Source organism: Oncorhynchus kisutch, linkage group LG1 (assembly GCF_002021735.2).
Source record: "Oncorhynchus kisutch isolate 150728-3 linkage group LG1, Okis_V2, whole genome shotgun sequence".
Taxonomy (NCBI): Eukaryota; Metazoa; Chordata; class Actinopteri; order Salmoniformes; family Salmonidae; genus Oncorhynchus; species Oncorhynchus kisutch.
Window position 1 is genome coordinate 55,950,002 of NC_034174.2, and position 71,833 is coordinate 56,021,834.

Consider the following 71,833-nt stretch of genomic DNA (forward strand, 5'->3'; position numbering starts at 1 on the left):
ACGTTATCGCAGGTACAGCGAAATGCTTATGTTTCTAGATGCAACAATGGAGCAATATCTAGCAATAGAATAAAAATGCACACATAATCCCAAAGTAAAACTAATTTAAATACAAGAAATTAAGACATAACTAATTGTGCAACTGTAAATCGCTCTGGATAACAGTATCTGCTAATGCTGAGCAATTAGTTATTTTCTGGGTCGGTTTGGTTTTGGTTCGATTATGGAAGAAATAATCAAGGTTTTGGAATTTGTTTTTTTTCTTTCATTAAATGCATTATGAAATAACAGATAGCCTAGTGGTTAGAGCGTTGGACTAGTAACCGAAAGGTTGCAAGATTGAATCCCTGAGCTGACAAGGTACAAATCTGTTGTTCTGCCCCTGAACAAGGCAGTTAACCCACTGTTCCTAAATAGGAAAATAAGAATTTGTTCTTAACTGACTTGCCTTGAAAAAAAATAATTCAAATAATTGTTTTGCTTTTTAATGGAAATTCCAAAGCCAAAAATAGTGAACATTAAAATTGCCAAAATACTTCAAATATTCCATTGTCTCTGTCAGGTTCACATTGGGTAGACATCAATAGAAAAATAGGAAATGACTATCAAATAATACAATATTTCAGTTGTGTATATTACTTAGTTTTGTTTGATGGCTTTACTTTTTATTTAATTCCTTAAAGTCCTCATCTCATCTCTGCTCAGACAATAGCAGCCAAACAATGTTATCTCTGTACTCCCAATACTGTTTTGTCTTTTGCTATTCTATTTAGCTAGGCTAGCTGCAGAGCTGTCTGACAAAATAATTTCACTAGTTCTTCAAAGAAGACAAGGCATACTTTCATGAACTGTCCCTCTCTCTCATTGTTGTGTACATTCCTCTCTGTGTATCTAACCTAGCATAACACGAGCAAAAGTGTATCCACCTGCCTGAACATAAAAAACTGAATTGAATGCTAAATAAATATGTTTAATAAAATATCATGGTGCCCCAAAAATAAATCTGTGCATAAATGAAAGGTGAAAACAAAACACAAATGTTTCGGCCTCAGGCCATCATCAGTGTGAATCGTTGGCACACACACCTGGCTTGTATTTCTAGGATAATTGCATATATCACATGATCAAGCAAGAACACACATAAAAAAATCTATGAATCAGTACAATACAATAGTAGGGTCCTTGTCCACTACCTTGTATACAAAGCCTACAGACAAGAACAGTATACTTCATGCCTCTAGTGCACATCCCACATTTCTGAAGGAGGGATTACCGTACACACAATTTCTGAGACTGAAGCGCATTACTGGTAAAACAGACTTTGAAAATTAGGCTATGAAAATGTAAAGCCCATTTGAGGTCCGCTTATACTGTAAATAACGGCTTGATGATGCTCTCGGTAGAGTACGTACCATTGATGAGACCTCAACCAGAAGGGATACAAGTTTTTTTTTTAACATTCATGTGTCTGTTCCACTACATATTCTCCTTTGAGTGATGACATCAATGGAGCGGTTTAGAAACATTGGAATGTGCTCACGGCTGATCCTGCTTGTCAAATGATTTTCTCTGACCCTGCTCTCTTTTCACACTACAGTGCCAGGAATGTCAGGGACTTCATTGTTCGGGCTGACACTCATGTCCCCCTGTAAATAAATTATGGAAGACTGGATGAGGTGGCTGGCTTCTACCCCTGCCGTAGTTGTGCAACATGTAGGGATTCCTGTAAAAAAAAGTTAGCGAATTGAGCAGCTCTGCCACTGGCAAACAGTTCCTTACATGCAGCTCTTCTAACGTCATATACCTTATCCCTTGCCCATGCAATAAGCAATACGTGGCAAAACCCGTAGACAGATTAGAACAGGTATTATAGAACACAAGAGTGCTGCAAGGAGAAATGACCCTAAATCCCCTATTGCACCTAACTTTTCAGAGTCCGGCCAACCCGTCTCCTCCATGTCCTTCTGTGCTATACAGCAGATAAAACGTTTGCGTAACAATGAAGAATTGTTATTGAAGTGTTTTCTGTAACTGGTATTTTGCCTCCCACTGGTGTTCAATACCCCCATCTGGTGGTATCTCTAGCTCTTTACTCTTACAATCCTGTGTTATTTATTCGGAGGAAATGTTCAAATGGCATTTGTAAAAGCAATAATTTATGATATTTCTCTGTCTGCTTTTGTATATTTTGTATAAAATATAGATCATGCACTCTATTGTACTAGGTACGGAATCATAGATTTAACATCTTTATTTTGCATTCAAGCCTCAGTATTGGATGTATTATTTTTCTTGACAGTGTGCGAGCCTCCATCTCTTCCATTGTAGTTAATTACCACGTTTCTGCCCTGAACTAGGTTGAATATTTGCTTAATGAAAACTACAACTCCCTTCAGGCCAGCGTCCCACATATTTTTGTTGTTGTTTATTTCTCTGTAGAGAAATGGCATGTTGGGCTCACAGAAAATAAATAAAAATACAATTAAAGTAATTTAACTGAAAAAACTAAACGCAATGTTGGTTTATCGCTTCAGTGTCTGCTAAATTACTCCAAATGTAAAAATACCCTTCATGGAAGGCAGTGGTGTGTATTCAATGGAAGCAAGCTTCTCTCTGGGCTTCATAATTTTCATTAAATTCACAAGAGGCAGAATGTATCTCAGAGGAGAACGCATCCAAACGAGTGAAACAGCGCCCCTCTGTCTCTCTATGTGTAGGTCATCTATCTGATACGGTCTGGTCCAAACGAGTATGATATTGTTGCCGCAAGTAGCATTGAATGCAAGGGAAGCCAGCGAGCATTTGGCCTCCCTTGACAAAAAAAGTATAAAAAGTTAGCCAATCAGCATTGAGCTAAACTGAGCGAGCTCAACTGTGAATGGTGGCAGAAAAAAACATGTGTCAAGAGAAGCCAACTGGGATTTGGCATCTCTCCTATCAAATCTCTTTAAGAGCATACGTCCTTCACAGAAACAACATGAATTGTTGCATCTCGTTGTGTGGTTGTCCTCCGGTGGCTAGCTAGCTCGCAAAAATTGTCCCTTTCCTAAATTAGCCATGGATGGATGGAGATAGGGATTTGGACTTGTGGTTTGACTTAATTCCCCGTACTGGCCAATGATTATAACAGCGATCCAACCATTAATTCATACACTGGCCTGAGTGGATAGAAATTCAATATGTACAGTAGCTAGATGTAGAAGGCTAATATTAACTAGCTAATGTTGTCCATGAATGGAAGTTAGGCTAGCGAGCAAGCATTTTAGCCAGGTAGCCTTGGACAACAAAAAATAAGTGAACGCACGTACACGCGCAAACAGAAATCAGAACCATGTACTGCCACATCATATTTAGCTTATGTTGATTGGACAAAAACATTTTTGGTATCTTTTAGTTGTCACTGTGTTAGACTAAGCAGAGGTGATTTGATTATGTTGAAATGTTGAAGTTGAAATGGTGCTGGAATAGTGGAGGCAGCTCCTGTTTCCTTTGCGACTTGCAGTAACGCTCTGTGGTTATACATCAATAGTTGTGTAGTTATCCGAAAATGTCGGAAACATTAACTTGCTTAACCATGCTGTAGGTCATGTAACTGTTTGTTATATGCAATATGCATCAAGGACATCACCGGACAGAGGTTGCTCTCTGGTTTTGTGATAAAACAAAGGTGTGGTTGAATTTATTCTGCCACTGTCTTCTTATTGTCTCGGCCTTTAGATCACAGTCACAAGGCATATGAATTAACAGCAAACAATGCAATTATGACAACACACACAGTGTAGGTTGTAATATGGGGGGGGGGGGCTTGGCTTCCCCAGTGATTTTACCAACACACCGCTACTGCTGGAAGGAGATTACAGCTCTTGTAAAGCAGAATGACAAATCATTGCCATTTTGCACTGTTGACAAAATTTTACCAGACAGCTTGTTTTATGGGGCTTTGACTCCATCTACTGGTCTATCTCACCATTCAGGTCTACCCAATATGTCCCCTACATCCTGCTTGAAACATGCAACAACAAATATTTTCATATTATTATACCAGTGTACCTTTTATTTACAAATATGACAGTCATGGGCTGCATGTTAGATTTTTGGGGGAGGGGAAAGTAGGCCCTGCACTCTCCAAGGCAGAGGGTTATTGGAGGACAGCTGCTACACAAACAAACTACACTGCTATCTACAAGCTTACAAACCAATGCTGCCATCTCTTGCAACTTCTGGCTGTATGACCAAATAAGAGTATTCAATAATTTCAAGAAGAATTCAACAGTTAAAAACATAGTTTTGTCATCTTAAAGTCCCCCGACCAATAGGTGTCACCGTTCTTATTATGGCCTTCCCAACTTTTTATGAATAAACTCCAAATAACGTCTGATATTCGCTATATTTCATTCGTTCAAACAATAAAACATGATTATGTAGACATTGTCGATACATATGACACAAAATCGGCTGTCAAACACTTATATAAACACGTGGCAATGTTGTATAAACACGTCTTGTGTAATTTTATGTAGGGAAGGGGAGGGGCATGGATCCAGCAGCGTTCCGCTGTCTTTCGATGCATCAGAAGACAAGAAGATGGCGGCACTACGAGTGGTCGTGCTATCGGGGATTGGACGAGCCTTCCTATGCACGCCAAAAATGATTAAGGCTCCTCGGGTATGATGACATGTTTATGTTGTTTTTGGAGTTTGTTCGTTTCTAAAAAATACTTCCAAAGCCACCCTGACAGCTAGCCGGGTAGCTAGCTAACACAGACAAGGTCACTCGAGCAATGATTATGTTACCCAGTGTGAGGTAGATGGCTGCATGTTGAAGTACAACTCAGTGTGCGGAGTAACGTTGCTACATTTGACGTGATGGATGGTTGATAATAGTGATGTTACGTTTGATACCGGAGCATACGTTGAAATTGAAAAGCAGTTGACTTTAAAATCAAAGCAGTGTGCCGATGCCGGTATCACCAACCTGGTCTAGCATTTCGTAATACTCTGTACATAAATCCGAGACATCCATTTAGTATGGTGTGTATCAGTACTTGACTTGGACGGGAGTTCACCTGAGCTGAGTTACGTAAACTAACTCACTCTTGTACATCGCCTTGGTCCGTACAATGTACCTTATTTTTCCGCCCCAAAAACGTAAATCATCGATAGCGCGCCGGACCTCCGGCTAGAAGGTCGAGGGTTCATTACATTACCATTGTAAAGCACCATTTCTCTATCAAAATCAATGACCAGACCTCCACGCTGCCCGTTTCTGTATGATTCAAGAAGGCAGTGAGCTCCTTCGGGTGTTTTGAAAAATAGCGGGTCGGGAAGCGAAACTAATGCGTGATAATGAGAAGGAGAGATGCCGTGTGGGGGAACTGCTTTTTTTTTACTCGATCTGTCCAATTTATCGCCTCTAAAATGTAAATAAAACACTATAAGGAGTTTATATAATGTGTTATTACATACCTATTTGAAGGTTTGTGTCGAATTTGAATCAGGTTTTTAGAGCAGTGCTAAAGTGATCTTCAGAAGTTAAGTGGCTTTTGAGAGTCATGATTGCTTACAGTGATGACGCAAAAAATGACTAGGTATCCCCCTTACCCCTGTCCATTTCTTGTTTTCAATTGGTAGAGAGAAGTGCTACACCTGGTGGAGAGAGATTGTAAGACATAGTTGCTTTATGCGTGCTGTATGTTACAGTATGACATGTAACGGTGGGTCAACTTTCAACTTTTCTCCAATACTATAGAGCCATTACCATGTCGATCAACGTTTGAATAGAAAAGTAGTTCACACCCCAGATTTCGAAGTCAACACAGTCGCTACAGTCCCATTAGTTTTCTTTGCAGCCTCGTTTGAATGTCGCGGTTGCGCACATTTGTACGGAATGGGGTGAGTTTACGTTACTGGTGTTGTGCTGAAAAGTTCCCCCCTGCCAGAACCCCCCCCCCCTTCGCGTGAACGCGCGCACACTCAATTCTTCATTGCTGCGACTTGCTTACTAGTTGAGATTTCAAATCAAATTTTATTTGTCACATACACATGGTTAGCAGATGTTAGTGCGAGTGTAGCGAAATGCTTGTGCTTCTAGTTCCGACAATGCAGTAATAACCAACAAGTAATCTAGCTAACATTTCCAAAACTACTACCTTATAGACACATGTGTAAGGGGATAAAGAATATGTACGTAAAGATATATGAATGAGTGATGGTACAGAGCGGCATAGGCAAGATACAGTAGATGGTATTGAGTGCAGTATATACATATGAGATGAGTATGTAAACAAAGTGGCATAGTTAAAGTGGCTAGTGATACATGTATTACATAAGGATGCAGTAGATGATATAGAGTACAGTGTATACATATGAGATGAATAATGTAGGGTATGTAAACATTATATTAGGTAGCATTGTTTAAAGTGGCTAGTGATATATATTTTACATAATTTCCCATCAATTCCCATTATTATAGTGGCTGGAGTTGAGTCAGTGTGTTGGCAGCAGCCACTCAATGTTAGTGGTGGCTGTTTAACAGTCTGATGGCCTTGAGATGGAAGCTGTTTTTCAGTCTCTCGGTCCCAGGTCCCAGTACTGACCTCGCCTTCTGGATGATAGCGGGGTGAACAGGCAGTGGCTCGGGTGGTTGTTGTCCTTGATGATCTTTATGGCCTTCCTGTGACATCGGGTGGTGTAGGTGTCCTGGAGGGCAGGTAGTTTGCCCCCGGTGATGCGTTGTGCAGACCTCACTACCCTCTGGAGAGCCTTACGGTTGTGGACGGAGCAGTTGCCGTACCAGGCGGTGATACAGCCCGACAGGATGCTCTCGATTGTGCATCTGTAGAAGTTTGTGTGCTTTTGGTGACAAGCTGAATTTCTTCATCCTCCTGAGGTTGAAGAGGTGCTGCGGCGCCTTCTTCACGATGCTCTGTGTGGGTGGACCAATTCAGTTTGTCTGTGATGTGTACGCCGAGGAACTTAACTTACTACCCTCTCCACTACTGTTCCATCGATGTGGATAGGGGGGTGTTCCCTCTGCTGTTTCCTGAAGTCCACAATCATCTCCTTAGTTTTGTTGACGTTGAGTGTGAGGTTATTTTCCTGACACCACACTCCGAGGGCCCTCACCTCCTCCCTGTAGGCCGTCTCGTCGTTGTTGGTAATCAAGCCTACCACTGTTGTGTCGTCCGCAAACTTGATGATTGAGTTGGAGGCGTGCGTGGCCACGCAGTCGTGGGTGAACAGGGAGTACAGGAGAGGGCTCAGAACGCACCCTTGTGGGGCCCCAGTGTTGAGGATCAGCGGGGTGGAGATGTTGTTGCCTACCCTCACCACCTGGGGGCGGCCCGTCAGGAAGTCCAGTACCCAGTTGCACAGGGCGGGGTTGAGACCCAGGGTCTCGAGCTTGATGACGAGCTTGGAGGGCACTATGGTGTTAAATGCCGAGCTGTAGTCGATGAACAGCATTCTCACATAGGTATTCCTCTTGTCCAGATGGGTTAGGGCAGTGTGGTTGAGATTGCATCGTTTGTGGACCTATTTGGGCGGTAAGCAAATTGGAGTGGGTCTAGGGTGTCAGGTAGGTTGGAGGTGATATGGTTCTTGACTAGTCTCTCAAAGCACTTCATGATGACGGAAGTGAGTGCTACGGGGCGGTAGTCGTTTAGCTCAGTTACCTTAGCTTTCTTGGGAACAGGAACAATGGTGGCCCTCTTGAAGCATGTGGGAACAACAGACTGGGATAGGGATTGATTGAATATGTCTGTAAACACACCAGCCAGCTGGTCTGCGCATGCTCTGAGGGCCCGGCTGGGGATGCCGTCTGGGCCTGCAGCCTTGCGAGGGTTGACACGTTTAAATGTTTTCCTCACGTCGGCTGCAGTGAAGGAGAGTCCGCATGTTTTAGTTGCGGGCAGTGTCAGTGGCACTGTATTGTCCTCAAAGCGGGCAAAAAAGTTATTTAGTCTGCCTGGGAGCAAGACATCCTGGTCCGTGACGGTGCTGGTTTTCTTTTTGTAATCCGTGATTGACTGTAGACCCTGCGACATACCTCTTGTGTCTGAGCCGTTGAATTGAGATTCTACTTTGTCTCTATACTGACGCTTAGCTTGTTTGATTGCCTTGCGGAGGGAATAGTTACACTGTTTGTATTCGGTCATGTTTCCAGTCACCTTGCCCTGATTTAAAAGTGGTTCGCGCTTTCAGTTTCACGCGAATGCTGCCATCAATCCACGGTTTCTGTTTTGGGAATGTTTTAATCGTTGGTATGGGAACGACATCTTCAACGCACGTTCTAATGAACTCGCTCACCGAATCAGCGTATTCGTCAATGTTGTTGTCTGACGCAATACGGAACATATCCCAGTCCACGTGATGGAAGCAGTCTTGGAGTGTGGAATCAGATTGGTCGGACCAGCGTTGAACAGACCTCAGCGCGGGAGCTTCTTGTTTTAGTTTCTGTCTGTAGGCAGGGATCAACAAAATGGAGTCGTGGTCAGCTTTTCCAAAAGGAGGGCGGGGCAGGGCCTTATATGTGTCGCGGAAGTTGGAATAGCAATGATCCAAGGTTTTTCCAGCCCTGGTTGCGCAATCGATATGCTGATAAAATTTAGGGAGTCTTGTTTTCAGATTAGCCTTGTTAAAATCCCCAGCTACAATGAATGCAGCCTCCGGATATATGGATTCCAGTTTGCAAAGAGTCAAATAAAGTTCGTTCAGAGCCATCGATGTGTCTGCTTGGGGGGGAATATATACGGTTGTGATTATAATCGAAGAGAATTCCCTTGGTAGATAATGCGGTCTACATTTGATTGTGAGGAATTCTAAATCAGGTGAACAGAAGGACTTGAGTTCCTGTATGTTGTTGTGGCCACACCACGTCATGTTAACCATAAAGCATACGCCCCCGCCCCTCTTCTTACCAGAAAGATGTTTGTTTCTGTCGGCGCGATGCGTGGAGAAACCAGCTGGCTGCACCGTCTCCGATAGCGTCTCTCCAGTGAGCCATGTTTCCGTGAAGCAAAGAACGTTACAGTCTCTGATGTCCCTCTGGAATGCTACCCTTGCTCGGATTTCATCAACCTTGTTGTCAAGAGACTGGACATTGGCGAGGAGAATGCTAGGGAGTGGTGCACGATGTGCCCGTCTCCGGAGTCTGACCAGAAGACCGCTTCGTTTTCCCCTTTTTCGAAGTCGTTTTTTTGGGGTCGCCGGCTGGGATCCATTCCGTTGTCCTGGGTGAAAGGCAGAACACAGGATCCGCTTCGTGAAAGTCATATTCTTGGTCGTACTGATGGTGAGTTGACGCTGCTCTTATGTTCAGTAGTTCTTCTCGACTGTATGTAATGAAACCTAAGATGACCTGGGGTACCAATGTAAGAAATAACACGTAAAAACTGCATAGTTTCCTAGGAACGCGAAGCGAGGCGGCCATCTCTGTCGGCGCCGGATGTTTGATCACGTTAGGTTGCGTTTCATTAATTTTTTTAGGGGGGATTTATTTATGGATTAATACACATGAACAAATAGCCAAACCGAAAACTGCAGACATTACTAGTGCCTCCCTGCGATCAAACCGACATAAAAGGAAACGCAGCCGAACGTGATCAGAAATCTCAACTAGCAAGCATGTCGCAGCAATGAAGAATTGGGTTTCGGCACAACACCGGCACCACACGTTCTACTGCTTGATCTCCTGTTCCTCTTATTGAATATTAGCTCAAAAGCATTGTGGAGGTCCTGCACCTAACTATAAACAGTACTATTTCAGTCCAGGTCAAGCACGGGTATTAATTTATTTGTGTCCATCACCCATTTCATATGATATGTTACAAATTAAAATTACTATGAATTCTAGCTAGGTGGCTAACGTTAGCTGGGCTACGGGTTAAGTTTAGGAGTTAGGTTAAGGATTAACTTGAAGTGTTAGCTAACAAGCTAAGTAATTTAAAAATGGCTAAAATGCTAAAGTTGTTGATTATGAAATACACTGTTTAAAGCAAAACTACCAAAACTATTACTGATGTTGAACCTGAACAATCAAAATAAAATCTATTGTATGCTCCGTGCTGCATGTATATCCAGATTTGTCTCCGGTAGCACTAGCTTACTTTTATTCCGGTAAAACACAATTTAACAGGGCATAGATGAAAATAACATAGCAAATTATCGTTAGCTTACGCTCTTTTGTACATTGTGCTGTAATATACAATTTACTTTATTTTAGCACCCAAAAAAACATAATACTTTCAGGTTAACTAATATGAATACCATTGTAAAGCTGAATTTCTTCCCTTTCCAGCAAGATCAATGACAAGACCATGTTGCCGTCTTCATGATTGAAGAAGACAATGAGCTCTGTCGGGTCTTTTTAAAAATGGCGGGTGGAGTGAAAGGGGGAGATAAGCCTTGTGTGCAAACTGCTTTTTTCACCTGATCTAACTTTTCACAGCTAAAATGTAAATAAAACACTATAAAGAGTTTATATAATGTGTGAATCTGGTTTTTAGAGCAGAGCTAAAGTTATCTCCGGTCTTCTGGTCAGACTTTGGAGGTGCGTACACCACCCACTGCTTCAGTATATTACTCGCTAATGTCCAGACTAGATAACAAGGTAGATGAAATTAGGGCAAGGGTTGCTTTCCAGAGAGACATCAGGGATTGTAACAATCTTTTCCATGGAAACATGGCTCTCTCGGGATATGCTGTCAGTGTCGATATAGCCACCTGGTTACTTTATTCGTTGCGCCAAAAGTAATAAACATCTCTCCGAGAAGAAGAAGGGCGGGGGTGTATGTTTCATGATTAACGACTCATGGTGTAATTGTAACATACAGGCACTCAAGTCCTTTTGTTCACTTGACCTAGAATTCCTCAAAATCAAATGCAGACCGTATTATCTCCCAAGAGAATTGTTATTGTTGTGTATATATCCCCCTCAAGACGATACCACGACGGCCCTCAAGGAACTTCTGCAATGCATACAAGGCCCTCTCTCCTTTTGGCAAAACTGACCACGACTCCATTTTGCTCCTCCCTTCCTATAGTCAGAAGTTCAAACAGGATGTACCCATGTTAAGAACTATTCAATGCTGGTCTGACTAATCGGAATCCACGCTCCCAAGATTGTTTTGATCTCGCGGACTGGGACATTCCGGGTAGCCTCAGAGAATAACATCGACATATACGTTGATTCGGTGCGTGCATTTATAAGGAAGTGCATGGGAGATGTTGTACCCACTGTGACTATGAAAACCTACCCTAACCAGAAACCATGGATAGATGGCGGCATTCGCGCCACACTGAAAGTGCGACCCAGCGCATTTAACCATGACATGGTGACTGGGATTATGGCCAAATACAAACAGTATAGTTATTCCCTCCGCAAGGCAAACAAGCGAAATGTCAGTACAGAGAGATTGGAGTCGCAATTCAACGGCTCAGACACGAGACGTATGTGGCAGGGTCTAGAGACAATCACGGACTACAAAAAGAAAACCAGCCACGTCACGGACACCGTCTTGCTACCAGACAAACTAAACACATTCTTTGCCCGCTTTGAGGACCGTGCCACCGACGTGGCCCGCTACCAAGGACTGTGGGCTCTCCTGCACTGTAGCCGACGTAAGACATTTAAACGTGTTAACCCTCGCAAGGCTGCTGGCCCAGACGGCATCCCTAGCCGCGTCCTCGGAGCATGTGCAGACCAGCTGGCTGGTGTGTTTACGGACATATTCAATCGCTCCCTATCCCAGTCTGCTGTCCCCACATGCTTCAAGATGGCCACCATTGTTCCTGTACCCAAGGAGGCAAAGGTAACTGAGCTGAATGACTATCGCCCCATAGTGCTCACTTCTGTCATCATGAAGTGCTTTGAGAGACTAGTCAAGGATCATATCACCTCCACCGTACTTGTCAGCCTAGACCCACTTCATTTTGTCGCCTAAAACCCTCCAACTTTTGCAGATGCACAATTGAGAGCACCCTGTCGGGCTGTATCACCGCCTGGTATGGCAACTGTACTGCCCACAACCGCAAGGCTCTCCAGAGGGTGGTGTGGTCTGCACAACGCATCAGAGGGCAAACTACCTGCCCTCCAGGACACCTACAGCACCTGATGTCACAGGAAGGCCAAAAAGATCATAAAGGACAACAACCACCCAAGCCACTGCCTGTTCACCCCGCTACCATCCAGAAGGCGAGGTCAGTACAGGTGCATCAAAGCTGGGACCAAGAGACAGAAGCTGTTTTTCAATCTCAAGGCCATCCAACTGTTAAACAGCCATCACTAACACACAGAGGCTTCTGCCTACATACAGACTTGAAATCATTGGCCACTTTAATAAATGGATCACTAGTCACTTTAATGTTTACATATCTTTCATTACTCATCTCATATGTATATACTGTTTTTTATACCATCTATTGCATCTTGCCTATGCCGCTCTGTCATTGCTCATCCATATATTTATGTATATATTCTTATTCTATTCCTTTACTTAGATGTGTATTAGGTAGTTGTGGAATTGTTAGATATTATTGCACTGTCGGAACTAGAAGCACAAGCATTTCGCTACACTGGCAATAACATCTGCTAACCATGTGTATGTGGCCAATAATATTAGGTTTGATTTTGAGAAGTACATGGCAGCTTTTGAGTCATGATGGCTTGCAGTGGTGACTCAAAAAATGAACGCATTCAGTACAATTGACTAGTGCTGCGTTTCAAACTCAAGACACCCTCGTCCACTAACCCTCGCCTTATGCCCTTGGGGGAATCCCCATCACCATCTTGGACGTCGGTCCAAACGATTAGCCAAACAAGAGAAGTTCGCAACGTAAGCCCCTCAGCCCTCGTTTTTCATCTCGTTTGCGAGTGTACAATTATGCACACTTCGGGGCTTGAAACGCCCCATAATTCAATTCGCAATGATTGTACATCCGCTAAGAAAAGTTTGCAAACAGGTCTGTTTTTTCCCCCAACTTTTCTCCATATTATCGGGCCATTACCATGTCAATCAACGCTTGAATATAAACGTAGTTCACACCGCAGATTTTGATGCTAACGCAGTAGCTACAGTCCCATTTGTTTTTATTGCAGCCTCGTTTGAATGCAGCGGTTGTGCAAATTTGTACGAAATGGGGTTAGTCAACAGTACATGGGTTTACTCAACTAAAGCTTAATATCACACAAGCATTTTTAGGGTTTGAATGCTGAAGGTGCCACGTAGATGTACAAGATCAGGAACAGGCCGTCTACAGTTTGACCAGGCTACTGATGTTGCCTGTGGTTGATCGGCATCCAAAATGACTTAGATCAATGACTCAACACAGTTACATGCAGTTCGACACTGAAGGAGAGAAAGCATCGGTTGTCACAAAATATTAGGTATTTTCGTAAGGTAGAAAGATTATAATATGAGCAAACTTTTTTTGTAAACTGGCGATTTGTAACGTTTTGAATTGATTTTCCTGACATGCATGCTACGTTTGGATCAGTTTGGGGTCTGCTGACTGATGCACTTGTATCTAATACATTTGAATCAGGGACCGATGTGAATTGTCACATCCCTACACTATAGTATTGGTTACCTAGCCAGCTAGAAAGGAAGACCCAGGTAGCCAGCATTGAGATGGTAACTGAGCCAGAGCAGAGGTAGTTTGAATTTTACATAGCTAACGTTGTTCGGTAGCTCGATAGCCAGTTTGAAAACAATTGATTAGAAACCTGCTAACGTTAGTCAGTATTTTGAGGCTGAAAACTGGGAAACGTCCTCCTAACTACGTGAGCTTGTTTCTCTGTGTTTCGTGTGTGGTTATCATTATCCTTGTGAAAGGTATTCGTTGCCAGCCAGTATAGCAAATTGATATCCTACCGACTTCATGCAACTTCATTAATCTTCATTAATGCTAGAAGGCTGACTCCTTTGCCATCTGTTGTGAAACTGAGGATAGAAGGGCAGTTTCATAAGTGTTTAGTTGTATGCCTTTGCCTTGACATGGGATGCATATTCAGTGATCTCATGAACCAACAAAGATTGACCACAATATTACGGTTATTTTGGTTAAGGCAAAAATGACGGCGACAAATACGTCAAATGAGCAAATGGACGAAGAATGAATGTAGCTAGCTACTGACATTTTATGTCAACTCTCTTCCTCAACAGGCCAACATGTCGTTTGCCAGTCTACCCAGGTCAAAGAAGGTGGCCCTGACAACATTGGGTGTGTTGACAACTGGAGGGGCCGGTCTGGCTCTGATGCTGCAGCAGTCGGTTAAGGCTTCAGACCTGGAGCTTCATCCCCCCAACTACCCCTGGACCCACAGCGGCATGCTGTCAGCCCTCGACCACGCCAGGTACTAGCTAACTCCTAACCATGAAGGCCATACAATTACTTGTGTAATTGAAGGTCATACATACATGAAGGTAATACATATCTTGTGTAATTGCATGTTACATCATATGATATCACCAAGGCTTTTTCCAGTGCTAGCAATAGGAAATTTGATTTGCGACATTTAGAATTTTAAGGAAATATTTTTTTTTCTTAAGGAATCTTATTACATGCTAGATCATATTTACCTGAAAAGGAGGACTGGATGTAATGTCTGTTATTCTTTATATTGCAGCATTCGCCGTGGATATCAGGTGTACAAGCAAGTGTGTTCAGCGTGTCACAGCATGGAGTACCTGGCCTTCCGTAACTTGGTCGGAGTGTCGCACACAGAGGCCGAAGTGAAGGTTTTGGCTGAGGAGGTAAGGGTTTGTCCTTGGCCATTAGATTAAACAAGGTCATGGCCTTACAGATGACTGTCAGTCACTGGCTAGAACGTGTCCTTGGGCACAGTTCTAGGATCAGCTTTTCCAAATCCTAACTTTAACCATTATGAGTGAAAAATGAAAAGCTGACCTATCAGTTTCTAGGGACATCTTGGTCCTTCTCCATGTCACTGACCACTGTCTGTTCTCTGCTCAGATTGAGGTGGTGGATGGCCCTGACGAGTCAGGAGAGATGTTCACCCGTCCAGGAAAGCTCTCAGACTACTTCCCCAAGCCATACCCAAACCCAGAAGCTGCCCGTGTGGCAAACGGGGGAGCCTTGCCCCCAGATCTCAGCTACATTGTCAATGCCAGGTACCCTGTTGCTCACTCCAGGGCAATGTTCTCCAACCTTTTCTAGCAGGAGAGCAACAACAAAAAAATGTAACCTGTCACAGAGCTACTCATTTTTTGGGGTAGCTTTCTAATAGGCATGTTCTTCTCTCCTTCCCTGGGTCCTTAGTGCACTACTTTCTCTTTGACACTGTTTTCTGTCAATATACCTGGTAAAATAATAATCAGAGTATGTTCTGTTTTTCACTCAACATTACAATTGTTCATAGAGAAACAACATGGGATGTTCTGAGTACATGCCAATGCTTAAATCACATCAGAATACTTGTTTTCTTACAGACCTAAAAAAAAAAGATGATTTGACTAATTCCCCTTAAATTGCGCATCTAGCGCGTGAGGAATGTGGTGGTCTAGTGATGGTTCCGCACTGCTGCTGCTCATTTCATGGCAAACTTTATAAATAACAAATAATAGATACAAATGATATACTTCTGCCTGGTAAGCCTACGTTGCAGTTTACATTTGAATTGATAAGGTTTTTGGGAAAGTATCTGTCAACCTACACGATGGGTATCACATCAACTGGCTACACACGGAGTGATAGACAAATGTACTCACCACACAGGCGGGCAATATTGCTGGAAATTAATTGGCAGATAGTGTTAGGTTTCGCTTTTTATGCCAATAGTGGCTAACCAGCGTTGGGATAATGTCAATGGTACTGATTAGATGGGAGCTTGCGGTGTCTGATACTTGTATGATTTGTTTATGACAGTTTGCGGTGGAAAATGTATGTATTTTCAGAATTGTTTGGCGAGCTACTCATAGGTGGGCTGCGGGTTACCGGTAGCTTACGATTGACCTGTTGGAGACCCATGCTCCAGAGTATCTGGTGATTTGGGAATATCGACAGTAAACGAAACGTTAGATTCAAGGTAGAATATATTGTAACCTTTACTTCACCAAAAATCTTTTTAAGTGTCTATAAAGCAGGATAATACTTTTGTAAATCCACAACAAGACACTCCACTGCTACCATGATATTGTACCTTAGCTTGTAAGTGCTATGTCCTAAGTTGTTTTTCTCCATTGTTCCAGACATGGAGGTGAAGACTATGTGTTCTCCCTGCTGACAGGCTACTGTGAGCCCCCTGCTGGAGTGGAGGTGAGAGAGGGCCTCTACTACAACCCCTACTTCCCTGGCCAGGCCATCGGCATGGCTCCCCCCATCTACAATGAGGTCCTGGAGTTTGAGGACGGTCAGTAGGATTCCCTCTGCTAGGGATCACTAACTTGAAATAATATAATGATAAATCGATTCAGAAAGTGCTTCTTTTTTTCTTTTTTTTTGCATCGCTCGCAAGACTCCATTTTGACCCTTGACATGCCAGACTGAATGTCTAGGTTCTGGTTTTAGATTAATAGACTAAGGGCTCCCGAGTGGCGCGGCGGTCTAAGGCACTAGTTCGATTCCAGGCTGTATCACAACCGACCGTGATTGGGAATCTTATAGGGCAGCGCACAATTGGCCCAGTGTCATCCAGGTTAGGCCGGGGTAGGCCGACATTGTAAATAAGAATTAGTTCTGAACTTACTTGCCTGGTTAAATAAAATGATTTGATATTGGATATTTACTGAACAAAAATAAACGCAATTCAAAGATTTTACTGATTTACACTTCATATAAGGAAATCAGTTAATTTTAATTAATTAATTAGGCCCTAATCTATGGATTTCAAATGACTGGAAATACAGATATCCATCTATTGGTAAAAGATGGCTTATAAAAAAATAGGTATGGTTCAGTATCTGGGTTGTCCACCATTTGCCTCATGCAGCATGGCATCTTATTCGCATAGAGTTTATCAGGCTGTTGATTGTGGCCTGTGGAATGTTGTCCCACTCTTCAATGGCTGTGCGAAGTTTCTGGATATTGGTGGGAACTGGAACACGCTGTCGTACACACTGATCCAGAGTATCCCAAACATGGTAAATTGGTGACTGGTGAGTATGCAGGCCATTGAAGAACTGGGACATTTTAGTTTCCAGGAATTGTGCATGGGTCCTTAAGACATGGGACCGTGCATTATCATGCTGAAAAATGAGGTGGATGAATGGCACGACAATGGGCCTCAGGATCTTGTCACGATATCGCTGTGCATTCAAATTGCCATCAATAAAATGCAATTGTGTTCATTGTCCATAGCTTATGCCTGCCGCTACTATAACCCCACCGCCATGGGCCACTGTTCACAACTTTGACATCAGCAAACCACTCGCCCACACAACGCCATACATGTGGTCTGCGGTTGTGAAGCCAGTTGGACGTACGACCAAATTCTCTAAAACGAAGTTGGAGGCAGCATATGGTAGAGAAATTAATATTACATTCTCTGGCAACAGATCTGGTAGACATTCCATCAGTCAGCATGCCAATTGTACACTCCCTCAACTTGAGACAACTGGCATTGTGTTGTGACAAACCTGCACATTTTTAGAGGCCTTTTATTATCCCCAGCACAAGGTGCACTGATCATGCCGTTTAATCAGCTTCATAATATGCCACATCTGTCAGGTGGATGGATTGGCAAAGGAGAAATGCTCGCTAACTGGGATGTAAACAAATTTGTGCAGAGAATTTGATACATTTTTGTGCGTATTAGAGGTCGATTTTTCAACACTGATACCGATTTATTTGTAATAATGACAATTACAACAATACTGAATGAACAATGAACACTTTTATTTTAACTTAATATAATACATCAATAAAAATCAATAATGAAACATGTTCCATTTGGTTTAAATAATGCAAAAACAAAGTGTTGGAGAAGAAAGTAAAGTGTGCCATGTAAAAAAGCTAATATTTAAGTTCCTTGTTCAGAACATGAGAACATATGAAAGCTGGTGGTTCCTTTTAACATGAGTCTTCAATATTCCCAGGTAAGAAGTTTTAGGTATTATAGAACTATTTCTCTATACCATTTGTATTTCATTTCCTTTGAATATTGGATGTTCTAATAGGTACTTTAGTATTGCCAGCCTAATCTCGGGAATTGATAGGCTTGAAGTCATAAACAGCACAATGCTTGAAGCATTGTGAAGAGCTGCTGGCAAACGCAGGAAAGTGCTGTTTGAATGAATGCTTATGAGCCGGCTGCTGCCTACCATCGCTCAGTCAGACTGCTCTATCAAATTATAGACTTAATTATAATACAATAACACACAGAAATACGAGCCTTAGGTAATTAATATGGTCAAATCCAAAAAGTATCATTTCGAAAACAAAACGTTTATTCTTTCAGTGAAATACGGAACCGTTCCGTATTTTCTCACGGGTGGCGTCCATAAGTCTAAATATTACTTCTACATTGCACAACCTTCAATGTTATGTCATAATTATGTAAAATTCTGGAATATTAGTTGGCAACGAGCCAGGCGGCCCAACTGTTGCATATACCCTGACTCTGCGTGCAATGAATGCAAGAGAAGTGACACCATTTCCCTAGTTGATATTGCCTGCTAACGTGAATTTCTTTTAACTAAATATGCAGGTTTAAAAATATACTTCTGTGTATTGATTTTAAGAAAGACATTGATGTTTATGGTTAGGTACATTCGTGCAACGATTTTGCTTTATTCGCAAATGCACTTTTGTTAAATCGTCCCCCATTTGGCGAAGTTGGCTGTCTTTATTAGGAAGAAATGGTCTTCACACAGTTCAACGAGCCAGGCGGCCCAAACTGCTGCATATACCCTAACTGTTGCACAGAACGCAAGAAAAGTGACACAATTTCCCTAGTTAAAATAAATTCATGTTAGCAGGCAATATTAATTAAATATGCAGGTTTAAAATATATATACTTGTGTATTGATTTTAAGAATGGCGTTGATGTTTATGGTTAGGTACACATTGGTGCAACAACTGCTTTTTTCGCAAATGCGCTTGTTAAATCACCCGTTTGGCGAAGTAGGCTGTGATTCAATGATAATTTAACAGGCACCGCATCGATAATATGCAACGCAGGACAAGCTAGATAAACTACACATGGTTGATGATATTACTAGTTAACTAGTGATTATGTTAAGATACATTTAATGCTAGCTAGCACCTTAACTTGGCTTCTTGCTGCACTCGCATAACAGGTAGTTAGCCTGCCACGCAGTCTCCTCGTAGAGTGAAATGTAATCGGCCATAATCGGTGTCCAAAAATGCAGATTACCGATTGTTATGAAAACTTGAAATCGTCCCTAATTAATCAGCCATTCCGATTTAATATTTAATCGGTCGACCTCTAGTGCGTATGGAACAATTCTGAGATCTTTTATTTCGGCTCATGAAACATATGTTGCATTTATATTTTTGTTCAGTGTATTCCACATCTTGCATTTTTGTCATTAACTTCTTGACGCACCCATCGCTTTAGCGGGATCATTTTCATCAACACCCGCTGAATTGCAGCGCGCCAAATTCAATTACTAAAAATATTTAATTTTCATGAAATCACAAGTGCAATATAGCAAAACACAGTTTAGCTTGTTGTTAATCCACCTGGTGTGTCAGATTTCAATACAGCTTTTTGGCGAAAGCATAACAAGCATTTATGTAAGAACATCTATCTCAGTAGACAAAATATTACAAACACTAGCAGCCAAGTAGATTGGTCACGAAAGTCAGAAAAGCAATAGATTAAATCGCTTACCTTTGATCTTCGGATGTTTGCACTCAAGAGACTCCCAGTTACACTATAAATGTTCCTTTTGTTCCATAAAGATTATTTTTATATCCAAAATACCTCCATTTGTTTGGCGCGTTATGTTCAGAAATCCACAGGCTCGAGCGCTCACAGACAAATTCCAAATAGTATCCGTAATGTCCACAGAAACATGTCAAACGTTTTTTTATAATCAATCCTCAGGTTGTTTTTAAAATATATAATATATCAACCGGGACTGTCGCTTTTTCAATAGGAGAGGGAGAGACACGATGGCTGCCCCAATCTGTTGCGCACGCAAAACTTTGCAAACACCCAGCAAACCTCTAACGCAATGTTATCTTTCTCGCTCATTTTTCAAAATAAAAGCCTGAAACTATGTCTAAAGACTGACACCTTGAAGCCATAGGAAAAGGAATCTGGTTGATATCCCTTTAAATGGATAAACGGCATCCAATGGAACAGAGAGCTTTCAGGAAAAACAGCACTTCCTGGTTTCATTTTCCTCTGGTTTTCGCCTGCAATGTCAGTTCTGTTATACTTACAGACAATATTTTGACCGTTTTGGAAACTTTAGTGTTTTCTATCCTAATCTGACAATTATATGCATATTCTAGTTTCTGGGCCTGAGAAATAGGCAGTTTCAAATGGGTATGTTTTTTTTTTTGTTGCCATAAACGAAAATCCTGCCCCCTACACTCAAGAAGTTAATCAGATGCTCTTATCCAGAGCAACTTAGTCAGTGCGTTCAACTAAAGTAGAGAAGACGATCACATGTCAGTCATTGGAAGTAAAACCTTCCATTTTCATGTGTTGACAGGAACCCCAGCCACCATGAGCCAGGTGGCCAAGGACGTGTGCACCTTCCTCCGGTGGGCGGCCGAGCCTGAGCACGACCAGCGCAAACGCATGGGCCTGAAGGTAAGCTGGCAGGGTGGCGCCAACCACTGCCGTAATAGAAATGGTTGTAATCAGAAATGTATTTGCAACCTAGGGTGTATTCAATAGTGCAAACTGTTTTTCAATAGAATATGTTTAACAATGAAAACATTTTTTTTTGGGGGGGGGGTGCAGGTAGTCCCTCTATTTGGGATTTTCTTTGGTTGGTTTCTAGTGAATACATCCCTGATTTTAGGACATTCCTTTCCATTGTTTGACACAATACCTTTGTAGTCTTAAAATTGGTAGCTCTATGTGGGGCATTGCTTGGATCCCTCAAGTCTTTTTAAATTATATTCATTACATTCAATTTCATATGTCTGGAACCACTACTTGTCATGTTTATAAACATAAAATAAGATGTTTGAAAGGTGTCACTAAGTCAAATCCCCTGTTTTGGATTTGTCTTTTTGGCCCTTGCTTCCAAATTGCTCCCTTTCTACATTACTCTCATCACAGTTGACATTGACCCCATCTCACTCAAACAATTTCTTCCCCCAGCTGCTCATGGGCTCTGCCATCTTGATCCCCCTGGTCTATTACATGAAGAGGCACAGGTGGTCGGTGCTGAAGAGCAGGAAGATCGCTTACAGACCCCCAAAGTAAAGACCTAGACAGCTGCATTCTGACTGCCCATGTTGCTTCTCGGCTAAAATTCTGACCCCTCTGATTTGCGATTGTCCTTTTAAAAAAAAAAACACATGCATTTATGATATGGTTGCCCTAATTCACTTTCTGGGTGACCTCTCAATGAGTTATTTTCTGCCAACGGGAAAGGATGTAAACACAACCTCTATTGTTTTACTGTACAAAATAAATTATCGAAAGAAACATGTCCAGGTTGTTGTCTAATGGTTAACCTGTTCTTTGATGGGACTCAAGTCCTGCAACCTTGTGCTGTTGGGAATCTGTCACATCATGGGTTCTCTACACTTTGTTGTGTAAATATTGAATAAACACTGGTGTACCGAATAAACCATGTTATAACCTGTGACCATGTTCTGCAATGCACCTATGCCACAAATTTCTTGTCTTGATGTGGTTCATACACTTTTTACACATTTTAACATTTAACTTTCCTTTTGTTTGCAAAAACCATACCGCAAGCGGGCTCTTAAGTTTACCAGCCAGAAGATAATATCGTCAATATCAAATCAAATTTATTTGTCACATACACATGGTTAGCAGATGTTAATGCGAGTGTAGCGAAATGCTTGTGCTTCTAGTTCCGACAATGCAGTAATAATGAACAAGTAATCTAACTAACAATTCCAAAAAAACTACTGTCTTATACACAGTGTAAGGGGATAAAGAATATGTACATAAGGATATATGAATGAGTGATGGTACAGAGCAGCATAGGCAAGATACAGTAGATGATATCGAGTACAGTATATACATATGAGATGAGTATGTAAACCAAGTGGCATAGTTAAAGTGGCTAGTGATACATGTATTACATAAGGATGCAGTCGATGATATAGAGTACAGTATCTACGTATGCATATGAGATGAATAATGTAGGGTAAGTAACATTATATAAGGTAGCATTGTTTAAAGTGGCTAGTGATATATTTACATCATTTCCCATCAATTCCCATGATTAAAGTGGCTGGAGTAGAGTCAGTGGCATTGACAGTGTGTTGGCAGTAGCCACTCAATGTTAGTGGTGGCTGTTTAACAGTCTGATGGCCTTGAGATAGAAGCTGTTTTTCAGTCTCAGCCAGCTTTGATGCACCTGTACTGACCTCGCCTTCTGGATGACAGCGGGGTGAACAGGCAGTGGCTCGGGTGGTTGATGTCCTTGATGATCTTTATGGCCTTCCTGTAGCATCGGGTGGTGTAGGTGTCCTGGAGGGCAGGTAGTTTGCCCCCGGTGATGCGTTGTGCAGACCTCACTACCCTCTGGAGAGCCTTACGGTTGAGGGCGGTGCAGTTGCCATACCAGGCGGTGATACAGCCCGCCAGGATGCTCTCGATTGTGCATCTGTAGAAGTTTGTGAGTGCTTTTGGTGACAAGCCGAATTTCTTCAGCCTCCTGAGGTTGAAGAGGCGCTGCTGCGCCTTCTTCACGATGCTGTCTGTGTGAGTAGACCAATTCAGTTTGTCTGTGATGTGTATGCCGAGGAACTTAAAACTTGCTACCCTCTCCACTACTGTTCCATCGATGTGGATGGGGGGGTGTTCCCTCTGCTGTTTCCTGAAGTCCACAATCATCTCCTTAGTTTTGTTGACGTTGAGTGTGAGGTTATTTTCCTGACACCACACTCCGAGGGCCCTCACCTCCTCCCTGTAGGCCGTCTCGTCGTTGTTGGTAATCAAGCCTACCACTGTTGTGTCGTCCGCAAACTTGATGATTGAGTTGGAGGCGTGCGTGGCCACGCAGTCGTGGGTGAACAGGGAGTACAGGAGAGGGCTCAGAACGCACCCTTGTGGGGCCCCAGTGTTGAGGATCAGCGGGGAGGAGATGTTGTTGCCTACCCTCACCACCTGGGGGCGGCCCGTCAGGAAGTCCAGTACCCAGTTGCACAGGGCGGGGTCGAGACCCAGGGTCTCGAGCTTGATGACGAGCTTGGAGGGTACTATGGTGTTGAATGCCGAGCTGTAGTCGATGAACAGCATTCTCACATAGGTATTCCTCTTGTCCAGATGGGTTAGGGCAGTGTGCAGTGTGGTTGAGATTGCATCGTCTGTGGACCTATTTGGGCGGTAAGCAAATTGGAGTGGGTCAAGGGTGTCAGGTAGGGTGGAGGTGATATGGTCCTTGACTAGTCTCTCAAAGCACTTCATGATGACGGATGTGAGTGCTACGGGGCGGTAGTCGTTTAGCTCAGTTACCTTAGCTTTCTTGGGAACAGGAACAATGGAGGCCCTCTTGAAGCATGTGGGAACAGCAGACTGGTATAGGGATTGGTTGAATATGTCCGTAAACACACCGGCCAGCTGGTCTGCGCATGCTCTGAGGGCGCGGCTGGGGATGCCGTCTGGGCCTGCAGCCTTGCGAGGGTTAACACGTTTAAATGTCTTACTCACTTCGGCTGCAGTGAAGGAGAGACCGCATGTTTTCGTTGCAGGCCGTGTCAGTGGCACTGTATTGTCCTCAAAGCGGGCAAAAAAGTTGTTTAGTCTGCCTGGGAGCAAGACATCCTGGTCCGTGACTGGGCTGGGTTTCTTCCTGTAGTCCGTGATTGACTGTAGACCCTGCCACATGCCTCTTGTGTCTGAGCCGTTGAATTGAGATTCTACTTTGTCTCTGTACTGGCGCTTAGCTTGTTTGATAGCCTTGCGGAGGGAATAGCTGCGCTGTTTGTATTCAGTCATGTTACCAGACACCTTGCCCTGATTAAAGGCAGTGGTTCGCGCCTTCAGTTCCACACGAATGCTGCCATCAATCCACGGTTTCTGGTTGGGGAATGTTTTAATCGTTGCTATGGGAACGACATCTTCAACGCACGTTCTAATGAACTCGCACACCGAATCAGCGTATTCGTCAATGTTGTTGGCTGACGCAATACGAAACATCTCCCAGTCCACATGATGGAAGCAGTCTTGGAGTGTGGAGTCAGCTTGGTCGGACCAGCGTTGGACAGACCTCAGCGTGGGAGCTTCTTGTTTTAGTTTCTGTCTGTAGGCAGGGATCAACAAAATGGAGTCGTGGTCAGCTTTTCCGAAAGGGGGGCGGGGCAGGGCCTTATATGCGTCGCGGAAGTTAGAGTAACAATGATCCAGGGTCTTTCCACCCCTGGTTGCGCAATCGATATGCTGATAAAATTTAGGGAGTCTTGTTTTCAGATTAGCCTTGTTAAAATCCCCAGCTACAATGAATGCAGCCTCCGGATAAATCGTTTCCAGTTTGCAGAGAGTTAAATAAAGTTCGTTCAGAGCCATCGATGTGTCTGCTTGGGGGGGGATATATACGGCTGTGATTATAATCGAAGAGAATTCTCTTGGTAGATAATGCGGTCTACATTTGATTGTGAGGAATTCTAAATCAGGTGAACAGAAGGATTTGAGTTCCTGTATGTTTCTTTCATCACACCATGTCACGTTGGCCATAAGGCATACGCCCCCGCCCCTTTTCTTACCAGAAAGATGTTCGTTTCTGTCCGCGCGATGCGTGGAGAAACCCGCTGGCTGCACCGCTTCGGATTGCGTCTCTCCAGTGAGCCACGTTTCCGTGAAACAGAGAACGTTACAGTCTCTGATGTCCCTCTGGAATGCTACCCTTGCTCGGATTTCATCAACCTTGTTGTCAAGAGACTGGACATTGGCAAGAAGAATGCTAGGGAGTGGTGCACACGATGTGCCCGTCTCCGGAGTCTGACCAGAAGACCGCTTCGTTTCCCTCTTTTTCTGAGTCGTTTTTTTGGGTCGCTGCATGGGAACCATCCCGTGGCGCTGGTTGTAAGGCAGAACACAGGATCCGCATCGCGAAAAACATATTCTTGGTCGTACTGGTGGTGAGTTGACGCTGATCTTATATTCAGTAGTTCTTCTCGGCTGTATGTGATGAAACCTAAGATGACCTGGGGTACTAGTGTAAGAAATAACACGGAAAAAAACAAAAAAATGCATAGTTTCCTAGGAACGCGAAGCGAGGCGGCCATCTCTGTCGGCGCCGGAAGTTGGTAGGGATTCTTAAAAGTCTGGATAATCCTTGTCCAGCAAGGAAACTTTATTTTTATAGTTGAAAAATGTTGCATTATTTGAGGTTAATTTTTACATTTAGGTGAATTTTATAAGGGGAAAGTTTTGCTTTTGGAATTGTTTAAATATTCATTTCTATGTCGGCTCTAGGCCGGGATTTGCCCTTGTCCAGAGCAAAATATCCTAATTTCAAACTCTGTTCAATTCTAAGAACTGGCAATTAATTAACTGCAAAACATTATCTAATGTAGTTTCTTGCAATAGCCCTCTGACTTTTGTCTAAAATCCTAAATACATCATGACTGAGCATGGCTTATTTTTAACAATTTTGAATTCACCATGATCACAACCATATACAACTCCAGCTGCCTGAGATAGGATCTGCATTTTGGTCCAAATGTTTATTTTAAGGTTTTTAGAGTCGAAGCAATTTAGGAAAAACAAAATTGCTACTTTGTATACATACACCTGGAATGGATAAAAATAATTTGTCAACTCTGTAAAACATCTCTTGTCAGGTTGTATTCTAAACGTCAGCTCGCTGAAAGATCAGAATTGTTATTGGGGATTTTCAAATGAATCATTTCATAGTTTACAAATGTTTATATTGAACTTTTATTTTGAGGCAATATATCTTGAGTATTTGTTAACTTCGTCACTGATAGCTACCCCCTTAAGATGTTCTTTGTCAACGTATGCTTACACTATTGACGTATTTGCTGTGCTAGATCTAAGGGATAATGTTTCCTTTATAAATGTTTTAAGTTCTAAATCTAGAAAAACATGCCAAAATGCTAACAAAATTTGCCCTGGAGCATTATATAGCATTATATACAATAAAACAAGTTTGAATATTTGAATAATCTAATGTTAGAATTAAACCGCAGCGTCTGTTTACTACTGAAAACGATTGTTCTAAAAGCCAATTTATGCTTGATCCGAAATGTGGTTGGAGGATGTGACTCAATCGCGGAGCTTCAGAAGCCAAATCAAGCTCCATACAGCTCCGCTATGCGCCTTTCAAATGTTGTAACTTTGTGGAGGGCTACTTAGAGCTTCGCTTTGACATTATTGGTTGGCGGTGCGTGAGGCGGGAGGTCCTGTATAAACACCGCCAGCCTGCTCATTATTAGGCGGCAGATTGATTAGGGCCGCCTTTTCTGAGCTAAATTGATCAAGACGCACCACCACCACATAAAACCTCATAATTCTGCCCCAAAACAATTTCTCTCAACCAGTAGCATATGTACTTTTTAGGTAAGCGCTGATGCCGCCCTTTGGTAAGCAATGCCCATTTTGTCAAAGGCACAAAATATTTTGCTTGTCCATTCCCAGCGCTCCACAGACGTTCTGTCCCCCCCAAAAATGAACATAAATCTTGTATCAGATATAGTATATGGTATAAATTTGGCTTTTTCTGGAGCCAAAAGGCTGGACATGAAGTGTATGACAACGTAATGTGGACCTCCACTTTTTTACATCATGCAGGTTTCTCCGATCAAATAGCCTAACCTAATTGGCGCTCAATCAAATAAACAATGCGCTGTTAACAAACAACATATCCTAAAAACAGTCAAATTATGTCCAGGAGTTTCACCCTATTGTCATGATCAGTGGTTTCAAGTTTGTATCTGTACATTTTTGACAAGCTGATCATAGCAAAAAAATAAAATACTTCTGCATTTCCCGCTGTGTAAACACATTGCAAATAGGCTCGCGATAACTCTTGAAAAAGTTGGGTAGCTGATATTCAGAGATTAAATAGCCACATTTATTTAGTCACGGGATTCAGGATTAATAAAGCCAATGCAATGGCCTGTTTTACAAACGGTGGGCCTAAAACATGGACGGTTGAAAATTGATGCTGTACAGGCCTTGATTTCAACGTCCAATGACAGATTTTTGGTCCGGTCCGCACCAAATCTGAGCCAATCATAGACGTCTATGTATGGTTCAGACTTTGTCAGGTCTGGACCAGACTTGATTTGGCCCAAACATAAACGTCTATAAATTACTTATTTTCAACTTTCATTCAGAACTGAAGATGAACCGGATTTCAACATCAGGAAAATACATATTTTTCAACGTCCTGGAAAATAAACATTTTAAACATACGGGGAAAAAAAACGTTCCCCTTTCATTCAGAACCTAAATTGAACCTAACTTCAAAGTCTGGAAAATTCGTATTTTAGACGTCTTTTTAACGTCATTTTGCTTACTGGAACTATTCTAGTTTTGCAGGGTGTCATTTTTGGTCTCGCCAATGGCGGTGGAACGGCAAGGACCGGCCCTGTGTATAAACTAACTCCCTTCCTAGACAACTTCCTTCACAATACGTATGAATGCCCTGCCTTCTGCTGTAAATACTGCATGGCCAATGCAGACATCAGATTGACCATGAAGCGCCTTTAATTCTGCTAGTTTATACAAAACTCTCAAATTGTAGTCAAGTAAATTCATATACTGACCCTAATGCGGTCAACGCTGATTGGTTCCTTACGCATGCATGCCTTGTGTACCGGAAGTGAATGTCGAGGACTGATGTGTCAGGAATTCTTTCAGCCGATGGTATGAAAGAAGATGGACACACTAAATAAACTGAAACAATTTGATGCATATCCGAAAACGCTTGAGGATTTCCGAATTAAAACATGCGGTGGAGCTACAGGTGAGTATTTTTGTGCAGAGTTCTAGTTACAAGCATAACACTAATACTATCTCCAATTGCTAGCAGTAGCATAACCCATTCATAGACGCTAACTACCTTGAGCGCCGATATTGACGATATTATCTTCTGGCCGGCGAACTTTTGTTAAGAGCTCGTTCTGAACGTTAAAACGCATCACTTGCGGTACGGTTTTTGGAGACGAAAGGAATGTAGCTTTTCATATCACCCAGAAATAATCTTACATTACTAGACATTTTATTGTTCGGGTTCCCACACAGCCATATTTTCATGTTTAGAGCGCTTGTTTACGGAAAACAGACAGAAGGCAGAGGCGTACTAATTAGCTAGCTATGTCTCCGAACACCTGTGTGTAAACGGAAGAAGATGCCACAAACGTGTTGTCACTGAAAAATACTGCCAGCTGCAACTGTTAAAACAGCGTACAGTAAGTGTATATTTAGCATTTGCGAAATTATTTTTATGTGGGTGCTTTACGTTTCTAGAACCGTACCGTAGTTGAGAATCGATTCATGTCTGTATGGTAGTATTGGCTGTTTTGTCTGCCAGAGCCAATTCGCTTCTAAACAGAACATGTAAGGTCCTTGGACTATAGAGTACCATAGTATGAGTGTAATACCCATAAAACCTAGCGGTCAAACAGGGAAATGGTTACAATCGTTTTTCCACCATTAATTTTTACCATAGGGGATTCTAGAACCATTTAATAAGGTCTGTGTTTTGTGTAGGTTTATCCTGGCGTGACATTTTGATAACCATGTAACTCTCTCAGACATGGTGACATCAATTTATTTGCCTGTACCCACAACAAATGAAACACAAATTAGCTGCTAATGTGGCATTCATTAAGAACTACAAATGGCATGATGATCTGGAGGAGACTGCCGAATTGAGACAACGGTAAAAATCTCTGGATTAAATGTCTAATGTTAGCTAAATGTAGTAATTAATACATTGGCTACATTTCTTTATATTTATCTCTTAGCAAAGGTGCAAGCTAAAGATGATGTGCAGGAGCTTGCAGTGATTTGTTTTGATGCTAATTAGCATTTTCCAATCTGGAAAATTAATATCTTTTTTTTCAAAATAGAGCCGAATATCTTGATAAAATTCACCTTGTCGGAGAGAGATTTACATGGTTATCAAAACGTCACTCCAGGGTAAGCCTACATGAAGCATAGACCTTATGTTAAGTGTTTCTACATCTGGGGGGGAAACGGATGACTAGCTACAATAGTTTGCTAAAAATCAATGGGATTTGGTGATATTCTGACATGCATTTTTGTCTTTACCCCTTTTACAGTCACCATCATAAGTGGTCTCATCATGTTGATCCTGTTCTTCTCAGAGTTGCAGTATTATCTCACTAAGGAGGTGAGTTCATGTGATTTCTTTCTGAAAATAGTCAGGTACACTAGTGTAGGTATGCCAGCCAGGTATGTGGTTAAGAAGCTAGCTCTAGGGCCTCCCGAGTGGCGCAGTGCATCTCAGAGCTAGCTGTGCCACTAGAGAACCTGGTTCGAGTTCAGGCTCTATCGCAGCCGGACCACGACCGGGAGAACCATGGGGTGGCGCACAGCGTCATCCGGGTTAAGGGAGGGTTTGGCCAGCAGGGATGTTCCTGTCCCACTGCGCACTAGCGACTCCTGTGGCAGACCGGGCGCAATGCACACTGACACGGTCGCCAGTTGTACGGCGCTTCCTCCGACACATTGGTGCGGTTAAGCGGGCTTCCGGGTTAAGCGGGCATTGTGTCAAGAAACAGTGCAGCATGGTTGAGTTGTGTTTCGGAGGATGCACGGCTCTCGACCTTCGCCTCTGTACAGGAGTTGCGGTGATGGGACAGGACTGTAACTACCAATTGGATACTATGAAATTTGGGAGAAAAAAGGGGGTAAAATAATAATTCATAAGAGGCTAGCTCTGTATGGACCACACTGAACGATTCTCTACGGGAGAACAGGCAACTAGGAGAACAATGGAGTTGAGCGGCGAATTGTGAGAGCGGACTGGAGTTCCAACATCGCATAAAATAACGTTTTTATCAAAAGCATATTTCAGCACCCAAAGAATAGCTTGCATTTACACTAGTCGCCGCTCATCTCCATTGTAAATCGTTGAGTTTAGTCGGCTAGGAGAACAGGGAACTAAACATCTAGCTAGCTGCTATGTTTAGGTTCAAGCTTTGCATGTCACACTTATTCTAGTTTGTAAACTCTTAAGACAGACTGTGGTATTCAAACTTTCAGCCAAGCCCTTTGCGATTTAAAAAAATTAACTAATTAAATATCATGTAAAATTTTGGTCATTAATCAGGCTCTATCTAATGCATGATTAATTGGTATATACAGCCTGAAACATTGGAGTGCAAAATTGTTTAACTGTTCCTTACAAGCCAGAATGTTGAATAAAATTACATTTGAACTTTACTGGTTGTCTGTGCAACTGGTAGAGTAAGGAAAGTATTGCTTACCCAACTTTTTAAAGAGCTGGTAGGTTTGCCACTGCCAGCTGAATGTGAGGGAACGTAATTCGGTAGTGTTTACATCGGTTGTGTCAGTAGATTTAAAATGCACACTGGAAATACAAGCCAACAGAACCATATACCTGCCAGCGCTCTAAAAAGTCGTGTAAACAATACTTTCATGTGGATATGTTGTAAAAAATGTAGGGCGGCTGCAGGCAAGCCGCACAGACAACCGTCAGAGTACATAAAAATATCTATATATTCAACATTCTGGATTGTAAGGAACATTTACAGGATTTTGCACTTCAATGTTTCAGGCTGTATATAACAATTAATTGTGTATTATAGGCTGATTAATCAGACACTCCATTGCCACCTGGGCAACTGGGAATAGTAAACATTTCAATGGTGGGTATAGTGCTAAAATACAATGACTGGCCTATTTGAGGATGATTAGAATATAACAAATGTTGTGTTTTTCTTAATAAGCCATCTGTCATAACTTTTACCCACAATTCTTTGAAACTCCAGCTATTGGGCCCGGTCCACACTTTAAGTACACTGCTTTATGACTTGCAAAAATGTATATCGTTCTGCCAACCCAGGTCCATCCTGAATTGTTTGTGGATACATCACGAGGAGACAAACTGAAAATCAACATTGATGTGATATTTCCTAACATGCCATGTGCCTGTAAGTAACTTTAGAAAAATACTTGTGTTCAGACCTAGCATGCATCATCACATTAACTTACATGTGCACAATTAACCCCTATATGTGCTTGTTTATATGATATTATAAACAAGGACAAGGAACAAAATATGACATTTTATCTGAATGCGTAAGGTTAGGACTACTTCAACTTAAAATCTTCGGTAATCTCTTTAGGAATGTACATGAAGCTATAGGGTAATTGCACAGTTGAAGTATATGACATTTGTAACACCACCTTGTCCTTCAGATCTAAGCATTGATGCCATGGATGTTGCTGGAGAGCAGCAGTTGGATGTGGAACACAACCTGTTTAAGCAAAGACTCGACAAGGAGAGCAATCCTGTCACTACAGAGGCAGAGAAGCACGGTAACCATCTTGTTAATTAGCTTGCGTGCAATGTCATTATATTTCTTGAAGAGCATTCTACACCTTGGAGAGCAGTGCGGTTTTCCCTCATGGGAAAATATAAGCTGTATGAATTATATTAAATAGTTCATGTTTTTCACTGGGTCATGGAATTTGTTTTGTCATCTCATGTAGATTTGGGACAAGAGGAAGGTGACATTTTTGACCCCAGTAAGCTAGATCCTGAGCGCTGTGAAAGCTGCTACGGAGCAGAGATGGAAGATTTGAAGTGAGTTTCCAAGACATGAATGCCTTCCAAGGCATTACAGAACATACAGTGCATCTACTACACCATCTTCCCATGATGGAAAAGGGGGTTTCTCTGTCAATTTCATAACTAAAATCCCTTGACTGTAAGATTGGACTTGCTACAATGTATTTGAGGTTTTGTTTTAAAATATCAAATCAAAATCAAATCAAATTTATTTATATAGCCCTTCGTACATCAGCTGATATCTCAAAGTGCTGTACAGAAACCCAGCCTAAAACCCCAAACAGCAAGCAATGCAGGTGTAGAAGCACGGTGGCTAGGAAAAACTCCCTAGAAAGGCCAAAACCTAGGAAGAAACCTAGAGAGGAACCAGGCTATGTGGGGTGGCCGGTCCTCTTCTGGCTGTGCCGGGTGGAGATTATAACAGAACATGGAAAAAAATTTCAAATGTTCATAAATGACCAGCATGGTCGAATAATAATAAGGCAGAACAGTTGAAACTGGAGCAGCAGCACGGTCAGGTGGACTGGGGACAGCAAGGAGTCATCATGTCAGGTAGTCCTGGGGCATGGGCCTAGGGCTCAGGTCCTCCGAGAGAGAGAAAGAAAGAGAGAATTAGAGAGAGCATATGTAGGGTGGCCAGTCCTCTTCTGGCTGTGCCGGGTGGAGATTATAACAGAACATGGCCAAGATGTTCAAATGTTCATAAATGACCAGCATGGTCGAATAATAATAAGGCAGAACAGTTGAAACTGGAGTTGAAAATATGACTGCCCCCCACCTTTTTAAGACCTTAGATATTTTTCAGAACATAGACCATGAATGAATGAGATTATCTATTGTCCAAAATTTTAATGTGACATTGACATATTTCCTGTGCTTTTCTGTAGGTGCTGTAACACCTGCGATGATGTACGAGAAGCCTATCGCAGGCGGGGTTGGGCCTTCAAGAACCCCGACACCATCGAGCAGTGCAAGAGGGAGGGCTTCAGCCAAAAGATGCAGGAGCAGAAAAACGAGGGCTGCCAGATCTACGGCTTTCTGGAGGTCAACAAGGTAACTAGTCTTCAACGGATAATTTGGCTAAGTTCATAATCAAAAGAATAGTCAGTACTCGCACTCTGATTTACACTCCAAAAGGGGATGTTTTATTTAATGGCTGACAGTGTTTAAACCATTGCCTGGTCTTCAAATGGTCAGGTTAGAAACAACATGATTTGTTAGAAACAACAACAAATGAATCATCACTTTTTGGGAGCATAATTCTGTGTGGTTATTTAAAAAGAAATAGGGATGGAAGTGTACTGTAACTGGGAGTTATATTTTGTGAGGTGCTTTAATGCATTTATATACATTTTCAATCTGCAAATATTACGTTCATTGTCTTTCTTTTAATCTCTTTGTCTGTTTTTTTGTTAGGTGGCAGGAAATTTCCACTTTGCCCCTGGAAAGAGTTTCCAGCAGTCCCATGTTCATGGTAAGACCTGCATTTTACTATCCTAAGTGTGGACAACCCAAATCTGATTTTCTTTCTGTATACAATCTTTTTTTCTGACTGCCCACAAATTTTTATCAGATTTGTGCATTCATACTGATCTGAATTGGGCTGCCTATGTAAATGCAACCCTGGTCGAAATGGGTTGGTCCCCTGGTCTTATATCAATTATCCAAGGAAAATAAGAATTCTGTTTTCCATCAATACCCATGACAGAAAGTCAATCCTCTGAATTGCATAAAGACAAACGGGTACCAGACTGATTTGGGTTGGAAATCGAAAATTGCTTACTTGCTACCAGAAACACCTTGCGATTTATTAAAACAGTCTGTCTCAGACCAGGTACAGACCCTTTTGTAGTGTAGTTTGCCCCTAGCACATTCTCAGAGGATAGCAAGGAAAGACCTATGTTAACCGGTAAGTTCACTTGCAAGTCACTATGCCAGTAGGCATTTCTAGTGCTTCCATAACTAATCTTTCCAGTAAAACACTCGTAAATCCTTTTGTAAATGGTGCATGTTTTTCTTTTTCATCGTTCCTTTCGATGTCTTATTGCTAGACTTCTTCCGTTCTTTCCTAATAGGATCCGCTGCAATCTCAGTAATTAATTGTAGCTCTTTTTTTTTCTCATGAAAACATCTGATCTTTATGGCAGAGGTGAAAATGTGTCAAACTAAGTAGCTCTTTTTTTCTACATATAAATGTAACGTTTTGACTGTAAATGTATAATTGACTCACTTTATCATTGTTGCCTCCTGATAACACTAACATACTAATCAAGGTATTTTGCATTGACAATTACACTCTGGATAAATATGAATGTGAAATGTATTAATTTGTTTGGCATACTGATTGCAAAACATTTATTGCAATGGATTTTACAAATTAAATCATGTTACTCGGCTTGACAGAAGTCTGAATTGCACTCCAACTGTGGAAGCGGGCATAAGAACAGAAGTCGTTACTATAAAAATTATTACTGATGTAACCTTTGTAACTGTGTGACAATACAGGCATATTTGTCATTGAGGCACTGTTGTAATTTCATTTACCCTAATAACTAATTTCTCAAGAATTGCTGATAGAGTAGCATGGTACATAACCAGATGAAGTTGTAGGCCCAAAGTACTATACTCTCAACTTGCTTGGAGGCATTGAAAGGTTTCTTTTGTCAAAAACACAATGTACAGAAAGTATAGAGCAGAAGGATTCACCAGCTCAATGCTGATTTATTTGCTAGACTAGTACTACTGTCCGTGTCTGCTTAAAGGCAGAAATAAGAGACAAGAATCCCTTTTTGATAAGAATTTGGCCATATATGAAATACAAGATGTGATGAACCCCCTTCAGAGGCATATTGCCTTTGGCCAGCCTCTTTTTCTATGTAGCCCAACATGCGTCATATAGTGACTCTTCTCTCTTCTTTCTGCAGTGCACGCTGTGGAAAGTAAGTCCATCTTTTTGTAGCTTTTATTTTTGTAGTAAAAGTCCCCCCCTTACCCTGGTCCCAGATCTGTTTGTGCTCCTCTCTACTCCCTTGCTGTCCTTGTCATGACAATGAGTTGGCGTAAGAGCACAAACAGACTGGCACTCAGGCCACATCCCTCCCTTCTAAATTGATCCAGTCAAATATCAAACTTTGTTTATGAAGAGGTTGTCAGTCAGAATTGACCCTGTTATTAAATTAAAGCCTAGCGAAGACAACCAAAGCTGCTTCTAACTTGTGGTTTAAAACAGTCCTTTTGAATAACCAGCGTGTGATTGTTGGTTTGATCTTTATTGGAGGTGGTACAAGCAGTAATCTAGATCACATTTCGGAGGGCTCAACAATTATAACTTGTAATGGGAGAGTCGTAGATTGAGTAGTAAGCCCTCATAACTGCCAGAACATAACTGATGATGCTATCAGATCACAGCATTACTAACATCTTGTCTCCAATTATTTTCAGTTCATGATCTGCAGAGTTTTGGACTAGACAACGTAAGTACATTTGACAAATCTTGTCTTGCCCAGGCAATGTTCTCCATACACGTGAGCACTTATTTGTGTTGTCCTACAGATCAACATGACTCACTTTATCAAGCATCTGTCCTTCGGGAGAGACTACCCTGGTATCGTCAATCCTTTGGATGGTACCGATGTTGCAGCACCACAAGGTTAGTCATCCCATTTATCAAAAGCCCCACACCAAACATTTGGCCTACTACCAGCAATTGAAATCACAGCATTTATTGACATAATTTCTCCATTGTTCTGGGACAAAGTGTGACATGGGAATGAGTTATTACAAAAGTCCCACTATGTAATTTTCAGTTAAGTATGGTAGGTGGTCTCAGCAGCGGATGCCCATCCCAATGGACATAAATGTACCAAATGTGCCTCCACTCTGCATCATCGTCTTCCCAACTCCTCCCATCAGCTCTCTGCCTCTCATGCCAACCCTGAAGGAAGAAAAAATACAGCATTTGAACAAAATGAAAAAACAATTGTTCTATTGAACAAACCACAATATGCAGTGTGGATGCCTGCGACAAAAACATGTAAAGAAATGATGCCCAAACACACTATTGCATTCTTACAAAGTGTATTGCATTTCAGTGTAGGCTTACTTGTAATTGGTAGATAGCTAGACGTTGGGTTAACTTAACTAACCTTAGACAGGAAAAGGTTCCAAACATGGCACCAGCTGCCATCCCAACAGCGAAGCCCATCATGAATCCCATTTTAATTCTGTCAATGCAGGCTGGCTGTTGCTGGCCATACGGTCCTACTGCCACTGGCATCTGTATTGAAAGAAAGCACAACCATCAAAATACATGGCAGGTTCATGAATCAGTTGCGCTAGCTAGGCGTTTGTAGCTAGCTTGCTACGTCGTAAGACTACACCAGTGGCTAAGCTTAAACGGTAAATTAAGCTAGCGGAGTTAGCTAGCTAAACTATCAACGTTATTTGCACAAGACAGACATTTGCCACCGAAAACAGATTGATATGTAGCTAATGTCACGAACGTTGTCCACCCTTTATCTCGAGCTTCTGTTTACCCAGCTAGCTAGCTGCGTTTTGGCTGGCTAACTGGTTTGCATGTCACCTAGGTCAGGCCTTGAAGACATTTGAAAAGATAGTTAACGCCCGACTTTATATATTTTTCTATCATCACTATTATTCGCTTTAAGCAGCACTTACCTTGGTTTATTGCGTAATGTGAGTTATTGGTCACTAGAGAAGAAACCCCTTTTCGATGAGACTAGGTCGTTTGGAATGCTGTACTAACAGGCGGCCATTACTTGAGAGGATTGCGAAACCAACGCAGTGGAGACAAAGATCAGTTCGTGAACGATTCGTTTTTCTGAGTGAGTCGTTCCTTTGACCTGCTAGCTGCAATGAATTCTACAGCAGGATTCAAACGCGTTCCGACCAACAACTCTGTCATATGTGCGCGGGAAAAATAGATAATGCTGCAGGCAGCATAGAGAACATATTTTGTCAAATTTATTTCACCTTTATTTATCCAGGTAGGCTAGTTGAGAACAAGTTCTCATTTACAACTGCGACCTGGAATAGGTAGTTGATAGCATGGTGCAAAAATGAATGCAATTGACTATTGAATGTTATGATGGACACAGCTTTGAAGAACCATAACATACACAGACTCTGCTCAACAAACTCGAGAACGAATCGTTTGTGTTCCTGCATTTCGCGCGAATGAATCACACTCACGGCAGTCAAGCAATGCATTTCGCCAAGAGTCGTTCGACGGTAGGGGTCCACCGTGCTCTGGGCATTACTGACTCAAATGAACGAAGTTAGTCAACAGATTCGTTCTTCTGACTGGACGAGTTGAAAAGATCCGAGTCAGTAAAAAAAAAAGAACTTCCGGTCACTTGATGGGTTGACGCGATAGAAATTATCCCTTTTGTGAACGTCGAGAACCGAATCATATCTGAAAGGATATACTGCAAATTTGAGCCCCAGGCATCGATTATCTATAGATAAGTTATACTAACATTCTCTGAAGATGGTAATTCTTGACAGATTTTTTTTTGTAATGTTTTTTATTATTATTATTATTTTTAAATCAAAATGTATTTGTCACATGCGCCGAATACAACAGTAGTCCTTACCGTGAAATGTTTACTTTACAAGCCCTTAACCAACAATGCCGTTTTAAGAAAATATTTACTAAAAAAGTTTTTTTTAAAGTAACTCAATAACAATAACGAGGCTATATACAGGGGGTACCAGTACCGAGTCAATGTGTGTGGGTACAGTTTGGTCAAGGTCATTATGTAAAGTGACTATGCATAGCTAACAGCAAGCAGCAGCAGTGTAAAAACAAGGGGGGGGGGGGGGGTTCAATGCAAATAGTCCAGGTGGCCATTTGATTAATTGTTCAGTCTTATTGTCCTACAGATCAACATGATCTGTTAATGAGCCTTTTGGACCTAGACTTGGTGCTCCCCTACAGCTTGCTGTGCGGTAGCAGAGAGAACAGTCTATGACTTGAGTTTTTATTTATTTTACCTTTATTTAACCAGGTAGGCAAGTTGAGAACAAGTTCTCATTTACAATTGCGACCTGGCCAAGATAAAGCAAAGCAGTTCGACAGATACAACGACAGAGTTACACATGGAGTAAAACAAATATACAGTCAATAATACAGTATAAACAAGTATATACAATGTGAGCAAATGAGGTGAGAAGGGAGGTAAAGGCAAAAAAGGCCATGGTGGCAAAGTAAATACAATATAGCAAGTAAAACACTGGAATGGTAGTTTTGCAATGGAAGAATGTAAAAAGTAGAAATAAAAATAATGGGGTGCAAAGGAGCAAAATAAATAAATAAATAAAAATTAAATACAGTTGGGAAAGAGGTAGTTGTTTGGGCTAAATTATAGGTGGGCTATGTACAGGTGCAGTAATCTGTGAGCTGCTCTGACAGTTGGTGCTTAAAGCTAGTGAGGGAGATACAGTGCCTTGCGAAAGTATTCGGGCCCCCTTCAACTTTGCGACCTTTTGCCACATTTCAGGCTTCAAACATAAAGATATAAAACTGTATTTTTTTTGTGAAGAATCAACAACAAGTGGGACAACAATCATGAAGTGGAACGACATTTATTGGATATTTCAAACTTTTTTAACAAATCAAAAACTGAAAAATTGGGCGTGCAAAATTATTCAGACCCCTTAAGTTAATACTTTGTAGCGCCACCTTTTGCTGCGATTACAGCTGTAAGTCGCTTGGGGTATGTCTCTATCAGTTTTGCATATCGAGAGACTGACATTTTTTCCCATTCCTCCTTGCAAAACAGCTCGAGCTCAGTGAGGTTGGATGGAGAGCATTTGTGAACAGCAGTTTTCAGTTCTTTCCACAGATTCTCGATTGGATTCAGGTCTGGACTTTGACTTGGCCATTCTAACACCTGGATATGTTTATTTTTGAACCATTCCATTGTAGATTTTGCTTTATGTTTTGGATCATTGTATTGTTGGAAGACAAATCTCCGTCCCAGTCTCAGGTCTTTTGCAGACTCCATCAGGTTTTCTTCCAGAATGGTCCTGTATTTGGCTCCATCCATCTTCCCATCAATTTTAACCATCTTCCCTGTCCCTGCTGAAGAAAAGCAGGCCCAAACCATGATGCTGCCACCACCATGTTTGACAGTGGGGATGGTGTGTTCAGGGTGATGAGCTGTGTTGCTTTTACGCCAAACATAACGTTTTGCATTGTTGCCAAAAAGTTCAATTTTGGTTTCATCTGACCAGAGCACCTTCTTCCACATGTTTGGTGTGTCTCCCAGGTGGCTTGTGGCAAACTTTAAACAACACTTTTTATGGATATCTTTAAGAAATGACTTTCTTCTTGCCACTCTTCCATAAAGGCCAGATTTGTGCAATATACGACAGATTGTTGTCCTATGAACAGAGTCTCCCAACCCCAGCTGTAGAGCTCTGCAGTTCATCCAGAGTGATCATGGGCCTCTTGGCTGCATCTCTGATCAGTCTTCTCCTTGTATGAGCTGAAAGTTGAGGGACGGCCAGGTCTTGGTAGATTTGCAGTGGTCTGATACTCCTTCCATTTCAATATTATCGCTTGCACAGTGCTCCTTGGGATGTTTAAAGCTTGGGAAATCTTTTTGTATCCAAATCCGGCTTTAAACTTCTTCACAACAGTATCTCGGACCTGCCTGGTGTGTTCCTTGTTCTTCATGATGCTCTCTGCGCTTTTAACGGACCTCTGAGACTATCAAAGTGCAGGTGCATTTATACGGAGACTTGATTACACACAGGTGGATTGTATTTATCATCATTAGTCATTTAGGTCAACATTGGATCATTCAGAGATCCTCACTGAACTTCTGGAGAGAGTTTGCTGCACTGAAAGTAAAGGGGCTGAATAATTTTGCACGCCCAATTTTTCAGTTTTTGATTTGTTAAAAAAGTTTGAAATATCCAATAAATGTCGTTCCACTTCATGATTGTGTCCCACTTGTTGTTGATTCTTCACAAAAAAATACAGTTTTATATCTTTATGTTTGAAGCCTGAAATGTGGCAAAAGGTCGCAAAGTTCAAGTGGGCCGAATACTTTCGCACGGCACTGTAAGTGTTTCCAGTTTCAGAGATTTTTGTAGTTTGTTCCAGTCATTGGCAGCATAGAACTGGAAGGAGAGGCGGCCAAAGAAATAATTGGTTTTGGGGGTGACTAGAGAGATATACCTGCTGGAGCGTGTGCTACAGGTGGGAGATGCTATGGTGACCAGCGAGCTGAGATAAGGGGGGACTTTACCTAGCAGGGTCTTGTAGATGACATGGAGCCAGTGGGTTTGGCGACGAGTATGAAGCGAGGGCCAGCCAACGAGAGCGTACAGGTCGCAATGGTGGGTAGTATATGGGGCTTTGGTGATAAAACGGATTGCACTGTGATAGACTGCATCCAATTTGTTGAGTAGGGTATTGGAGGCTATTTTGTAAATGACATCGCCAAAGTCGAGGATTGGTAGGATGGTCAGTTTTACAAGGGTATGTTTGGCAGCATGAGTGAAGGATGCTTTGTTGTGAAATAGGAAGCCAATTCTAGATTTAACTTTGGATTGGAGATGTTTGATATGGGTCTGGAAGGAGAGTTTACAGTCTAACCAGACACCTAAGTATTTGTAGTTGTCCACGTATTCTAAGTCAGAGCCGTCCAGAGTAGTGATGTTGGACAGGCGGGTAGGTGCAGGTAGCGATCAGTTGAAGAGCATGCATTTAGTTTTACTTGTATTTAAGAGCAATTGGAGGCCACGGAAGGAGAGTTGTATGGCATTGAAGCTTGCCTGGAGGGTTGTTAACACAGTGTCCAAAGAAGGGCCGGAAGTATACAGAATGGTGTCGTCTGCGTAGAGGTGGATCAGGGACTCCCCAGCAGCAAGAGCGACCTCGTTGATGTATACAGAGAAGAGAGTCGGTCCAAGAATTGAACCCTGTGGCACCCCCATAGAGACTGCCAGAGGTCCGGACAGCAGACCCTCCGATTTGACACACTGAACTCTATCAGAGAAGTAGTTGGTGAACCAGGCGAGGCAATCATTTGAGAAACCAAGGCTGTCGAGTCTGCCGATGAGGTTGTGGTGATTGACAGAGTCGAAAGCCTTGGCCAGATCAATGAATAAGGCTGCACAGTAATGTTTCTTATCGATGGCGGTTAAGATATCGTTTAGGACCTTGAGCGTGGCTGAGGTGCACCCATGACCAGCTCTGAAACCAGATTGCATAGCAGAGAAGGTATGGTGAGATTCGAAATGGTCGGTAATCTGTTTGTTGACTTGGCTTTCGAAGACCTTAGAAAGGCACGGTAGGATAGATATAGGTCTGTAGCAGTTTGGGTCAAGAGTGTCCCCCCTTTGAAGAGGGGATGACCGCAGCTGCTTTCCAATCTTTGGGAATCTCAGACGACACGAAAGAGAGGTTGAACAGGCTAGTAATAGGGGTGGCAACAATTTCGGCAGATAATTTTAGAAAGAAAGGGTCCAGATTTTGCAGCTCTTTCAGAACATCAGCTGAATGGGTTTGGGAGAAGGAGAAATGGGGAAGGCTTGGGCGAGTTGCTGTTGGGGGTGCAGTGCTGTTGTCCGGGGTAGGAGTAGCCAGGTGGAAAGCATGGCCAGCCGTAGAAAAATGCTTATTGAAATTCTCAATTATGGTGGATTTATCAGTGGTGACAGTGTTTCCTATCTTCAGTGCAGTGGGCAGCTGGGAGGAGGTGTTCTTATTCTCCATGGACTTTACAGTGTCCCAGAACTTTTTTGAGTTAGTGTTGCAGGAAGCAAATTTCTGCTTGAAAAAGCTAGCCTTGGCTTTTCTAACTGCCTGTGTATAATGGTTTCTAGCTTCCCTGAACAGCTGCAAATCACGGGGGCTGTTCGATGCTAATGCAGAACGCCATAGGATGTTTTTGTGTTGGTTAAGGGCAGAACCAAGGGCTATATCTGTTCCTGGTTCTAAATTTCTTGAATGGGGCATGTTTATTTAAGATGGTCAGGAAGGCATTTAAAAAATATATCCAGGCATCCTCTACTGACGGGATGAGATCAATATCCTTCCAGGATACCCCGGCCAGGTCGATTAGAAAGGCCTGCTCGCAGAAGTGTTTCAGGGAGCGTTTTACAGTGATGAGTGGAGGTCGTTTGACCGCTGACCCATTACGGATGCAGGCAATGAGGCAGTGATCGCTGAGATCTTGGTTGAAGACAGCAGAGGTGTATTTAGAGGGGAAGTTGGTTAGGATGATATCTATGAGGGTGCCCGTGTTTAAGGTTTTGGGGAGGTACCTGGTAGGTTCATTGATAATTTGTGTGAGATTGAGGGCATCAAGTTTAGATTGTAGGATGGCTGGGGTGTTAAACATGTTCCAGTTTAGGTCGCCTAGCAGCACGAACTCTGAAGTTAGATGGGGGGCAATCAGTTCACATATGGTGTCCAGAGCACAGCTGGGGGCAGAGGGTGGTCTATAGCAGGCGGCAACGGTGAGACTTGTTTTTAGAGAGGTGGACTTTTAAAAGTAGAAGTTCAAATTGTCTGCTGTTTTTTACCCAAATTGTTTGGGTACAGACCTGGATAGTAGGACAGAACTCTGCAGGCTATCTTTGCGGTAGATTGCAACACCGCCCCCTTTGACAGTTCTATCTTGTCTGAAAATGTTGTAGTTTGGAATTAAAATTTCTGAATTTTTGGTGGTCTTCCTAAGCCAGGATTCAGACACAGCTAGAACATCCGGTTTGGCAGAGTGACTGTAGTCTTTGCCCATTTTTGGGGCCTTTCTCTGACACTTCTAGTAGAGGTCCTGGATGGCAGGAAGCTTGGCCCCAGTGATGTACTGGGCCGTACACACTACCCTCTAGCAGCCTTGTGGTCGTATGCCAAGCAGTTGACATACCAGGCGGTGATGCAACCAGCTGTAGAACTTGTTAAGGATCTGGTCTCCTGAGTGGGAAAAGGCATTGTCGTGCCCTCTTCACGACTGTCTTGGTGTATTTGGAACATGGTAGTTTGGTGGTGATGTGGACACCAAGGAACTTGAAGCTCTCGACTCACTCCACTACAGCCCCGTTGATGTGAATGTAATTTTGTCATGTAAATTTTTTATTTGAACTCGCGTTTCACGATCTGAGATAATGGTAGGCAACGTTTTAGGCTTTACATTAAAAATATGCTATTTTTCTTTTCATAAATGTTTAAGCACTGAATGAAGAGTTGTTTGTGAGCCAAGTGAATGACTCTTTTAGGTGAACAGAGCAAAAAGATCCTGCTCACCAAAAAGACTCAGAATGCTCATCGGTGTGTAGCCTGCTAATTATGTGGTGTCAATCTATAGCGCCACCCTGCCTTCATGCTGAGTGAAATGTTGCATTTCTGCAGACTACATGGGCGCTGCTGCTACACATTACAAAACAATCACTTGTTTTATTCCAGCATCCATGATGTATCAGTACTTTGTGAAGATTGTCCCAACCATCTACGTGAAATGGGATGGAGAGGTGAGTATACATTAGTCATGACAGCTGTGAAATGAACTCGGGTGGGTAGTTATTGACCGTACCAACAAATTGTAGCTATTTGATGGAGTTAATTTAAATGTGATATAGCTATAAAATAAATTAAGGGAATTCATTATTAATTGTTGTATATTTCCCTGTGCATGACTGTTTATGCATGCTAAGAAAGGTACTTAGGCTTCATGCACAAACAGGGAAGTCTTTTGTATTGCTTGTGTCTTACAGGTGGTTAAAACAAACCAATTCTCTGTGACCCGACATGAGAAAGTAGCCAATGGGCTGATCGGAGACCAGGGCCTACCTGGGGTGTTTGTATTATATGAACTCTCCCCCATGATGGTGAAATTCACAGAGAAACAGCGGTAGGTAGCTTCAAACAAAATTGAAAATCCATATACAGTTGAAGTCAGAAGTTTACATACACCTTAGCCAAATACATTGAAAGTTTTTCACAATTCCTGACATTTAATCCTAGTAACAATTCTTAGGTCAGTTAGGATCGCCACTTTATTTTAAGAATGTGAAATATCAGAATAATAGTAGAGAATGACTTATTTAAGCTTTTATTTCTTACATCACATTCCCAGTGGGTCAGAAGTTTACATGCACTCAATTAGTATTTGGTAGCATTGCCTTCAAACTGTTTAACTTGGGTCAAACATTTCGGGTAGCCTTCCACAATAAGTTGGGTGAATTTTGGCCCATTCCTCCTGACAGAGTTGGTGTAACTGAGTCAGGTTTGTTGGCCTCTTTGCTCGCACATGCTTTTTCAGTTCTGCCCACACATTTTCTATAGGATTGAGGTCAGGGCTTTGTGATGGCCACTCCAATACCTTGACACCATTGTACTTAAGCCATTTTGCCACAACTTTGGAAGTATGCTTGGGGTCATTGTCCATTTGGAAGACCCATTTGCAACCAAGCTTTAACTTCCTCAAATCAAATTCATTTGTCACATACACATGGTTAGCAGATGTTAATGCGAGTGTAGCGAAATGCTTGTGCTTCTAGTTCCGACCATGCAGTAATATCTAACAAGTAATATAACCTAACAATTTCACAACTACCACCTTATACACACAAGTGTAAAGGAATGAATACGAATATGTACATAAAAATATGAATGAGTGATGCCCGAACGGCATAGGCAAGATGCTGTAGATGGTATAGAGTACAGTATATACATATGAGATGAATAATGTAGAGTATGAAAACATTATATAAAGTGGCATTGTTTAAAGTGGCTAGTGATACATTTAATTACATCAAGATGGCAAGATGCAGTAGATGGTATAGTGTACAGTACATACATATGAGATGAGTAATGTAGGGTATGTAAGCATTATATAAAGTGGCTAGTGATATATTGATTACATCAATTTATCCATTAATAAAGTGGCTAGAGTTGAGTCAGTATGTTGGCAGCAGCCACTCAATGTTAGTGATGGCTGTTTAACAGTCTGATGGCCTTGAGATGGCCATCATCTCGGTCCCCGCTTTGATGCATCTGGACTGACCTCACCTTCTGGATGATAGCGGGGTGAACAGGCAGTGGCTCGGGTGGTTGTTGTCCTTGATCTTTTTGGACTTCCTGTGACATCGGGTGTTGTAGGTGTCTTGGAGGGCAGGTAGTTTGCACCCGGTGATGGGTTGTGCAGACCTCACTACCCTCTGGAGAGCCTTACTGTTATGGGAGGAGCAGCTGCCGTACCAGGCGGTGTTACAGCCCGACAGGATGCTCTCGATTGTGCATCTGTAAAAGTTTGTCAGGGTTTTTGGTTACAAGCCAAATTTCTTCAGCCTCCTGAGGTTGAAGAGGCACTGCTGCTCCTTCTTCACCACGCTGTCTGTGTGGGTGGACCATTTCAGTTTGTCCGTGATGTGTACGCCGAGGAACTTACATCTTTCCACCCTCTCCACTACTGTCCCGTCAATGTAGATAAGGGGCTGCTCCCTCAGCTGTTTCCTGAAGTCCACGATCAGCTCCTTTGTTTTGTTGACATTGTGTGAGGTTATTTTCCTGACACCACACTCCGAGGGCCCTCACCTCCTCCCTGTAGGCCATCTCGTCGTTGTTGGTAATCAAGCCTACCACTGTAGTGTCGTCTTAAAACTTGATGATTGAGTTGGAGATGTGCAAGGCCACGCAGTCGTGGGTGAACAGGGGGCACAGGAGAGGGCTGGGAACGCACCCTTGTGGGGACTCAGTGTTGAGGATCAGTGGGGTGGAGATGTTGTTACCTACCCTCACCCTCTGGGGCGGCCCGTCAGGAAGTCCAGGACCCAGTTGCACAGGGTGGGGTCGAGACCCAGGGTCTCGAGCTTAATGACGAGTTTGGAGGGTACTATGGTGTTAAATGCTGAGCTGTAATCAATGAACAGCATTCCTACATAGGTATTCCTCTTGTCCAGATGGGTTAGGGCAGTGTGATGGTGATTGCATCGTCTGTGGACCTATTGGGGCGGTAAGGAAATTGGAGTGGGTCTAGGGTGTCAGGTAGGATGGAGGTCCTTGACTAGTCTCTCAAAGCACTTCATGATGACGGAAGTGAGTGCTACAGGGCGGTAGTCATTTAGCTCAGTTATCTTAGCTTTCTTGGGAACAGGAACAATGGTGGCCCTCTTGTAGCATGTGGGAACAGCAGACTGGGATAAGGATTGATTGAATATGTCTGTAAACACACCAGCCAGCTGGTCTGCGCATGCTCTGAGGATGTGGCCAGGGATGCCGTCTGGGCCTGCAGCCTTGCGAGGGTTAACACGTTTAAATGTTTTACTCACGTTGGCTACAGTGAAGGAGAGCCCGCAGGTTTTGGTAGCGCGCCGTGGCACTGTATTGTCCTCAAAGCCAGCAAAAAAGTTGTTTAGTCTGTCTGAGAGCAAGGCATCGTGGTCCGCGACGGGGCTGGTTTTTCTTTTGTAGTCCGTGATTGACTATAGACCCTGCCACATTCCTCTTGTGTCTGAGCCGTGTAATTGCGACTCCACTTTGTCTATATACTGACGCTTAGCTTGTTTGAATGCCTTGCGGAGGGAATAGCTACACTGTTTGTATTCGGTCATGTTTCCGGTCACCTTGCCCTGATTTAAAAGCAGTGGTTCGCGCTTTCAGTTTTGCGCAAATGCTGCCATCAATCCACGGTTTCTGGTCGGGGAATGCTTTAATAGACGCTGTGGGTACAACATCACAGATGCACTTGCTAATAAACTCACTCACCGAATCAGCGTATTGATCAATGTTGTTGTTCGACGTTATGCGGAACATGTCCCAGTCCTCATGATCGAAGCAATCTTGAAGCATGGAATCCGATTGGTCGGACCAGCGTTGGACAGACCTGAGCGCAGGTGCTTCCTGTTTTAGATTCTGTCTGTAGGCTGGGAGCAACAAAATGGAGTCGTGGTCAGCTTTTCCGGAAGGAGGGCTTTATATGCGTCGTGGAAGTTAGAATAACAGTGATCTAGGGTTTTGCCAGCCCTGGTAGCACAATCGATATGCTGATAGAATTTGGGGAGCCTTGTTTTCAGATTAGCCTTGTTAAAATCCCCAGCTACAATAAATGCATCCTCAGGATATGTTGTTTACATAGTCGAATGAAGTCCTTTCAGGGCCGTCGATGTGTCTGCTTGGGGGGAATATACACGACTGTGATTATGAGCGAATAGAATTCTCTTGGTAGATAATGCGGTCGGCATTGTGAGGAATTCTAAGTCAGGTGAACAAAAGGACTTCAGTTCCTGTATGTTGTTGTGATTGCACCACGTTTCGTTAATCATAAGGCAGACACCCCCGCCCTTCTTCTTACCAGAGAGTTGCTTGTTTCTGTCAGCGCGAGGCGTGAAGAAACCAGATAGCGTGTCTAGAGTGAGCCATGTTTCCATGAAACAAAGAACGTTGCAATCTCTGATGTCTCTCTGGAAGGCAACTCTTGTTCGGATTTCGTCTACCTTGTTGTCAAGAGACTGGACATTGGCGAGTACTATGCTCGGGGGGCGGTGCGCGATGTGCCCGTCTACGGAGCCTGACCAGAAGACCGCTCCGTCTGCCCCTTCTACGGTGTCGTTGTTTTGGGTCGCCGGCTGGGATCCGATCAATTGTCCTGGGTGGTAGGGCAAACAGAGGATCCACTTCGGGAAAGTCATATTCCTGGTCGTAATGTTGGTGAGTTGACATTGCTCTTATATCCAATAGTTCCTCCCGACTGTATGTAATAAAACCTAAGATTTTCTGGGGCAGCATTTTAAGAAATAACACACAAAAAAAACAAAATACTGCATAGTTTCCCTGGAAAGCGATGCGGCTATCTCTGTCGGCGCCGGAGGAGGGACTGATGTTTTGAGATGTTGCTTCAATATATCCCACATAATTTTCCTCCCTCATGATGCCATCTCTTTTGTGAAGTGCACCAGGTCCTCCTGCAGCAAAGAACCACCACAACATGATGCTGCCACCCCCGTGCTTCACGGTTGGGATGTGTTCTTCGGCTTGCAAGCCTCCCCCTTTCTCCTCCAAACATAACGATGGTCATTATGGCCAAACATTTCTATTTTTGTTTCATCAGACCAGAGGACATTTCGCCAAAAAGTACGGTCTTTGTCCCCATGTGCAGTTGCAAACCTTAGTCTCGCTTTTTTATTGTGGTGAGCGGCCTTTCAGGTTATGTCGATATGGGACTCGTTTTACTGTGGATATAGATAATTTTGCATCTGTTTCCTCCAGCATCTTCACAAGGTCCTTTGCTGTTGTTCTGGGATTTATTTGCACTTTTCGCACCAAGGTACATTCATCTCTAGGAGACAGAACGCATCTCCTTCCTGAGTGGCTGCGTGGTCCCATGGTGTTTATACTTGCAAACTATTGTTTGTACAGATGAATGTGGTACCTTCAGGCATTTGGAAATTCCTCCCAAGGATGAACCAGACTTGGGGAGATCTACAAAAAAAAAATTCTGAGTTCTTGGCTGATTGCTTTAGATTTTCCCATGATGTCAAGCAAAGAGGCACTGAGTTTGAAGGTAGGCCTTGAAATACATCCACAGGTACACCTCCAATTGATTCAAATGATGTCAACTAGCCTATCAGAAGCTTCTAAAGCAATGACATCATTTTCTGGAATTTTCCAAGCTGTTTTAAAGGCACAGTCAACTTAGTGTATGTAAACTTCTGCCCCACTGGAATTGTGATACAGTGAATGATAAGTGAAATAATCTGTCTGTAAACCATTGTTGGAAAAATGACTTTGTGTTGTGCACAATGTAGATGTCCTAACTGGCCAAAGCTATAGTTTGATAACAAGAAATTGGTGGAGTGGTTGAACAATTTGTTTTAATGACTCCAACATAAGTGTATGTAAACTTCTGACTTCAACTGTAGCATTGTCATTGTGTAGCCTATTTAAATTAAGATCTGTGTTACATCTAACATGTTTCCTCTTTTTTCAGATCATTCACTCATTTTCTTACAGGAGTGTGTGCCATCATAGGGGGTGTTTTTACAGGTGGGCACCTCTGCACTCAGACAAACAAAAGGGTGTAATGGGTTTGCTAAAGATGTTGCATAAAGCTTATTTCATTATTAAATGTTTTTTAAATTGTTATCACTGGGATAGCGTACGCAGATGTTTTGACTTTCCCATTTTACAAATACAGTACACATAGAAAACACATGTTTCACTCACTACATCTTCAATATAATTTAATCTAGTTTATAATTAGTGATGGCTTTCTCAGTTTGGAGGTACCATGCAGTATTGGAGGTAGATGTTTTTCATTTGTTGGAATTAACCATATGGACAGTGGTTCTACTGTATGTGTCAGAGATATGTCATTTTATATACTGTATCTTGTATCTTTTTCCCAGTGGCTGGACTCATTGATTCATTGATATACCACTCTGCAAAAGCCATCCAGAAGAAGATTGAACTGGGCAAAGCATCTTAGTGGAGTGTTTGACACTAGCAAACCAGCCTGTTCATCAGTCTCCGGAGGGGCCTATCTGGAAAGGGGAAGTGACTACAAACTGACTCACGCTTCCTAACGTGGCAAAAAACACCAAGAATCTGAAAAATCTCCCTCAATATGGAAAGGAACTTTGACTGCTGTGTCTCCCATGTTCGTTTTACATCCCCATCCATACAAAGAAAGAAAGACAGAATCACTGACCAGAAGAGGGACTTAACATAATTTTTGAACTCATTTGATTCATCCCCAGTCCTAACAAACTGATATTTTATTTTGCCAATCTCAGCTACCCTAAACATACTTTAGTGGCCAGTGGACATATTTATCCTTGTGTTTATCCCAAGCCTTAATTTCTAAGTATGTACCCTTCTTTTACATGTGTATTGCTTCCCCATCACAAATTAAGTATTTGATATGACATGTGACCCGGGCAGGGTGAATGTGTTTTTTAACGTGTTCAGGGGTGTATTCATTTAGTGCAAACTGAAGCAAAAAGTTTGGCAATGGAAACGGGAATCTCTTATTGGACAAGTTCAGGTAGGTCCCTCCCCGTTTTGGCCTGTTTGCTTCCAGTTGGTTCTTAGTGAATACCCCAGAGTGATGGAAGCTCTGCCTGTTGTTGAGGACTACTTGAGGAGACTGGATTATGCAGTTTAATAATGTTTTTGTTCATTTGTTGTGATTGCACATTTTGAGATCCTATTCAGGGGCCTAGGTTGAGTGAAGGAGTGTGTGTGCAAGAGTACACACGTGTGTGAGCGCATGTGTTGTCTGGTGCTGTGTGCACAGCCTATTTTGTGTGTGGGAGAGATGTATTTATATGTTGATTGTCCCAAACTGTTTTTAAAATGACAAATAAATGTTGAATACACCAGCCTGTAATGTAATGATTTGTCTGACATTTTGTGTACACAATGTGTCCTGTCCAATTCCTGTCCCAGGAACAACCACAAGTGACAGATTTCAGAGCTCTAGAACCCTTAACTGAAAAATGTATGGAATTTCTTTTAACTCACTTGCTTATGGCTTGCTTTAGCTCTTTGCCCTTCATATAATTATATACAGCTGAAGGGGATCATTTATTTGGGTTAGGGGTTTCTTATTGAACACTTAAATACAATTGTAAACTGGCTGGTTTGAGCCCTGAGTGCTGATTGGTTGACAGCTGTGGTATACCATGGGTAAAATACATTTATTTTAACTGCTTTAATTACTTTGGTAACCAGTTTGTAATAGCAATAAGGCACCTTGGGGGTTTGTGACATATGACAATACACCACGGCTAAGGGCTGTGTCCAGGTACTGTTTCGTCGCGCTTAAGAACAGCCCTTAGCTGTGGTATATTGGCCTTATACCACAACCCCTCGGGCCTTATTGCTTAAGTATTGTACATGACTTTATTTTCATCCCTCTTCTGGGCTTTGACTAATTGACTTCTTCTCTAGTGTGAAGTACTTAGTCATCATTACAATAAAAAGATAAGGGTCCTGCTATACAAGTTAGAGACCTTACGGTCTACTCTGTTGCGAAAGGACTACTGATATCTGTGGAATGTCACTTCCTCTCCAAGCTCATGTGCAATAGCTTAAGGACAAAGAGGTTACCAACCAAATTGATCACTGTAGCTGTATGAGCCTATAGCGGTCTCTTTTCAGTGATATCTTTGTCGAAGTAGGCTACTGTTCAATATCGTTTCCAAATGAGCTGAGGTTTTATGTTTCAGCCACAAGGGGGAGCACCGGTTCTTTCAATATACCCAGCTAAGTACGCTAATAATTGTGGGAATTAAAAAAATGAGTGAAATACCATCCTAGACAGCTGAGTAACATTATTGTGAGTAACTTCCTGTATATGTGTCACAGCCACGTATCTATGAGCCATCTTGCTCTTGAATGGCTTATTTTTAAACGGGGGCCCAATGTTGACCCACAATATGCCTGTACAAATGCATTATTCTGTAGTTACACTCATACAATGCTAATTCCCTGGGGAGTCTACAGCTGGAATTGCATTTCCATTGCATGTATTCACTGGAAGCTCTGCCTCTAACTCCCACATCCTGCCGTTTGGATTGTGATGCAATCATCCACACAAGAGCATGAGGGGCGCTAAGCAAACGGCTTTGAAAAGTTGCGGATGTTTTTTTGAGCTTAGCTGGGAGCTGTATGAGTCTGGTGAAAGGAAAGGCAATGTCAGTGAATCTGGCTCATGCCCATCACGGCCGGCGTATTTGGAGTGTGAGAGAGGATAGGATTGTCTATGACACGATTCAATGACCACTATTTCAAATGGATACTCAAAAATAAGTGATTCACAACCTCTTTTAGTTAATAAACCCCCAATCACAATTTGTTCTACCCAAAGTGCAACTGATCATTCAGCCTATGTTCTTATGAGTCTTGCCAAGTACCCCCTGTGGATAGGCCAGGTACCCCCTGGGGTACTAGTACCCCAGGTTGAGAACTACTGCTCTGAGGCATAAGGGGGTGGAGAAAGAAAGGGAAAGTATAGGCCTATAGTGTAGGGTTTAGCTGACTTGAAAAAAGGTGCTGTTCAAACTTTGACTTGAATCATTTCCCTGTGACAGACACAAAACATAATTTTCCCAGCTATCTTTACTCGTCAATGTCACACAGAGCAACTGAACACACAGAGAGAAAAATATGACCATTTTGTTGAACAGGTAGGCGACGAGTGGCCTACATTTCACACTACATTAACACCAGGCTAAATGGGGCCTTTTGAATGAATGAAGCTGTTATGGGCCTCTCCAGTTAGTCATATACTTTTGATTTCATTTTGGAAATGTAGAAGAGTGAGAAACAAAGAAAACCTATGCGGTCTGTATGTTTCCTAAGCCAGAAAATCAGCATCTAAATCCAGTGTTGCAATTAAATAAATCAAGCATGTCATCCATATGTCATATGTTTTGTACTACCAAGTGCACATAGTGGACAAATGCGCACTTGGTAGTACAAAGATTCTTTACTGTACAGTAGTAGTGCAAAATCTACACTGGCCAGTCATTTTATAGTGGAGGTGATTGTGGAGTTTAGACCAACAACAACAAAAGTTCTGCCTGGACGAGTGCTGCATATCAAGCACTTACATCATTGGAAATCTATGACAAGGATTTGGATCCATGACAAGTATCACTATGACAATAGATTTTCCAGGATAATCAAATTGCATTTAAAGTGCTATTTGACTTTGGGCACCCTTGTAATCTTTTTTATTTATTTTACTAGGCAAGTCAGTTAAGAACAAATTCTTGTTTTCAATGACGGCCTAGGAACATTGGGTTAACTGCCTGTTCAGGGGAAGAACGAAAGATTTGTACCTTGTCAGCTCGGGGTTTTGAACTTGCAACCTTCCGGTAACAAGTCCAACACGCTAACCACTAGGCTACCCTGCCGCCTATGAGGCTAATCTTGAACGAATCACTAGAGGGGGACTACATAAAGTGACCAAACCACAGATTATTCAGACTTCACCCACTCTTCTAAACAGAGGGCAGAGGGTTCGGAGAGACAGAGAAAAGACAGAGGTAGTGGGGGGGGTGAACATTTAAAAACAGCTTACTTACCCTTAATTCTCAATGCATTCCTCATTGATTGCTGTGTTGGCTTGGGGGTCTTTCAGGGATGCAAGAGGGCATTCAGGCCAGCAATTGAACAGTGGATAAGAATAAAGCTGTATTGATTGGCAAATGGTCTTGGGTATGCGCTTGAGTGGGGGAGACATGGGTAGCACCCAGGTGTGATGGGGGCAGGGGTCCTCTGCTGCAGCATTGAATGTCATAAGATAACTGTAGGGGATGGTGGTTGCTGTGAACTTCTTTTGACCAGAGCTCTAAGAGCACTCAACAAAAGTAGTGCTCTATATTGGGACTAGAGCGTGTTCCAAATGGCACCCTATTCCCTATATAGCAGACTACTTTTGTCAAATGCCTATAGAGCTCTGGTCAAAATAAGTGCTCTATGTAGGGAATATGGTGCCATTTGGAAAGCACCCCGTGACTCCCTCCTCATATAGCAGCAAATTACAGTCGAGATACAGTCAGGTGCAAAAGTAGGAGAGTTTATGTTCTTAGAGAGCTTATGTAACAGAGATAAGAATGTGCCATAAGCTCACTTCACAGCTAGCTTGAAATGTTGCCAATGGAGCTCTTGAATTGAATTATTTTCAATATTTCAAGTGATTGGTACATTGTCAAGTAGGACTGTCATGTTTGTTTGCAATCACAAGACCACTGGTTCGAGTCCAGTATGGGGACAGGGAAAGTCAAGGAAGCTATAGTGTTAGCCAGAGGTGTGGACTCGAGCCTTTTGACTCAATCTGACTTGATACCCTCCCCAAGCCCAAATAATAAAAATGATGCTATTAGAAAAAATGTGCAGCGCATCAACTCTTCATTTAACGGATTACAGTTTGAATCAGACAGCAGCCAATCAAATTGTGCCAGCTGCGAAAAAGTTGTGCGTGGCAGTGCAGAGGAACGTCGGCGGGTGAATTCAGATGGAGCCCTTGGAAAGATGATACCCAAAATTTGTATTTTGGGATATAAAGACAGGCTGTATCAACAAAAAATGGATTGCAACTTGCAAAACATGCAGGTAGAAAATTATAGACAGAGGCGTAACAATTTCCAACTTTGTTCGACATTTGAAGCTGCACAATGAATGGTAAGTCGTGGCTAATATTGCCGACAGCTATATATTTTATTACTTTACGAGTGTATCATGTAAGCTAACATGACACACAGTCAGTCAGTGCGGGAACATGATCATTGCACCCAAAATTGAGCTACAACTGGCTAGGCAATTGGTAGCCTAAATCCTGCCTGATGTTACTGCTGTTCCTAAAACCATTGGCATACATTAGCCTACTGTAACCACACAGATTGTGTGTGTAAGTGAGTGTGTTAAGGTTGGGTGACTGTGTACAAGCCTACATCGCCAGATTGCTCCCCATACTGATCCTCGATTGTCGATCACTATGAGGGGGGGGGGGGTCTTTCTCATGGCTACCCATGTATTTCTATGGAAATATAACAATTATTTGGAAAGTAATAAATATATTGATATTTTAAAAGCATTCATGATTTGCGTAAATGTAATATACTAACTATTACTCTTGATAAAAATATGAAATGGTATTACATTTGGTGAAGAGCACATTATGACTTGTTTTGGACTCAAAACTCAAAGTTTAGGACTTGAGACGTGACTTGAGACTTGACTTGATACTTGACGGTCTTGACTTGAGACTTGACTCGGGCTTGCCTGTCTTGACTTGGGACTTGAGACTTACTTGTAAAACAATATGACTTGGTCCCACCTCTGGTGTTATAGCAGCACACTGACGTCGGTTTCACTTACAGCTTTTCATTTCCCCCCCATTCTTCATATAGATTTATTTGACACAACTAACTCTGCTTGATATAGGCAGAGAAGGGACACCGTTGTTCCATTTTGACATATATTTTTTCCACTCCTATATTACTTCATTTCAGAATAACTTTGACATGGATTCAGTTTTTACATGAGATTGAGGACATTTGTCAGCAGCCTACGCTTCTTATATGAGCCAAGGGCTTAAGTAATGTAAGCCAAGTCAAGTTTTTATGCTACATAAAGAGTAAGCTCAAATGCCAATTAGGTAATTGCAACATAGAAATTGCATCCATGTAGAAGAAGTTATTCTAGTAATAAAGAAATGGAAAGCTATGGCGAAATGCTAAAGAGCATACACTTTTTTCATCATTTGGAACTATTTGGAACCACATTGCAAGGCTAGAGTGTCCAGCAGTGCTAGGCTGGAGTATCTGGTGGGCCCCTCTTCACTCTTAGTGTGAAACAGGCTGTGAAATGTTAGGAGTTCAGTGGGTCATGAGAATATTGGCTCCCTGACCCTCCCATTCTTGAAAGGACTTAGGTGAACTTTCACCAAATAAAAATCTTACTCTCAGAATAATTTGTTAAATGGAATTCCATACAGCTTTCTTTGCATTTTATTGATATTGGACGCATTTTATACATATTCATATGAATGATTGATATCCAATCAATTTCTGTCATCATGTGCAGTGCTATCCATAATTTCAGTTTTCAACGCTGCCAATATTTCCGTTTTCTTGATTGTCCATAATTGAGTTTCATAATGAATTGAGGCTCATAATAAATTGAATCGGCAAAGCCCCTATGTGCATAGGCAAGCCATATTTTGGCAAGCCATATTTCATCGGGCCCATATAGCAGCACACACACTGTTAAATTTCATGACACTCGTGGCAGCTGGAATTTGCCATATAAGACTGGCCCCAGTGTTTCTCAGAACTTCGCCCCATGAATGACTGGGGTTGTGAATGTCGCTGGCTCGCATGGTGTCAGGTTTTGGGTCAAGTGCGGGCATCAACTGACTAGTGCTTTGCCCTATATGGCGAGGACTCTCATAGTGCTAGGCAGCAATGTGCCACGCAGAACATACAGTCATAAGACTCCTCTGGCATCTGGAACAGCTCTCCGTTCCCTCTCTTTTTCCCTCCCTCCCCCTTTCTTTTCCCTCGTTCTTTCTCTCTGTCTCTATCTATGTCAGAGCAGTCCTAAAAATAAATACTATGGTATTGCTCCAGACTCTGAGTTCTTCCACCACTAGTAACCTCTCTCTTTCCGTCTCTCTTTCTCTTTGCTCCCACCACCCACATTCTATCTATCTCTCTGTTCCCCCCTCTCTTTGCTCAGCCCTTTTTCTCACCACAGTTGCAGAGTTCCTAGTAATATTTCCCGTAGGATTCACAGAAGAGCCCCTTTACTTCCCAAAACTCCTGCAGCCCTTTTTTTCACTTTCACCCACATCATCACACATGTGTAATCCATGTGACCTCCCCTGCAGTCCTGTCTGTCTGTCTTCCTCTTCTTTACTTCATCTCTCCTCCAGTCAGGAGCACTGTTTCTCTCTTTCTCTGTGTGTATTTGTGTGTGTACTGGGCGCAGCTTGGGAACAGTGCCCTCACCCTGAATGTTCTATATAATAACTCAATAAGGGAATCTACCTCCATCAATGTGCCTGCCAACTAACAAATTCATGAATTAGTTGATTCATCAATATGTCTTCTTTGGATAATTAACTGTTTTTGTTGGGAGTATATACTGTGAAATACATATGATACTATGATATTGTGAATGATATATTTCAATGTGTGGGTATATTTAGATGACCACCTATGTTCCATATGCTACAATTATGTGCTTTCTTGGGACCCAACCTACAAACTGTAATGACAGCTTGTAACTTGAGTCCCATGTAGTCCAAAGGCTCCTCTATCAACTCCCAACTCTGAGAAACAGGGAAGTCTTATAGTGAGAGACACAGTAAGTGAGGGGGGAACTCCATGTGCACAGAAACAGATGTTGAGCTCAGCAACTGGGGGCCCTGTGTGTGTGTGTGTGTGTGTGTGTGTGTGTGTGTGTGTGTGTGTGTGTGTGTGTGTGTGTGTGTGTGTGTGTGTGTGTGTGTGTGTGTGTGTGTGTGTGTGTGTGTGTGTGTGTGTGTGTGTGTGTGTGTGTGTGTGTGTGTGTGTGTGTGTGTGTGTGTGTGTGTGTGTCTGCGCTGCAGGGGCCGGCTGATTGCGAATAAGTCAGGAGTCTGTTTCTCATTCCAACACAGTGCCCCTCTGTTCCTCTTGTGGTGTCTCTCCATGGTAGAAGGGAGTAGGGGTGGTCACTAAAACGTCCTGAAAACTTGGTGTACTCACTGACCTTTAATACTAATGTCCCATCTCCTCCTTTGTCACAACTGCTTACAAATGCTCATAGTAATTATTTTTGAGCTAAAGCTGCGATTTTTACACTGGATGAAGAAATATATATTTTTAATCAACTTAAATCAAGATGCCACATACAAAAGAGTAACATTTAAATGTACCCTAGACAAACTATAGATCGTACCGTACATACTGAGTCTTTTGACACATTTAAAGGTCCTGTTCTTTTAAGATCGAGCCTGTTAAGAAAACGAGGAAGCGAAAATGTCAATGTGGCCTTCAGTTGTAACAGTTTAGACGCTTCCTTCCTCTTCATTTCTCTTACCTTGTCATTGTTCTTTTTTTCCCCTGTTCTGTGCACTTCCCATATCTTAGTAACATGACCACCATAGACATGAAGTTGAACAAGAGAGTTTATTTGGGCCAGAATCTTACACACTCTTTCAGCCAACACAAGGATTGTCCAAGCTCGTATTGACATTAAAGGTGCACTCCTTAATGAAAAATAAATAAATAAACGGCAGGCACTTGGTTTGCTACAAAGCTACGGGCTGCAGCTGGAGAAATGCACACTCAAATTCATAGATGGCACAATGGAGGAACTGACCGTCCATGGGGTCACAATGATAATTTTCATAAGTGACATTCTCGAGGAATCAATTGATATATCTCATTAATTTAAAAAATCTAAAATGGCACGAGTGTTTTTTTCACCTCATTAAACGTTGTCCAACAATAGACAATTTGATGTTGCGTCTGACATTCTCTGTCTCCTCTGGAGAAAGCAAATTCCAAAGGACACGTATGGGCCTATTAATTTGTGCTTAATTTCCCAAGAAGAATCAGTTGCATGCTGCCACCAACGAGATAAGGAAATCCAGTGTGGTAATCTGTAGAGGAAGACCCTGGATCACTCTGTAGTGGTATCTGTGTCCCCCACACAGCCCCCTATCACAAAGCCACAAGCAACACAACCCATTTCCCCCGAACCCCTGCCCATAGCAGACTCGTTGAGGCCGGCAATGTTGAAATGGCAGATTTCTTTAAAAGAACAGAAACGTTAACTGGTGGTTTTCACCTCAAACCCCTTCCTGGTCACCGCCCTCCTCCTCTCTCCTCACTGCACTATCAGGGGACACAGAGGAGATGTCACAAGGTTGCGAGGGACCCTTCCCTCACCAAAAAAGGCCGCAAGGCTGAGGGTGAGGAACCGTTCTCCGTGTCTTACAAAAACTGACTTGGCAGAAGAGGCAGAGGGGTCACCCTTTTCTCAGAAACGGTCGGCATCTGGAGAACACTGACGTGTGGCATGTTACCTTGCCTCTATGGTGACATTGTGTCACATTATCCTACTCGTGCTTTCATTGTCCTCACAATGCAAAGGGATAGAACATATGCACATGGCACATCCAATGGCTTTGTGCAGGGTGGATATCCAAGTATTCATCAGCAAATAAGGAATATATTGTACGAAATATCTCAAATGTGTTTTATTGTGATAATATATTCCACTCTTACATCTTCATCAGGTCATCACAATGCACATCACTGTCCTATTACTTTTTGATATGTATTCAACATAAAGATTTTGTTCACAGACACGAAGGGCAAAGTGAATTGGGAAACGCCTCCATGTTCTTCTGTGTTGTCTGGGGTATATTCGAGGTTTCACTGCAAAGAAATGGCCACATTGACCGCAGCAGCAAGTGGAGCACCAGTACGGTGCAGTACGGTGTCTGGGAGCCCCAGTACGGTAAATGGCTCTACAATACCCTATCTGTGATTATGTCCTCTGCATTATCCCAGCTGTCATCCATTATAACTTTCTCTATTCATGTGTGCAAATAAAGATCAGTAGCCTTTGTCTGCTAAGTCATGTAAACTCCTACCTACCTCACCCTTGCTACACAGCTATATGCACAATCAGCATTTCACTCTCCGACATTGTCCAGTTCCAATATGGGATGTACAGTTAACAAATGTCTGTGTACATTTTGTGACAAATGATTTCCGTTGAACCATTGATATCATATTGGAACAATGACAGTCTTTGTTTAATTCACATGATTCTGCGCTAAGACCCTATAACAAACTGTTCTATTGTGTCTCCATATCCTTTTATATACTCTTAGAAAAGAGGTACTATGTATAACCTTAAAGGGTTTTTCGGCTGTCCCCATAGGAGAACCCTTTGGAATAACCCCTTTTTGGTTGCAGGTAGAACACATTTGGGTTCAATCTAGAACCCTCTGTAGAGAGGGTTCTATGTGGAACCAAAAGGGGTTCATCAAAGGGTTCTCCTAGGGGGACAGCCGAAGAACCCTTTAGGGTTATAGATAGTACCTCGTTTTCTAAGAGTGTAGGCATATGGGAGCTATTGCTGGGTTAGCTGCCTGCCAGCAATGCAATCGGGTGGACTTTAATATATTCCCAAAAGAGACTGGGTTCTCTGATGTATACCACAAAGCATGACAACCACACATAGCGCCCACCACATAAAAACAGGCCCAAGTGGAAATGTACACCGAAATTCACCCACCCCACCTCAAAAAAAAGTTTCTCCATTACACAGAACTAAAAAATTTTCTACTATTAAGTCACTGACAAGAAAATGTTAGGATGTTACAGACCTCAAGCTAAGACAAGCCTCCTAGAATATTTAGATAATTGTCCCTCAGCTAGAGATGTTCTCACAACTTATTCTAAGGATTCTGAACAACTTGAACAAGGATTCTGAACAGCTTGAACAAGTAGTCTCTGTTCTCTCATAACATAATGATAACTCAAAAGTTATTTCCATAGTGCAATTTTCTGTCTATAAACTTTTGGCAAACGGAAAGAGGACAGTCTATTGGCTTTCATGTGCTTGTTCCAGTGATGTAACCAAACCATTATCCAGCCCTGTCACGTTCATTGGTAGTTGGAGTCCGGAAGTAAAGTTTTACTCTTAATATATTTGGCAAGCGTTTGTGGAAAGATCCTCAGCGTGTTGTATTGGGAATGGCATACGCATTGAAAGTAGATGGATAAAAGTTATTGCATTTATTCAGATCTAAGCCATGGTCCATTGATATAATACAGTGTTTGGTATAAAGTAGCCTACAGTACCAGAATAAAACTCTACATTTCAACAAGAAATGGGATTTTAAAAAAAACATGTTTTATGTAATTTAAATATGAAATAGGCCCATGCATCGTGTGGTTCGTAGGTAGCCAGGGAGAAAGCAACAGTTCTATGGCGCTTAAATTATATGAGCGGAGGCGTGAGCAGAGTTCATTCAGTTTCTACTACAGGCTACACTGGTTCAGTGGGCCAGTCTGAGAGCAGAGTTCATTCAGTTTCTACTACAGGCTACACTGGTTCAGTGGGCCAGTCTGACAGCAGAGTTCATTCAGTTTCTACTACAGGCTACTCTAGTCGTGGGCCAGTCTGACAGCAACTTCTAGGTGGCACATTAACCCACTCTTTCAGTTCACCCATATTAGCCTGGTTGAGCAAGAGCCAGCAGCCAGTCAGTCCTCCTAACAAAGACTGATCTTAGCTTATATAGACAATATTGTTCATGCTATTTGAGGTAGCCTACTGATTGGCACACTGATTACACATGACTGAATGTCAATGAAGATGTATGAATGTGGCTCATTGACATAATTCCTATAGTTTTTCAGAAATTAATGCATTATTTTATTTTGCTTTTAAAAATTAGGGTAGATTTGTATTGAAAATCGAACTTAAAAACCCATGTAAAATCAAAAAGAAGTAGATTGTTCGCATAGAGTATATTGCAAAGTCATTCAATTCCTAACTTCTGTCCTTAACAATAGATTGTGTCTGCAAAACTCCACTTTGTAGTCTGGACCAATTGTAACAGATGCAACTCGGGCTGTACATATTTCTTGTTCTACTAGGCAGTACATTCCCCAAAGAGTAAATGGCGAAGCGAGAGGTAACTGGGCCCACAATCTGTCTTCTCCAGCAGGGGACTTTCTTTTCCGCTCACTGAGCGAATTTTTGTATGGAGGTCAATGAGAGAGTGTAGAATTTGGTTTAAAAAAACAAACATGTCATGGTTTATTTTCTACGTGTGGCTTATTTGATCGAATAGAAGTTTCACAATGATTAGATTGTTACGAGTGTACTGATATAAGTAGGAGACGTGACATCCCGGCAACTTTAAGGGAAAAAAAACACTTTATATAGGAGTTGTGCTTGGTCTTTACTAGTTATCACGGCCACAAAGTAATAAACCCACCCATCTACAATGTATCTTCTTAAAATGTGATTGAAAATCTAACCGTAACCACACTGCTAACATTATGCCTAACCCTAACCTTGAAGTAGAACTAAAAAGCACATTTGGGCTTTCACTATTTTCTTCACCAATTTAACGTTATCTTTACTTTGTGGCTGTGGTAACTAGTGGAAACCGTTGTGCACGCGTATCTGCCCTCTCATAGGCTAGAACGGTCCCACCTGATCTTTTCTTCTCCCGACTGCATTCCATTTTTGAAGACGTTTCTTTACATTGTTCAGGCGGCCACTACAGTATCTGGTCAATGTAATGGATCATCTAATCTGTGATTCCCCACCGAGTTTTTCTTTTCCTCATGTAACTACTGTGAATACTATAGTAGGGTACCCTCTCTACTTCCATTTTCGCAAGGTTAAACCGTGTAAATCATTACTAGTATTTAGTATTTTAATTAATAGATTCGGCATTAGTTTGGGCGTTTCGTTTTTTTGGGTGTAAATGCATGCAAATAATTTATGGTGCGTTCCTGGGCTGGCTGGTGAATTGTTTTGAAATGTCCAACCTGCCCATAAACTCATTCCCATATGCCCATATCGTAGAACGGAAGATGCCTTATTATTCTTAATATTATTGCTGCTGCTAAGAACCAGACGAGACACCCGGCATTTGTGAGAACACACGTGTATGTTTGTACCCAGCCCGCCTCCATTTTCTTGGAATTCCTTAATGCGCATTGAGAGTAGATCCATCCGCGTCTCCAGACGGTATAGACCTTTCCTTTAAACACGTTTTGCGGTGTGTGTTTTGTCCCCGTATTTTCCGAGCAGATGCATACGTATTTATACCAAATTAACATTATAAAGGCAGTAGAATATTTAAAATCTAATGTTCCATATTGATTGTTACGTTTTGGCGCGATTTTGGGCTGTGGAAGGATACTGCTGTGCTGTGGTAGTATATAGTGAAATCTGTCTCGCCGCCACACCCACCCACAGATCGATCTGGTATAGTGCGTGAGGTATGATAGCTTGATTAAAACGCAGTGGAGCTTCAGTACTTTTAGATACAGCAGAATAATTACATTAGTTTATCTCCGTTTAAATTTCGTTGGAATTTAACAACTCACGAAGAAAAGGCGTCTTCTTCATTTTCTCACCCCCTGAAAGAATAAAGGTAAGAGTTTATATTTACAGCGTCAGAGTTTAAATCACATGGGTTTTTTCACGTGTTTTTTTTTCACATGCCGGTAATTTAGCTGGATTTCTTTCGTAGTTTGTCTAATTTGCTCGCTATCAGACATTTAAAACACTTCTATTTCAAAAGAAATTACAGAATGCACGAAAGGGTAATTTATTATGCATGAGTGATTTTTAGCTTCAATTCTTTATTTTGGCAAACATTTTTAATGTGCAACTGTCAATGCATGCTAGGCTACTTTGTATTTTTTTGTAAATTCAGATTAACTAATCAAATGAAATGTCCAGGTTGAACGCCCATATGTAACGTTAGCCTAGTTTTGCCATAGTTATTATCTGTTCTGCTAGCCTACTGCTTGTTTATAGTAACTGCACCACTTTAGCCCTTTAAAACGTCTACTGGTATTTTAGCCACGATTTACGATTGAGTTCAGAGGCGACAAGTGTGGGCGGGCTGGATCGCCGTAGTTTTTCAGCACCCATCTGCGGTATTTAAATGTTCAACTTAAAGTCAGCTATTCAGCTAACTGTGGTAGATACATTGTAGTTGATTGATATACATGTACCTGTGATATTTCTGAAATGTTATTGTTAAATACTACCAAATTTAAACATTTGTCCCCCAATCCCCCCCTTTCCGTAAATTGTGCGTTCCTGTATTATAGCCAGCCTACTTATGCTAAAATATTTATTTTATTCTGCTGAGCTATTTAATTTGTTCATATTGTTATCTTAAATTTTTTTTAAGATTGTTGAATTGTCGAGAAGGAAACGAAAAGTAGCATTTCGTTTGATGGGTGTACATACGACTAATACATACGACTAATACAAAACTTGAAAATGTGAATCTGAATGGGAGAGATGTTGAACTTTCCCTGAGAAAAATGTTAATTTGGAGACTGAGCTCCCCAGCTGTTTAAATTATGTCATGAGGATAACATCTGGTTGATGACCACCCTCATTGGGGCGGGCAAGGATGTAAACATAAATAAAACGTTGTGCTTGCAGTTGGAGTACTAAGAGCACCACTAAAAAGTTTTGAGAACTCTCATCACACTTAGTATTTTGCCCACTTTGCGGTGGTGCATTCTGAACTGCATTCTACTGTTCTTTTTAACACATTTTTATCTTCCCTCTTCCCAGAGTCAGCCAAAATGCTGCAGAGTTTCTCTCAGTCGCAAGATTGGTTCTACTCGGAGCCTCTCTTATTTGATGATGAATTCTGCCAGAGCTTGATGAAGGACCTACAGTCGCTCCCCACGCCACCCCAGTCCCCTCCGATGAAGGCTGGACTCGATGCCAAACCACTTTCCAAGGAGGACCAGTTGAGCTACGTCTCTGATATACTCCTGGAGGATCAAGACCCACAACTAAATTGGAATTTTGACATTTTGTACGATGGCAATGCAACCGTGACAAAGGACCAACAGCCAGAGGAGTCCGACGATTGTTTGTGGCATTGCCTCGGTGATAAGTCTATGGAGGAGAAGCTATCGTCTGTGCTCTCCAGCAGCCCGCTGCTCTCGGACATAGACACAAGAATCTTTGAGGAAATTGCTGGCTCCACACTGGACTGCCACACCGCGGCACTCGCGTGCCAAGCTTTGGAGAATGAGGATTTACTATTGGACAGGCATGACCGTCAGGAGCAAGGCAGCGAGTCGACCTCCGACTACGGATCGGCGGGAGGCGAATTCTCAACTTATTGGAGCAGTGCTAGCGATACTGGTGAGTTGGTCCTCATTCTTGCCTAAGCTGTGCTTGTAAATTAAAAGGTTACAATAGCATGTGAGTTATTTGCTTTAATGTTAAGAGGGAGTGTTAGAAAGTGACTAGGCCGTTTGACATAGGTAGTGACACCAGTTGTACAATAGTGGGCCTCCTCATGCATGCTTTTTAAAGGGAATTTTAAATTAGGACCATGTTTTTCTTGCACTGTTCAATACTATTTCTCAAGAGCTTCTGCTGAAATTAACAACAAGTTAGGCTATCTGTTCTGCAAGCTTGCAATACAAAATGATAAACAACGTAGAAGGAAAGTTGGCAACATTGTCTAGAAGTCGCCGTTAAAAATGTGGTAGTCTAAAGCCAAGGCATCTGAATTGCAGTTGTTCAAATGTTAGCGGAAATGACTGCTAACTCAATCTCTTGTGGATTCTCTTCTCCACAGAGGAGGAGATAGACGTAGTGACCGTGAAGAGGACTGCCAGCCCCTCCCAGTTGGCAGAGGAGAGCCGGCGGCAACGGCGTGCCATCAAGCGCCAACACCTGGAGATCCAGCTGCAGCACAATTACGCTGCCCCCTGCCCCACATCGCCCCTCCGCCTAGAGCTCTCGACCGCCTCAAACTCCCACCACAAGCGCTCCCGGGTCTCCGACTCACACAGACACCACCAACACGGGTCGTCGGGCCGCTCATCCTCGTCCCGCCACTACCTCAGCAGTCACCACCAGTCCAGCTCCTCTAGGCAGTCGCCGGACATGGAGGACGAGGAGGAGAGGAGGCATACCCACAATGTGATGGAGAGGCAGCGGCGCAACGAGCTGAAGAACTGCTTCCTGCGGCTCAGGGACAACGTACCCGAGCTGTCCAACAACGACAAGGCCTCCAAGGTGGTCATCCTGAAGAGGGCACGTGACAGCATCCGCGGCCTGGAGCTTGAGGGCCAGAGACTGAACGCCAAGCGAGACAAGCTCCGAGACGGGCAGGAGCAGCTCAAAGCTAAACTGGAGCAGCTCAGGAGGTAATGGTGGGACCAAGGAGATGAGGTGTGTAACAAACATTTAGAGACATTTAAATAAACCGGTTGAGAAGACCTGTTTGGACTTCAGATTTAACGCTGTGCACACTCTGCATGGTGGCATCCATCTCCTGCAGTGACTGTTCAAGAAGAAGTGAATGTTACTGAAACAGTTAAATGTAGTTAAAAAAGTTTGGTTTGGAGCAATAGGGCCACGTTCAGCCCAGTAAAATAATTTTTGTCTTTTATTGTCCTAGCGATTTGCCAAAGTCATTGTTCATAAAGTAGACTACATGTAACAGTCTACATCAAAGTGAGCAGCCATTTGTTACTGAAACATGGAACTTGAATAAGGTTTCTTCCACATTCCCCCATATGTTATGAACTTGGTTGTTCTCTTGCTGTGGTTTTTTATTTTGGGCTGGATCCAAAGTTTGAGTTCTAATAAGGGGTTGAATGTAATGTAATGTATTCCAATTATTGCCATTAATTGCAAAAAAAATGTAATGTCTAAACACATTTACCCAATTAGACTTCTTCTTTTAGTCTCAAACTTTAAAGCCCCGACCTGTTGGGTTCTCATCCCTTGAAACTCATTCTGTTGTCGACTCGTAACTGTACAATGTTTTATAAGTTTTGTTAAAAGCATATGATTTACTGTACCTACCTCGACCACGTCTCAGACCTGACAATTTGTTTGGTTTCTCAGAAGCAACGATATAGATTTCTTTGTATATTTTTTGTTTATTATGTAACATAAATTATTTGTATTTTTTTTCTTGGTTTATTTGCAAGTAAATAGTTCTGTTCATCAGCGGACTTTGTTTTTATAATGTAATAAAGAATGGACAAATCAGTCTTCGTGTTATTATACAGACTGTGATACCTTGCATCATGTCAAGGTGTATGTATATGGTTTGCTTCCAAGAAGACGGCTATTGAACAATCCGTGTACGGTACTTATGTTGGAGTTTATGGTATTTGGGTCAAGGTACGTGGGTGAATGATTGACAGTTGTGAAGGTCGCACAGTACCAGATTGAAAAGCACCAGATTTTCAAAGCCTTGTCAAAAGATAATCCCAATTTTTATCTCAAGCTGAGGTGTGACTGATAACACAAGCAATAATTTGCCTGTCACACTTTCACATTATGTACAAATTTCAGTGTGCTTGGATGGAGAGACACTTTACCTTTCTTACATGAATACACCCAACCACCTGCCTAAGACCTCGATTCATATGACCTCAGTTCTTCACTTTGACATTTACCGCATGACCGTCAACATCACAGTACTGAAAGAAAACAGACTTATTTAACCAAAATTGTTTCCTTGCATGGGAACCCTGGATCATGGCCACCTACAGAAGTTATTGTAACAGCAAATGAAAGCCCAACCCGCCCACCCCATTCTCCAGATCTTGTACTAACCTGCCTGCCGCTGTAGTTTACTTTGAGAATCTAGCTATGTATCTAGCTCTGGTTCTCATGGCACACACTAATGTTGCATAACTCGGTGAGCGAAGTAGTGAACACATGTCACAAATGGCACACAGCCCATCTTTGAACTATTGCCTACAACAACCTATAACTTGGAGGGTGCAGGGTGGTCTTTATCTTTAACATCTGGCCAAGAGTTACCAGACTGACCGATTATGATGCTTTTCGTGCCTGGCTGTGTCATAAGCACAATTGTCAGCTGTCTGTCTAGTGCCCTGGGGCTAGTCCATGATGTCATGATATTCACTCCTTGGTTGTGTTCATTAGGGCACACACAGGAAAAACTTTCAAACATTTTTGCAAAGAAGTCCAGGCTGTAACTCCTTGTTTCAGTCCATTTTTCTTCCCCTGTTTGGTGATTAATAAAAATTACCCTGGCTGCCAGGAGTCCGGTAGAGCTGGCTGAAGGCTCTTGATGCATCCCTGGGCAGTCACTGACTGCCAGTGGTGATATGAGGTAGGCGTGCAGGTTTTGGTGACTTTGAATAAGTGTAGCTTCTCTGAGATAAACGGGGCAGAAAATAATTGTTGAGTTACATTACTGACAAAAAGTGAACTGCATGTGGACACCTTTTCTGCCCTGCTAAAGATTCCCCAGTCAACTGTAAGCGCTGTTATTGTGAAGTGGAAATGCCTAGGACAACTGCTCAGCCATTTTGGGGAAGGCCCTTTCCTGTTTCAGCATGACAATGCCCCCATGCACAAAGTGAGGAACATACAGAAATTGTTTGTTGAGATCGGTGTGGAAGAACTTGACTGGCCTGCACCGAGCCATGACCTCAACCCCATCGAACACCATTGGGATGTATTCGGATTCCCACTGCCAGCCAGGCCTAATCGCCCAACAGTGTCCGACCTCACTAATGCTCTTGTGGCTGAATGGAAGCAAGTCCCAGTATCAATGTTCAAACATCTAGTGGACAGCCTTCCCAGAAGAGTGGAGGCTGGTACAGCAGCAAAGGGGGGACCAACTCCATATTAATGTCCATGATCTTGGAAAGAGATGTTCAACGACCAGGTGTCCACAGTCTTTTTGTCATGTAGTGTATGATACATTCTTAGAAATAGCCAAGCCTTTGATCGAACAATATTCCGAACAAAATTCTGCATTTTATGCCTTGATAATAACATATGACACGTGTGCATATACAGGCCATACAGTCATGAGTGAACAGGGAGTACGAGCACGCACGCCTGAGGGGCCTCTGTTGTCACCTACCCTTACAACTTGAGGGCGGCCCATCAGGAAGTACAGGATCCAGTTGCAGTGGGAGGTGTTTAGTCCCAGGGTCCTTAGCTTAGTGATGAGTTTAGAGGGCACTATGGTGTTGAACGCTGCTGTAGTCAATGAGTAGCATTCTCACGTAGGTGTTCCTTTTGTCCAGGTTGAAAAGGGCAGTGTGGAGTGCAATAGAGATTCCATCATCTGTGGATCTGTTGGTGCGGTATGCAAATTGGAGTGGGTCTAGGTTTTCTGAGATAATGGTGTTGATGTGAGCCATGACCAGCTTTTCAAAGAATTACATGGCTACAGACTTGAGTGCTTCGGGTCGGTAGTCATTTAGACAGGTTACCTTAGTGTTCTTGGGCACAAGGACTATGGTGGTCTGCTTGACACATGTTGGTATTACAGACTCCGGCAGGGACAGGTTGAAAATGTCAGTGAAGACACTTCCCAGTTGGTCAGCGCATGCTCGGCGTACACGTCCTGGTAATCCGTCTGGCCCAGTGGCCTTGTGAATGTTGACCTGTTTAAAGGTCTTACTAATGTCGGCTGCGGAGAGCATGATCACACAGTCGTCCAGAAAAGCTGATGCTCTCATGCATGTTTCAGTGTTACTTGGCTCGAAGCGAGCATAGAAGTCATTTAGCTCGTCTGGTAGGCTCGTGTCACTGGGCAGTTCTCAGCTGTGCTTCCTTTTGTAGTCTGTAATAGTTTGCAAGCCCTGCCACATCCAACGAGCATCGGAGCCTGTGTAGTACGTTTTGACGCTTTGCCTGTTTGATGGGTCGTCGGACGGCATAGTGGGATTTCTTATAAGCTTACAGGTTAGTCCCGCTCCTTGAAGCGGCAGCTCTACCCTTTAGCTCAGTGCGAATGTTGCCTGTAACCCATGGCTTCTGGTTGGGGTATGTACTAGAGGTCGACCGATTATGATTTTTCAACATAGATACCGATTATTGGAGGCCCAAAAAAGCCGATACCGATTAATCGGCCGATTTAAAAAAAAATGTGTTTGTAATAATGACAATTACAACAATACTGAATTAACACTTATTTTAACTTAATATAATACATCAATAAAATCAATTTAGCCTCAAGTAGATAATGAAACATGTTCAATTTGGTTTAAATAATGCAAAAACTAAGTGTTGGAGAAGAACGTAAAAGTGCAATATGTGCTATGTAAGAAAGCTAACGTTTCAGTTCCTTGCTCAGAACATGAGAACATATGGTGGTTCCTTTTAGCATGAGTCTTCAATATTCCCAAGTAAGATGTTTTAGGTTGTAGTTATTATAGGACTATTTCCCTCTATACCATTTGTATTTCATTAACCTTTGACTATTGGATGTTCTTATAGGCACTTTAGTATTGCCAGTGTAACAGTATAGCCTCCGTCCCTCTCCTCGCTCCTCCCTGGGCTCGAACCAGCAACACAACGACAACAGCATCCACATCAAAGCAGCGTTACCCATGCAGAGCAAGGGAAACAACCACCCCAAGGCTCAGAGCAAGTGAAGTTTGAAACGATATTAGCGCGCGCTAACTAGCCAGCCATTTCACTTCAGTCACACCAGCCTCATCTCGGGAGTTGATAGGTTTGAAGTCATAAACACCGCAATGCTTGACGCACAAGGAAGAGCTGCTGGCAAAACGCACGAAAGTGCTGTTTGAATGAATGTTTACGAGCCTGCTTCTGCCTACCACCACTCAGTCAGATACTTAGATACTTGTATGCTTGTATGCTCAGTCAGATTATATGCAACATAGGACACACTAGATAATATCTAATAATATCATCAACCATGTGTAGTTAACTAGCGATTATGATTGATTGTTTTTTATAAGATAAGTTTAATGCTAGCTAGCAACTTACCTTGGCTTACTGCATTCGCGTAACAGGCAGTCTCCTTGTGGTGTGCAATGAGAGAGAGGCAGGTCGTTATTGCGTTGGACTAGTTAACTGTAAGGTTGCAAGATTGGATCCCCGAGCTAACAAGGTGAAAATCTGTTGTTCTGCCCCTGAACAAGGCAGTTAACCCACTGTTCCTAGGCCATCATTGAAAATAAGAATGTGTTCTTAACTGACTTGCCTAGTTAAATAAAGATGAAATAAAGGTGTAAAAAAGAAAACAGTGCCGAAAATACCGATTTCCGATTGTTATGAAAACTTGAAATCGACCCTAATTAATCGGCCATTCCGATTAATCGGTTGACCTCTAGTATGTACGTACAGTCACTGTGGGGACGACGTCCTTGATGCACTTATTGATAAAGCCAGTGACTGATGTGGCGTACTCCTCAATGCCATAGGAAGAATCCCGGAACATATTCCAGTCTGTGGTAGCAAAACAGTCCTGTAGTTCAGCATCTGCTTCATCTGACCACTTTCTTATAGACTGAGTCACTGGTGCTTCCTGCTTAAATTTTTTGGTTACAATGGGTTGGATTGTAACAAGAGCATTTCCATGTAAACATTTGGTGGCAAATGAAAGCGAAGAGTCTAGAATATATAGTGCATTACTGGAGAAAAACATTTGAATTTGTTTAACTATCAACCTTGTACTTTCGTTTGTCCCAGGTAAATCAATTGAATTCCCAATAACCTAATTCGTCAAGCTTTTACAGGGCACAAAGTTCATGCTAATGTACCTTTTGCCCCTGCCATCATTATCACAAGATTACTCTCAAAAGACCAGTGGGTCTGAATGGGTCCTCAACCCCTGGCACTTTTTCACCCTCTCGCTTTCATCTTTTGTGTTTCAAGTCATTAGGCCGTGGATCTTATTAAGGGGTGTGTGGAGAGGGAAGACTCCAAAGTCTGCATCACTAAGTAGGATGCCTTCCTAAAATTGTGCTTCTGAAAATGTGGGATATTGTGCTTGTGGGCATTGGGGTGGGGGGTCAGGCTGGATGGATGGTTGGCATGTGATGTGATGTTCCTTAGGATGTTCTTTCAGATGCTAATGTTTCGTTGGTTTCAGGACTGATTCCTGTGTGACCGTCTGCAGACACAGAGGTGGGAAGTAGGGTGGAGGGGGAGGACACACTACAAGGTGTTGGTACACAACCATCCAGGAGCATTCAAGCACTCATTTTAGGAGTCAAACATTTGCCTTGTGTAGTATAGTAAGTGTGAATCAGACGTGGTAAAAAGTGAGAACAACAACTCAACAGCGGAAAGCAGCTACTTTTCAAGAATATTTTTACTGTTGACATTTAGCAAGCAAGCAGGAGTTTAGTTTAACAATTTACACAGGGTATCAAACCAGGTATGCACAGTAAAACTGGTTAATGCAAGTGTCCCATCCCCAAACTTTAAGCACCCTAAGAGATCAAAAGCGTGTCTTTGTACCCACTGGACACAAACTGGTTGAATCAGTGTTTTTTCAATGTAATTTCTCAGTGTATTGTGACATGGAATCTACATGGAAAATACATTGGATTTAAAAAAAAAGTAATCAACATTGTTTAGACGGTTACATTTCAATCACAGGATGATGTCATCATGGTAACCAATTTTCAATTTTCTACTTAAAAAGATGAGAGAGGCCTGTAATTTTCATCATTAGGTACACTTCAACTATGACCGACAAAATTAGGGGAAAAAATCCAGAAAATCACATTGCAGGATATTTAATGAATTTCTTTGCAAATTATGGTGGAAAATAAGTATTTGGTCAATAACAAAAGTTTATCTCAGTACTTTGTCATACACCCTTTGTTGGCATTGACAGAGGTCAAACGTTTCTGTAAGTCTTCACAAGGTTTTCACAC

General features: G+C 42.3%; 4 protein-coding genes across 4 annotated transcripts; 3 read left to right on the forward strand and 1 right to left on the reverse strand.

Moving 5' to 3' along the window:
• Window positions 1-4,513: 4,513 nt before the first annotated feature.
• Window positions 4,514-21,757, forward strand: cyc1 (cytochrome c-1). Its single transcript, XM_020483362.2, has 7 exons — window positions 4,514-4,665; window positions 14,162-14,352; window positions 14,626-14,752; window positions 14,973-15,130; window positions 16,208-16,368; window positions 20,645-20,745; window positions 21,265-21,757. Exons 1-7 carry the CDS (start codon window positions 4,585-4,587, stop codon window positions 21,367-21,369), a joined length of 924 nt encoding a protein of 307 aa, XP_020338951.1. The 5' UTR covers window positions 4,514-4,584; the 3' UTR covers window positions 21,370-21,757.
• Window positions 21,758-27,677: 5,920 nt separating this feature from the next.
• Window positions 27,678-50,262, forward strand: ergic3 (ERGIC and golgi 3). Its single transcript, XM_020483330.2, has 14 exons — window positions 27,678-28,078; window positions 29,400-29,470; window positions 31,169-31,256; window positions 31,525-31,644; window positions 31,819-31,912; window positions 32,785-32,950; window positions 33,314-33,371; window positions 34,822-34,836; window positions 35,339-35,370; window positions 35,450-35,546; window positions 43,341-43,405; window positions 43,649-43,785; window positions 48,862-48,917; window positions 49,280-50,262. The coding sequence occupies exons 1-14, from the start codon at window positions 27,991-27,993 to the stop codon at window positions 49,357-49,359; spliced, it is 1,167 nt and encodes a 388-aa protein (XP_020338919.1). The 5' UTR covers window positions 27,678-27,990; the 3' UTR covers window positions 49,360-50,262.
• romo1 (reactive oxygen species modulator 1) lies at window positions 35,148-36,722 on the reverse strand. Its single transcript, XM_020483350.2, has 3 exons — window positions 36,575-36,722; window positions 36,043-36,173; window positions 35,148-35,831 (listed from the first exon to the last, which is right to left on the reverse strand). Exons 2-3 carry the CDS (start codon window positions 36,171-36,173, stop codon window positions 35,723-35,725), a joined length of 240 nt encoding a protein of 79 aa, XP_020338939.1. The 5' UTR covers window positions 36,575-36,722; the 3' UTR covers window positions 35,148-35,722.
• Window positions 50,263-62,269: 12,007 nt separating the features above from the next.
• On the forward strand, window positions 62,270-66,191 carry mych (myelocytomatosis oncogene homolog). Its single transcript, XM_020483315.2, has 3 exons — window positions 62,270-62,571; window positions 63,738-64,322; window positions 64,765-66,191. Exons 2-3 carry the CDS (start codon window positions 63,749-63,751, stop codon window positions 65,340-65,342), a joined length of 1,152 nt encoding a protein of 383 aa, XP_020338904.1. The 5' UTR covers window positions 62,270-62,571; window positions 63,738-63,748; the 3' UTR covers window positions 65,343-66,191.
• The last annotated feature ends 5,642 nt before the right edge of the window (window positions 66,192-71,833 follow it).

Coding starts and splice junctions, on each gene's coding strand:
- cyc1 (XM_020483362.2), top strand. CDS start 4,585: ATGGCGGCACTACGAGTGGTCGTGCTATCGGGGATTGGACGAGCCTTC. Junction 4,666..14,161: donor AAATGATTAAGGCTCCTCGG/GTATGATGACAT, acceptor CTTCCTCAACAG/GCCAACATGTCGTTTGCCAG. Junction 16,369..20,644: donor GGTCCTGGAGTTTGAGGACG/GTCAGTAGGATT, acceptor ATGTGTTGACAG/GAACCCCAGCCACCATGAGC.
- romo1 (XM_020483350.2), bottom strand. CDS start 36,173: ATGCCAGTGGCAGTAGGACCGTATGGCCAGCAACAGCCAGCCTGCATT. Junction 35,832..36,042: donor GGAACCTTTTCCTGTCTAAG/GTTAGTTAAGTT, acceptor TTCTTCCTTCAG/GGTTGGCATGAGAGGCAGAG.
- ergic3 (XM_020483330.2), top strand. CDS start 27,991: ATGGACACACTAAATAAACTGAAACAATTTGATGCATATCCGAAAACG. Junction 29,471..31,168: donor AGTATTATCTCACTAAGGAG/GTGAGTTCATGT, acceptor CTGCCAACCCAG/GTCCATCCTGAATTGTTTGT. Junction 43,786..48,861: donor AAATTCACAGAGAAACAGCG/GTAGGTAGCTTC, acceptor CTCTTTTTTCAG/ATCATTCACTCATTTTCTTA.
- mych (XM_020483315.2), top strand. CDS start 63,749: ATGCTGCAGAGTTTCTCTCAGTCGCAAGATTGGTTCTACTCGGAGCCT. Junction 64,323..64,764: donor GAGCAGTGCTAGCGATACTG/GTGAGTTGGTCC, acceptor TCTTCTCCACAG/AGGAGGAGATAGACGTAGTG.